Source organism: Rattus rattus, chromosome 1 (assembly GCF_011064425.1).
Source record: "Rattus rattus isolate New Zealand chromosome 1, Rrattus_CSIRO_v1, whole genome shotgun sequence".
NCBI lineage: Eukaryota > Metazoa > Chordata > Mammalia > Rodentia > Muridae > Rattus > Rattus rattus.
The window spans coordinates 259,711,297-259,771,466 of NC_046154.1; the positions used below are offsets into that span (position 1 = coordinate 259,711,297).

Consider the following 60,170-nt stretch of genomic DNA (forward strand, 5'->3'; position numbering starts at 1 on the left):
TTGTTATACAACGCTTGCTGCAACAGACACCTGGAACCCTTGTGAGGTCACTAAACCTCATGATTTAGCTCTGTGATAGGTAGACTCACTAAAGGGTAAGAAGGTCTGCCAATTCTTAGCCTTGCACATGATCCCTAGAAAACAAATGTGTTCATTGTGAAGTGTTGATGGACAAGGAGGAATCTGCAGCCAAGAAAGGAGTGTGTGTGTTTGTTTGGGGTGAGTAGAGAGATGAAGAGAGCCAAAGGGCTAGTGATCTCCTGAGGAGAACTTTTTCCTGAAAAGCAAGCAGGTGGTTACGCTGGGCCCTATCTTCGGCTTCATGCTATGTGTTAAGGATAAAGTGTATACCATCACACACACACACACACACACACACACACACACACACACACACACACACACACACTCCTACCAGTATAGACAGTGTAGAGATACTGTCATCTCTATAGAACCAAAAAGCTCTGTAGTTACTGAAATGTCTGGATTTAGGGTACAATCTCTGGCTTTCTTATTCTCCCTGACTGGGCCCTGCCCATGTTTCAACATCCTGTCTTGGCTGGAAATACTTCCAGAGAGAGCTAGAAATGGCAGGCAGAAGTGGAAGTATGAGGGAAGTCCTGGCTCATCCACAACCCCTTGCAGTCTCAATCGGATGTGCACTGGAAATCCTGGTGCTCCAGGTCCCTCCCTGATGGGCTCCAGATGTGCTCACATCTGGGAAGGCCATCCCAGGAAGCTGACACTCCCACTTACAGCTCCCACCCCGGATGGGTCTCTTCTTTCAGCTTCCAGGCCTTCAGCTAAGAAACATCAGTCACCCCTTCCCTCTCCAGAGGTGGGAACTATGAGCAGTCGGGGAACAATGACAGAAAGGAATGGGGGTGGGGTAGGAAAGTAAATCAAAGGAGGTCAATGTTTAGGACACCCCTGAGGATCTTATTTTCCTTTTAACTTCCTATCTGGGTTATTAAATTTTGCTGTGGAGCTCTGGTGACTCCCAAAAGGCTGGGAAAGAAGAGAAAGAAAAAATGAAGGAAGTTGAAAGAGAGGGTACTTAGTGAGAGTGGCTATTTTTTTCCACTGACCAACTTGTACCAGGACCGGTACTTTTTATCACAGTGTCCTTTCTCTATCAATGCTCGTCACATACCCCCATCCCTCTATTCTAGCCCAGTGCAGAAAACTCCCAGTTTTCTGTGAGTTCCAAGCACCATTTCAGTCACTAGGTTCAGAGTTCCACGGCCCCAAGAGGACCTAAGCATTTATCTCCAGGACTGCTCTGGACACCCTGGCAAACACCACCTCCTCCTACATTCGGAGGGAAGTCGGGGTTGGGAGGAGAGTATAATCTCTGGGACATGAGGAGGGGTTTCTCCCAGGGCAGACGGGTGGGCGTGGTAAATGGTGACTCACGGATGATGGAGCCATCAGTTCCCCTAAACAGAGACCTGAGTCAGGGCAGTGACAGAGCCCCTGAGTTCAGAGGCCTTGCTCCTGTACTTTCCCACTTCCCTTTCTGACAGACAGCCATGCGCCAGCTTTAGTAGGCTCTGCCCCTAGGGATCTTGGTATAGACAGACAACCCCTGTAGTTTCATCCTCTTCCTCCTCTTCCTCCCACTGAGGTCTGGCTCCTGCTCATAGCTCCAGTTTGGGACGAGGGGTTGGGTTCAGCAGTCAAACCTCCCCTCTGTCTCCTTTTCCACTGACCTGCGTTATCTTTGTTTTTTTTGTTTGTTTGTTTGTTTGTTTGTTTGTTTGTTTTTGAGAACCTTAAGTCTGAGCAATACCTCAAGTAAAATAAAGGCTGCTCTGACCAAAAGCCACCTAGCCTAAGGTCTCTGGCTGTGCCAATCTCCCCAGTTTTGGGGAGTCTCAGAAACAGTCTATTCTAGTATACCAATAGCCTAGCCAGAAGAGGTTTGGGGAGAAAGGGGATTTGGGATTTGGGGGGAAGGATGGAAGTGGGGGGGTGCTTATGGGGTTTTTGTTTTGTTTTGAATTTATCGAGTTTCTCTGTGCAGCCCTGGCTGTCCTTTGTAAACCAGCCCGGCTTCAAACTCAGAGATTCCCCCCTGTCGCTACCTCCTGAGTGCTGGGATTAAAGACTGTGTCACCACCTCCATTGGTTTTTCAAGACAAGGTTTCACTATGTAGTCTACATGGGCCTAGAATTCATAATCCTCCAGTCTTGGCTTCCCCACTGTGGGGATTACAAGCATGTGCCACTGAGTCCAGTCAGTGAGAGGTTGATTTTTTGAGGACCTCAGTCCCCTTTATCCAGACAAGCTTTTTATAGGCCCTACAAGGTAGAAGCCTACTTCTTAAATTCAAAGCACCCAACCTCCGGACTCTCAGTTTCCAGGCATTTGAAAGAAGAAGCTATTGTGTCTTACCCCAGAGAAATCGTGCACAAAGAAACCCTCCAGTTTCAGAGGAGTAGTGCAGTTGTATATACAATCCTCTTCTTCTACCTCCAAGGACAGCAGATCTAGATTAAGATGCCTACTCCCCTAGAGATGTCCAGCCTTGTAGAGGCCTAACCATGGGAAGAACAAGCTCCTCTGCCCTTCTCCCCTTCTCTTTCTGTAACGTTAATAGCCACTCCTTTGAGGCTGTTTCCTAACATTAAAATTAGGACAGTTATACCTTCAGCGCTGGGCCTTTAGGAAGAATCCACGGAGAAACAGCTTAAAGTTCAGACTAGAACCCAACATATAACATGTGTTAAATAAGGCATTACTGTTTCACACCCTAACCTGGCTGCCAGAGGTGTCAGGGCCACTGGGTGAGGACCTTGCATCTGCATCTGCATTCCTCTGTGGAAATTCACTCTTCTGCTTCTAAACTTGCAGCCTTCAAAGAGGCAAGGGCTGACAACAGGAGCTTGGTGAGTAGTGCCCTGGCCTTGTCTTTCACCCACTGTGCGGCCATCATGGAGCACGCTATGATAAATAGTAGCCACCAAAGCAAATCATTACAATGAAACAACAGGACAGAGGCTACCAGAGACCAGATCTGAGAGGGAAACCAGGGATACACAGAGGGGTACACAGATGGACCAAAGAGAAGATGAGATATACAGAAGAGGGAGAAATATTGAGAGGAGACAGAGGACACAGAAGAAGAGAGTCATGGGCTTGGAGTCAAAGCACCCAGGCTGGGCTAGCAAAATGGTAAAGGTACTTGCTACCTCAAACCTGATGATCTGAGTCTGATCCCAGGGAGTCACATGGTGGAATAAGAGAACCAGCTGCTCTGTAGTACTCTGACCCATACATGTGTGTCATTATCTGTGCACGATCTCACACATGCAAAATAAGTGTAAACAGACAAACAAAATTTTAAAGACTCGGGTCCTAAACACTCCACAACTGGTTAGCCATGTGACCTTAATTAAACAGTCATCACTCTATAGCAATTTTCTCTTCCAAAGAAGATTAGATGGATAGCCTCTGGGGATCTTTCTCTAATTGGCCTGGAGGGTTATGCTGAAGCATCTCCAAGCAGGAAGAAATTCCAGTTCAGACTCAACAAGATGTAGAGGAAAGGGAGGCTAGGCAAAGGCAAGGAAGGCAAGTGAGAACGCCAGAGGTGTCAGGGCCACTGGGTGAGGACTTATAAGGGCAGAGAGAGCCAAGAGAGGAGGGATATTGGGGAGAGCAGAACAGCTAGCCAGAGAATGACTAAGGGGCTCCTGTGTAAACAGGAGCAAGGAATGGACAGGGAGGGGGCCTGTTTGAGTTGGCCAATGGTGGGGGATTGAGGAGGAGGACCAGGGCAGGACACTATGTCCCCTGTCCCCCACCAAGGCTCCTGGGAGGATCTGAGTCACACACCTCCCTAGCTGCATACACCCCCCCCCCTCCCCTAGCTCCTAAATCCTGGGGAAAAAAATCTAAAAGTCTGGGCTGAGAAAGGAGAGGGCTGGATTCACACATGTGGGACCAAGCCTCACAGGGGTGTCTGTGAACAGTAAAATTCCATCCTTCTCTCCAGCTGGGGTCCCCCTGGCCAGTCACACCAGAGGTACTGCTTGACCCAGATCCTGACCCACAGATTCCTTAGGTTCCCCACCTGGCAAAGGGTCAGGACCTGCAGATGTGAACGTGGAATGGAGCCATCGTGGCTGTGGTCTGTCCAACTGGCCTCTCTCTGGGGCTGCAGTTGACTCTGGAGATCTGCTTCTGAAGATCTAGCTGGGTGACTGGGGACAGAAAGCAGAGTAAGAGTAACAGAATGAGAGGAAGCATACAGCAGGAAGAAAAATGACTCTGGGGTTTTTATTTGGAACTCCCATAGGCCACAATGGGTCGAAAGAGAAGGGCAAGAAGGGGGCAGGATTTTACTTTGTGGGCATTATTTTGAAAGGGGAGAAGTCCTGAAGGGAAAAGGCACAGAGGAGAGTAGAAAGGGAAGGGGATTAGGGGAGACTCTAGGCCTCTCACCCCTCCCCCAGACCAAGATAAAGGCTAGAATCCTGAAAGGTGATCTCATCACACACAGCCTGAGCTAGGGGCTAGAAAGGTACCTGCACTTACACAAGCCATAGGAGTGTCTTTGGGTTTCCCACCACCAAGAGAAACTGAGAATTGGTTCCCTTTGAAGACTCCCCACCACCACCATCACAACTGCTACTTATCTTTCTGGGGTTTATCCAGGGAATCAGGCAATTTGATGAAGAAACTGAATTGAGGGGCTGGCCACTTGGTCAAGTACCAAATCCAAGAAAGGGCCATAACAGAGACTTCCAACCCCTACATTAACAGCTAGAGAGCTAAGGCCGAATGCTCTTGTGTCAGAGACCCCAAAACTCCTGTGCTTTCCACTCTATCAGCTTGGGGAGGGGCAGCCGCGAAATTCGTGAGGCCAACAAAGTTGCTCCAGGAGGCTCCCTGAAAGCATTAATAACTGGGCTGCAGAGTCCCCAATCCAGCTGGCAGGAACCGATGCACCCAGTGGCCCCGGAAGGCAAGGGGAATCCCTGTTGGCTGGACGCCAGAGGAGTCCCCTGTCGCTCGACCCCAATGTTCTTTTCCCCGAAGAAATGAGGGAGACCCCCGCACACAATATTCAGGCTCCCTCCGCCCCCCAGAGGTGATTCCTTTCCTCATTAGGAAATTTTCTGCTCCCTTTTTCCGACTACTTTTCCGAGCGTTTACGTTGTACATCTGGAAAGGAGGGGGAGGAAGGAGGGGGAACAGGAGAGGAGGGAGAAGAACCCAAGCCCGCCCAGTCTGAGCCAGGCCAGACCACCGGCCTCCAGCTGGGGCCGGAGCCAGGGGTGCAGAGGTGCGGCCCCCCACGCCCCTTCGGGGTGCGGGGCGCGGCCTCAGCGTCCCTGGGACCCAGGAATGCCCCCCCGCCAGCCGACCCGGCGGCCGGGGGGAGGGCCCAGCCGGGAGTTGGGCAAACTCCTCCCCGCGTTGAGTCATTCGCCTCTGGGAGGTTTAGGAAGCGGCTCCGGGTCGGTGGCCCCAGGACAGGGAAGAACGGGCGCTATGGGGAGCTGGACGCCACGGTCGCCACGATCTCCTCTCCACGCGGTGCTGCTGCGCTGGGGGCCCCGACGCCTACCGCCGCTGCTGCCGCTGCTGCTGCTACTGTGGCCGCCACCACTCCAGGTTGGGGGCTTCAACCTAGACGCGGAGGCCCCGGCGGTGCTCTCCGGGCCCCCCGGCTCCCTCTTTGGCTTCTCCGTGGAGTTTTACCGGCCGGGAAGGGACGGGTGAGTGGCGAGGTTGGAGGCGGGAAGCGGGCAGGGGGCCACCTGGAGACTGGGGGCGCGCCGAGTACTGGAGGCGACCAGGAGTTGAGTTGGAGGGCGGAGTTTGGAAAGACTAAGACTTGAGTTGGGGGCCCTTGCTAGAATTGGGGGCCCGCGCTGCCGCAGGGAGGGACCGTGGCCGACGTGGAGTGTGAGATCGTTGTCGAAACTTGTGTGGCATGAGGAGAAAACTCGAATCTAGAAGCTGGAGAAGTACAGGCAGGGTCTATGGGCCAACCGGGAGGAGAGGGCGCAGAAAGCTTAGGGTCTCTGGCGATCTGTGGGCTGCGGGAGACCTGTGGCGGGTGGGAGTCCAGGGGGGCGCGGAGGCCGGGCAGGACCTTAGGGAGCAGTGGAAGAACCTCGAGATCCTCCGTGGGGCCATTGAGAGGGTTGGAGCTGGGTGAGCGTGTGCAGTTAGAGGGAAGACAGACTGAGGGGGTCGGAAGGTTACGTGGGGGCCAGTCTCATCCTCCCCTCCCCCATCAACTCACACTAGGGAAAGACCCGGGAGGACAGAGGCTCCCTCCCCTTTCTCCTCAGTCTCCTGAATTGCCTCCAACCCCCAACCTCTTCAGGCGAGGGGATCCAGGAACTTAGGGAGAATCCCAGGACCCTGGCACTGGGGGTACTGGGGCTAGAGGCGGGATCAATCCAGGGCGGTGCACGGATGTGTCGGGAGGGGTGTGAGTGCGCGCGCCTGAAGGGGGGTGGGCGGTTTCCCTCTTGCTCCAGCTCTTGGGAGGAAGAGAAAAGCTGATTTCCTGTAGCTTGTCGGCTGTAGTAGAACTGAGACTCAGACTTCTGGGACTAGGGTCAGAAGCTGGAAAGACATAGGCTCTCTGGGCCTAAGAGCATCAGAACGAAGGTTCCTGAAAATCTCTTTGGAGAATCCTTATTTCCGGGTAATAAGCGGACCTAGACTGGTGCCCACAGGCTTGGGGAAATCAGAGGCCACATTGAAACAAACTGTGTTTGTTTAAATAAGGAGAGGAGGTCGGGAAGTAAAAGAAAAGTGACAGTCCCAGCTGCTGGGCCAAGGAACCCCAGATGCCAGATTCCTGAACCCCTTTGATGACAGCAGTGGATGTTTCTCCACCTCCTAGCTCTGAGCCTCACTCTGCCCGTAGCAACACTTATACCAACCCTGGGATCTCAGGGCTTGATAGGACCTTTGTCAGAAGTCATCTGATTTTAGCTGTTATTTAATTAGGGGCTTGGGGTGGGGTTAACTCTAGCTAATTTGGTTGGGGAAGGGACAGTTTTTTGTTTGTTTTTTTTTTTTTTTTTTTTTTGCTTTTTGCTTTATCTGAGGAACTTAGGGATGGAGAAACAGAAAGATAAGTAGGCCACAGTCGTTGAATTTGAGGTTTTTCAAGGTCCCCACCCAACCCCCACCCCACACCCTGGCCTCTTGCCCAAACCTCATTTCATCACCCTGTCCTGGAGCCTCTGCCAGGGTCCCCCAAACTTCTTACCACAACCCTAATGGAGCAGAAAGAATGGAGGAATATAGGGTCTTCACTTCAGGGTGTCACTCCACCCCACACAAAACTGTCAGTTCTCTTTCAAAACATCTGTTGGACTTTGCACTCCTGGTGACCCCTGACCTGATCCTTCAGCCCCTGAGGTTTCTAAAACAAGACCCAGCCTCTTCTTTCCTCAAGAGAACTCAGGTGTCCAGCTCACACTGCACTCCCTCCCTCCCCTTTGCTCTGAGCACAAGCTCTAGGGCAGTCTCCTTCCTTATGACCTCCCTCTCAGCACCTGTGTGTATTAGCCCGCCCCCGCCCTCTCGTGAGGAAAAACTATGCCCTTTGTGGCTGTGGTCTTGGTATTCCTTGTTTCTCCCACATTACTTCTCGTGTTGAAGAGAACAGGGTGAGCTCTGCAGAGGTTACAGACATAAAGGGTGAAGCCTAAAGCCAGGCAGCTCTGGGTCTGAGTGTTTACCATTTACTAAAGAGCTGGGACTTGAGCAAGTTACTTAAACCCTTGCAGTTCGGCCTTCCCTTGGACATGATGCCTAACTTATTCTTAGGACTGACTGAGACAATATCTAAAAGGTGCCTGCCCACAGAGGTTGAGCAACATATGCAAGGCCTGAGTTTTGTGGGGGAATTCCTGATTCTGATATTTTTCCCTGACACCCTCCTCATTCTAAGTTTTCCTCTCTTCCTTATTTGCATTCATTCATTCATTCATTCATTCATTCCCAGGCTGGCCTCAAATTGTGTAGCCAAGGATGGCCTTGAACTCCTGATCCTACCTCTCTAGAGTGCTGGGATTGTAGGCAGGCTCTGTCACACCTTCCACCACACCCAGTTTATGGAGATTGAACCCAGGGCCTCTGTGCAGCCTTGGCAAGCAGTCCACCTGCTTGGGCTACATCCTCAGTCCTTACATGCTTTGCAGTACTCACTAATAACTATAGTAGTTATAATAGTTTCCTCGCATATCTCATGAGCTTTCATATCCACTTCTCATTGGATTGTTTTTAAAAAAAAAACTATGTGGAGCAGAGAAAGAGTTGTTGCTTCAGAAGTCATAGAAATTTAGAGCTAGAAGTTAGCTTAGGAATCCCTCAAAAGCAACTCATCACTGAGAAAGGCTAGAGGAGTGAAAGTGACCTTTAAATGGACCAGTCTGCTACAGGCAGCTCTTACTCAACCAACCAGATGTCTCCCATTGGGATGTACACTGGGATGTACACGGGGTCCACTTCTGGCCTGGTCAGGAATGACGTAGGAGTGCGGGAGCGGGGCGCTGACCCGCTTACTGCTCTCTACCCTGACCTTGTCAAGCCAGGGGAGTCAAACAGTAACTGAATATTGAACAAGGGCTTAGTTAATCAGAAGCCTGGCTAGGAAGATAGTGAAGAGAGGAGGGGATGTTTTGGCAATGGGGCAGAACAGAATACTAGCCTAGGAAGCAGCATTACAGGACTCCAGGATTCTGTTCACATCCTGGGAAAGATTCTGAGCAACCCTGGATGGGCGCGACTTCTCTTGGGTTTAGTCTCTCAAGTAAGGTCGTAAGACTAGGGCAGCAGTTTGGGGACTTGTTGAGGGATGTCAGAACCGAGGTGGCCCTCGGAGGGCATCTGCATTAGTCCTAAAGCCAGTGGATGTTCTGCGCAGTGACTTCCAGATGGTCTCAAAGGACTAACTTAGAATCTCCAGACTCTGAGGCTTCCAGAGAAATGATGCCAAGTATTCCTCCCTTGGGCTCCAATAGAGTCTAACTGCCAAGCTGCATCCAGTGGGAGATAATTAATGGTCTTTTCATCTTTTCTGAACCAAAAGTATCTACAGCTGCCAATCATAGCTTCTGACCAGCCTGAGATAACCAGGTTCCCCATACCAGTCGGTGTAACGCCAGCCAAAAGCAAATGCACTTTGAGTTTTAATTAGCCAGGGATGCTTTATCAGGTAAATGCATGATTTCCGTTAGGCTTTCTGCAATATTGAAAATAGCCCAAGCGACCCTCCCTTGGTACCCTCTTGAATTACTATGAGGATTCTACTGCTGTAGATGTTAGCAAGCAGCAGGTAGGAAAAGAATAAGGGTAAAGAGCCTACATATATGGGCTGGAGAGATGGCTCAGTGGTTAAGAGCACTGACTGCTCTTCCAGAGGTACTGAGTTCAGTTCCCAGCAACCACAGGGTGGCTCACAGCCATCTGTAATGGGTTCCGATGCCCTCTTCTGTTGTGTCTGGAGACGGCAACAGTGCACTCACAATATATAAAAATAAATAAAATCTTAAAAAAAAAAAAAGCTTACATGGCAATCTTGGCACAGGCACCTCACCTGGCATGTTTAAGTGCCAGAATGAGGACTACTAAAATGGACACAAATGGACACGCCACAAAAACCTCGGGTAGACGTCAGGCCTGGTCTGGATCCATGACCCCTGTTTGCATTCTGGGATCCCCAAACCTTCACACAGTGAACAGATATGCCCCTGGCCTATGGGTTTACAAACTTCACAGTCTTTTAAAGGACTGACAAGTGCTTCTTTCTCGGTTTCTCCACAAATGCAGGCAGTATGGGAGAACTTTGGGGATCCTGATAGAACCCAGAGGAAGAGGAAACTCAAGCCCGTGTTGAGCTAGTGCAACAACAGGAGCTCTCAGCTCCCGGTGCAGCAGTCTGGTTCCTGGGCTCTGCCCTCATTCTTGTGGAACCAAAGGCAGTGGACAAGTTCTCTGTACCAGCCTGAGCTACACGAGGACCACACCCCTTTGCTCCCGGGAGGTGGGGCACCCCTTCCCCTCCCTGGGGGCTGTAGCTTCCCATTTTTCCCAGAATCCTCTCATGAAAGTCACTAGGCTTGTGGGGTGGTATCTCAAACCTCTAATTGGCTTTAATGCCTGAGAAGTGGGAGACAAATGGAGAAGTGAGAGGCTGAAAACTGACAGGAAGCCACAGGCAGTAAACATTTCCTGTCCCCAGGGTAACCAAAGCTGGCACCTCCCCTCTCCACTCTATAACTTAAGGCACCTCCTGTCTGTTCCCATCCTGTTTCTCTGGACCCCTGCCTTATCCATTCTCACCTGTCCTCTCACACTCCACCCATACTCCCTGGTGTCCTGGGGACTGCCTTCCTCTCTGCACTCATCACCTATTCATCTTAGACCCCTACCCTCCCCCTCAGTATACCTGACTCTCAGAAGATATCCTCACCTTTTCTCAACAAGTCCCCTTCTGGGCCCTCATTCCTATTGATAAAGACTGAGGAACAGCCACTGGCAAGAAAAGGGTAGGTGTTGGGAATGTTGAAAGCTGAGAGGGTACAGAAACCATGAGGGGTGAAGAGACCTGTGATTTGAGATCAAGAAAGAAGCCGGTCAGTGGTGGCACAAGCCTTTAATCCTAGCACCCTGGAGGCAGAGGCAGGCCAGCCTCTGAGTCCAGGGCCAGCCTGCTCTACAGAGTGAGTTCTAAGACAGCCAGGGCTACACAGAGAAACCCTGTCTCGGAAAACAAAACAAAAGAAAAGAAGAAGAGGTTAAGAACATTGGCTGCTCTTCAGAAGACCAGGGTTCAATTCCTAGCACCTACACGGCCACTCATGACTACCTGTAACTCCAGTCCCAGCAGATCCAGTGCCTTCTTCTGGTCTCCTCTGGAACCAAGTACCCACACAACACATAAACACACATACATGCAAAAATATCCATACATGTTAAATGAATAATTTTAAAAGATAGGAGGGGACCTGGGCATCTAAATCAGGAGAGCAAGCAGTGCTGGGGACAGGCGGGGGTTGAGGAGCAATGCCAGTGGCAGCAGGGGAGGAGAGCAGAGGCCAAGGCTGGCAGGGACACTGGCCCAGAGCTGGGGAGCCAAGGAAAGCTGCCCAGACTGCCAGATGCAGTCATTGCAGGGGATCCTGAGGAGAGTGCCAGGAGAGAAGGCTGTGGCCGTGTGGAGGGCCTGGAGGCAAGGGACCAGGACTAGTAGAGGAGAGTTATGTGGAGACCCCAGAGGCAAAGGACCAGAGCTGGTAGAGGAGGAATGCCAGCAGCCATTCCTTAGAGGACCCCATCTCAGACATGTGTGTCCAGGAAGAGGATCCAAAAGAAGAGCATTTGAGTCCAATGTTCTGGGGCCGATTTGTGGGAGAGTGTGGCAGAGCCCCAGCTAGGAAGGTGAGGTCCACTGTGGGCCACAGGGTGGGGCAAGCCAGGCCCAGGAAGTGGCCTGCTTTCATAGTCCTGATTTCAGAGACTCACATTTTCCTCCAACATGCCCCAAGACTTAAGTGGCCAGTTGCCCGAGTTCCAGCCAGGGGAGAAAAGGCTTGGGAAGAAAGGATACAAAATAGGTGACGCTCTATAGGAGCCTGAATTGTCCCTTTAATATAAATGTGTATGTATATACACACATACATATATACACATACACATACATATATATACACATATACACACATACATATATATACACATATACACACATACATATATATACACATACACACATATATATATACATACACACACATATATACACATACACACATCTATACACACACATACATATATATATACACATACACACACATATATATACACATACCCACACATATATATATACACATGCACACATATATATACATATATATACACATACATACATACACACACACACATATATATACATATATAATATACATACATATACATATATATATATATATATATGCTGGGTAGTAGTGGTACACACCTTTAATCCTGGAAGTCAGAGGCAGGGGAATCTCTGTGACTTTGAGGCCAGCTTGGTCTAAGGACTGAGTTCCAGGACAGCCAGAGCTACACAGAGAAAAACCATACACACACACACACACACACACACACACACACACACACACACACACTAATCCATTTTCAACCAAAGGTCATACATTGCATTTGGTATTGTTTCTTAGCCTGGTGCTGGGGGCCTTGTGTGTGCCAAGCACATCCTCCACTCCTGGGCTACAGCCCCAGTTGGGCTGGACACCTAACCTTGGCAAGTAGATGGAAGAGACAAAAAAGCCAGAGTCCAGACCCTAGCCTTCTTTCCCCTTTCCAGGAACTGACTCTGGTTTCTCCTCTCTAGTAGTAGGGGAAGAAGGTAGGGGAGTGTGGGGGGAGGAGGGGAGGAGCTGAGTTAGTGACAGCAGCACATGGGGAATGCCTGAACTCCAGCCCCTGCCTCTGGCATCCGTGGCATCTTCTGAGATATAAATACAACCCAAGGGACATCTACCCCACCCCCATTCTTCCCCCGAAGGTCTGGGTGCATCCTGCCTCCAGACACTGACCTGGAAATAGGACCCATCCTAATCCACTTCTCCTTTCCCCTCTGCAGAGTCAGTGTGCTGGTTGGGGCACCCAAGGCTAACACTAGCCAACCAGGTGTACTGCAAGGTGGCGCTGTCTATGTGTGTCCCTGGGGCACCAGTCCTATCCAGTGCAGCACCATTCAATTTGACAGCAAAGGTAGGCTGAAAGAGTTCAAGGAGGGGCCTAGCGTAAGTGGGTGGGTGGGCCTGCAGTTTGGGGGTAGGGCCTGGGGATCCTGCTGTGAGGGGTGCTCCCCCGTAGTAGTTCTGGTGCTCCATCCAGCTCCTAGCCATGGGCTCCCCGTGGCACTCACTCCATGTTCCCAGCCCAGCCCAAGAAGGGCGGGCATGATTCAGAAACATGTGGCTCTCATTTCCACTGAATCACCCACAGCTCTGGGAGGCCAGGGCCATAATGCAGACAAAGGCAGAGGAGGCTGCAGAGTTCTGTTCCTCAGCTAAGTGATAGTGCACACTGGTCACAGCGATTGAGCCACTGCCCCAGGGAGCTCAGCCCTCAGGCAGATGGGCTATGAAGGCTGAGGCTGTTCAGCAAGCGCTCAGGGAGCTTTTACTCCATGCTAGGCACTGTGGGGAGTGCCTTGGCTCACTTAATCCTGCGGCAACTGTATGAAGTATTAGTGTCCCCATGCTGTGAGGGAGGAAGCAGAGGTTAAGTCACCCAGCTAGTAAGAAAGCAAGGCTGTGAACTCAGGCAGTCTGTCCTCAGAGATAAGAGGGCAAGAAAAAGCAAGCATAAAAATGTGGGGGCCAGCTAATTTCTGACGGCATTGAACCCAAAGTTTTATGCATAGTAAAGATGTGCTGCTCCACTGAGTTACAGCCCCAATTCCTAAGGCTGACTTCAAAAAGCCCGAGGGCACAGGAGGCTAAGGCAGAAAGAGCATCAGAGGTTCAAGGCCAGCCTGGGCTACATAGTGAGACACTTGTCTTAAAACAAACAAATAAATAAAAATTCTGAGAGACAGGTGGAGGACAGTAAGAAGAGCAAGGAAGACAGTGCTACAGAGGGCAGAATTCAGACTTGGGAAGAGACAGAAAGGAAAGTCTAGTGTGGAGGCGAAAGGAGAGGCCGTTAGAGACACAGGGCTGGCTACAGACAGAGATCAGCCATGGGACTTGGCCAATCTTCCCCAGTACCACAGTGAAAATGTCCTGTTCCAGCTACAAGGAAGTCAGAGGAGCCAAGGAGCCAACTTGGGAATCTGGTGTGTGTGTGTGTGTGTGTGTGTGTGTGTGTGTGTGTGTGTGTGTGTGTGTGTGTGTGTGTGTGTGTATGTCTCTGTGGATGTGTGAGTATATGAGTGTGTGTTTCTGTGAGAGTGTGTGTGTGTGTGTGTGTGTTTCTGTGTCTGTGTGTCTGTGTGTATGTCTCTGTGGATGTGTGAGTTATATGAGTGTGTCTTGTCTGTGTGTTGTGTGTGTGTGTGTGTGTGTGTTTCTGTGTCTGTGTGTCTGTGTGTATGTCTCTGTGGATGTGTGAGTATATGAGTCTGTGTTTCTGTGAGAGTGTGTGTGTGTCTGTGTGTGTGTCTGTATGTGTGTGTCTGTGTGTGTGTCTGTGTGTGTGTGTGTATGTGTGTGTGTGTGTGTGTGTATGTGTGTGTGTGTGTGTGTGTGTGTGTGTGTGTATGTGTGTGTGTCTGTGTGTGTGTGTCTGTGTGTCTGTGTGTATGTCTCTGTGGATGTGTGAGTATATGAGTGTGTGTTTCTGTGAGAGTGTGTGTATATATGTGTGTGTTTCTGTGAATGTGTGTCTATGTGTCTGTGTGTGTGTATGTGTGTGTGTGTGTTTCTGTGAGTGTGTGTGTGTTTCTGTGAATGTGTGTGTGTTTCTGTGAATGTGTGTGTGTTTCTGTCGATGTGTGTATGTGTACCCACACACGCGCATGTGTAAGGAGAGTGAGAACCAGTCAAGTCCAGCTACACAAAGGAGTCTAAAACTCCTTCCGTATACCTGTCCCAGTGAGACTCTGGGGTCTAGAAATGCTGAGTGAATCCTAGGCCAAGGCTAGGGTCGCCTTCCTGAGAGCCAGTGTGACAGTCCACTTTCAACTTCCCCAAGGCTCCCGCATCCTGGAGTCCTCATTGTACAGTGAGGAACCTGTGGAGTACAAGTCCTTGCAGTGGTTCGGGGCAACGGTTCGGGCCCACGGCTCCTCCATCTTGGTGAGGCATGCATGGGCTCAGTGGTGTGGTCGCTAAGGGTTAAGCTGTGGTAGAGAGGGCCAGGCCTGTGGGGGTTGGGGGGAGGGAGTGGTCATCTTACAAAGCTAAATATGAACACCCCCTGCCCCGCGCCCTCCCAGGCATGCGCTCCACTGTATAGCTGGCGCACAGAAAAGGACCCACAGAATGACCCAGTGGGCACCTGCTACCTCTCCACAGAAAACTTCACCCGGATTCTGGAGTATGCACCTTGCCGCTCAGGTAGGGGCCAGAGTGTGTGGAGCGGCTGTGCCTTCTCCATGGGAGGGCCCCAGGCGCTTGGGGCTTAGCTTGTACTTTCAGTGCTGCTCAGGAGACTCTTGCCCAGTCTCCTCTCTCGCTCTTGCCTCTCTTCCCTGTCAGCACTCAGTGTGCCGCTAGCTCATTTTATTGTCTTCTTCCCTCACAGATTTTGGCAGTGCAGCAGGGCAGGGTTACTGCCAAGGGGGCTTCAGTGCCGAGTTCACCAAGGTGAGGTGATTGGGGAGGGGAGGCGGTAAGTGAGGATCTAGAGTCAGTACCAGACCGTAAGGTACACTCATTCCCCTTCTCCGCACCTCCCCACAGACTGGCCGCGTGGTCCTAGGAGGACCTGGGAGCTACTTCTGGCAAGGTAAGCCCTTCCTCCCACATCCTTTCCTTGATCCAAACTTTTTCTTTTCTTTTTTTTTTTTTTAAACATTTATTTATTTATTATGTATACATCATACAGCTTTCTGCCTGCATGTATGCAACTACAGGCCAGAAGAGGGCACCAGATTTGATTATAGGTGGTTGCGAGCCACCATGTGGTCGCTGGGAATTGAACTCAGGACCTCTGGAAGAGCAGACAGTGCTCTTAACCACTGAGCCATCTCTCCAGCCCCAAAGAGGGAAGGGATTTTCTTTTTTTTTTTTTTTTTTCCTGGAGCTGGGGACCGAACCCAGGGCCTTGCGCTTCCTAGGCAAGCGCCCTACCACTGAGCTAAATCCCCAACCCTGGTTTGTGTTGTCTTGTTTTTTCAAGACAGGGTTTCTCTGTGTAGAATTCACTTTGTAGACCAGGCTGGACTTGAACTCAGAGATCCACTTGCCTCTGCCTCCCAACTGCTGGGATTAAATGCATGTGCCACCACTACCCAGCTTTGATCCATACTTCTAAAATCCTATCCAGTCTCCCCAAAGCCTCTGTGACCTCCCCCTGCCTATCACCCTGCTCTCCTTCCAGGCCAGATCCTGTCGGCCACTCAAGAGCAGATCTCGGAGTCCTATTACCCACAGTACCTCATCAACCCTGTTCAGGGGCAGCTGCAGACCCGCCAGGCCAGCTCCGTCTATGATGACAGCTACTTGGGTAGGCAAGCGGGCAGGGAGAGGATGGGAGGGGAAATCGGGGGCCTCTATCCTCACTCGGCTCCCTGCTTCTCCCACTCAGTGCCGCCAGCTCTGCTGCCATACTTGTGTACAGGCTGACAATGAAGGGATTGAGGGCCAGAGAATAGGGGTCCCCAAGGAGGCAATGCTAACATCCACGCACTCTGTCCCCAGGATACTCTGTGGCTGTAGGTGAATTCAGTGGTGATGACACAGAAGGTAAGCGAGTCTTCAGGCCAAAGTGGGGGCTGGAGAGAAAGCCCAAAACAACATTCTGAGTCCACACTGTCTTCGCCTCCGCCCATCAGTTTCTTCTCTTTGCAGACTTTGTTGCTGGCGTGCCCAAAGGAAACCTCACCTATGGCTATGTAAGACCCCGCCCGCCACCCTCTGCCTCTCACCCAGACTAAGTACAGAGCCTTGAGTGGCAGTTTGTTGGGGACATCGAAAAGATAGATCAGAGCCTAGGCTCTGGGAGAACACACCAGATTTGAGAAGTCTGGTTCAAGGGAAGGAAGTGTGTGAAGTCAGACGCAGGTTCAAATTCCGGCACTGGCTCTGGACAGGTTCATCTGTTCTTTTATCGCTACACTGTCCCCTGCTTGACCGCTCTAAGTTGCTTCTTCCATGTACAATGGGGTAATAATAGTTCTGACCTCACAAGGCACTTGCGAGGGGAATGAAAGCACTTGTAAATCGTTAGACCGTGTGCAGGCACCGGCTATTATTAGACCGTGACAAGTGCCACACACGGTCGCTCAATTAACAACATTTATTAAGGCAAGGTGAGAGATGAGTTGAAGACATCTTATCCCATCTCTTAAGGAGAACCTAGTCAAATATGTGGGATAAAACGCACAGCTTTAATCTTGATGAAACCACTGTCCATGAGCCTCTCGATGTCCCAGACACTGTCCGTCCATGATGGTGTTCCCTTCCCCACCACAGGCCCGTGGGGTGCAGCACAATCTTGCCAGTTTGCACATAAGAAAACTGTCGTCCTAAAATACCAACTATGTTGCTTAGGGGCAGCTGGATAAATATTTAATATCTATCATATTCCAAATCTCGTGCTCTTTCTGAATTGGAAGTTTCAGATAACAGCACATTTTAGGAAAGCAGTAACCTCCTTCCAGAGAGGGTGCCGCAGGGAAGGTTCTGTGAGGGTCCCACACAGATGGGGCAGGAGGGAGTCCCAGGCACAGGCATGAAGAACACAGAGAATATAGGACTGGGACTAGTTTGCAGCCTCATAAGGTAAAAGAGAGTGAGGATCATAAGGGAGGGTTGAACAAGCACAGGCAATGGGGCCAGACGCCAGAGCCTTAGAGGGCTGGCCCAGAGGCAGGGACTGACAGTGGCTGCAGGGGCCCCTGGAGTGTACAGGTGGGAATCACAGTCCTCCATCTGCTCTCCGGCACCAGTGCCAGGGGGAAACCCAAAACCCAGTCCAGCCAGTCCTGGGAAGGCTCATACCAGATCTCAGCAGAGCAGTGGGGCAGAGAGCAAGATCCAAGAGACTTGGAGGTCTGCTAGGTCAGTGGCTAAGAGGAGACAGCGGAGATGTGAGTACCTTGCAGACTCTGGTAGATGAGGGATGGCTAGAGTTCTGAATCTGTCGGGTTTGGAGCCCCAAAGTGTATCCAGTCACAATTACTGTTTGCCTACTGCCTGCTACGCTCTTCTTCAGTCTCTGAGAGGCAAAGACCAAAGACCACTGATCTGGGTCCCACTGTTCTGATTCTGGTCACTAGAATCTAGTGGGTAGGGATGAAAAATCCAGAAAGGATATGGAGAAAGAAGGCAAAACAGCGAAGGAGTAGAGAAAACCCATAGGTGGAGGCAAGGCAAATTAGGAAGGAGTCAGAAGAGTGCTAAGGTTCCCCTAAGAAGTACCTGTCCCATGTGTCCCAGACCTTCAGACATGGGGCATCCAGGAACTATAGGCCTTTGTCTTCATCTCCAGGTCACTGTCCTTAATGGCTCAGACATCCACTCCCTCTACAACGTCTCAGGAGAACAGGTGAGGGTACCCTCACTTCTCCCTCTTGCCATCTAACCTGCAGCCCTGGGCCACCAGCGTCAAACTTCCCACCTTCTCTGGAGCCTCTGAATGTCCACTTACAGCCTCTCTGGATCCCATGTACTGACCAATCTTTTTCTGAGTCCATGCTGCCCTTTGTCCCCATAGATGGCCTCCTATTTTGGCTATGCCGTAGCTGCCACCGATACCAATGGAGATGGGTGAGTGACGGGAAGGGATGCACCTTCCAGACCTGGTCAGGGGGTGTGAACGTGCAGGCAGACTACTCCCTCAGGGTGTTTTTTCTAGACTCAGTTCATGCTTGCCTTCTCCTTGGTCAGGGCAAGAAGAGCCCTCAGGTCTCCTGGGAATCCAGAATGCCTGGGTCTCCCCCACAAGGGCAATAAATTATAGCAAGACAAGGGGTATCAAGATGCTTGGGTCTTCCCTTTTCCTCAGGCTAGATGACCTGCTGGTAGGGGCACCCCTGCTCATGGAGCGGACAGCTGACGGGAGACCTCAGGAGGTGGGCAGGGTCTACATCTATCTGCAGCACCCAGAGGGTATAGAGCCTACGCCCTCCCTCACCCTCACTGGCCAAGATGAGTTTGGCCGATTCGGCAGCTCCTTGACACCCCTGGGGGACCTGGACCAAGACGGCTACAACGGTAAGTATCATGGCCCAGGGGGCTGAGGCTGAGTTGAGGGAATGCTAGTTGATCAAGAACTTAGTGGGAGGGTTTCTGTCAACTAAACCCCTCTTGACTTTCCAAGGGTATTGGGGTTTAAAGAGATTAGAACAGGAATTAATGGGTAGATTGGGGGCGGGGAGGATCCTGAGGTTGTTTGTTTGGTTGGTTGGTTGGTTTTGGTAGGGATTTGGACCCCTGGCCTCCTAACCTAATGAATAATGTGTGTTGTGTCTTGCAGATGTCGCCATTGGGGCTCCGTTTGGTGGGGAGGCCCAGCAAGGAGTTGTATTTATATTCCCGGGAGGCCCAGGAGGACTGAACACTAAGCCTTCCCAGGTTTTGCAGCCTCTGTGGGCAGCTGGCCATGCCCCAGACTTCTTTGGCTCTGCCCTCCGAGGAGGACGAGATCTGGACGGCAATGGATACCCTGGTAAGTTGTGTCTATTGCCTTTTCCTCTTAGAATTCAAGCTTCGGGGTGCAGTGCTAGCTAGCTGCCACCAGATGGTGCAGTCCCCTGGCTCAGGCCTCTGAGCCATGAAACTAGAAAGCCTTGGATGAAGGCATTCCTGATTTGGGGCTTGCCATAAAGAGTAGTATCTTGACTTTCTACAGATCTAATCGTTGGATCCTTTGGTGTGGACAAGGCTCTGGTATACAGGTATGAACTCAGGGAGACTAAGGCAGCCTGGGCAACTAGTTTTCCCTTTGAAACTAAGACTGGGGCTGTCAGTACAGAGGGAACTGGTGTCCTGGAGCAGGTGCCCAGCCTTAATTCTGCTTACCCCACATCTACTCTTGGCAGGGGTCGGCCCATCATATCTGCCAGTGCGTCTCTCACCATCTTCCCCTCCATGTTCAACCCAGAGGAGCGCAGCTGCAGCCTGGAAGGAAACCCTGTATCCTGGTGAGCTGAGCCAGGAGCCTGCAGAGATCTGTACAGGCAGGGGGGCTGCATCTGCCTCAGGAAGGGACAAGCAGGGATGTCCTAGTCTGGGTCTTTCTGAGGCAGGTAAGAGGCCAGTTCCAGTCACTCAGCACTTTCTCCTCTGTCTTTCTCCAGCATCAACCTTAGCTTCTGCCTCAACGCCTCTGGAAAACACGTACCCAACTCTATAGGTGAGAGAAGCTGCTCACGTGGGGCAGCGTGGGGTGGGGCAGAAGGACTAGGTCGAACAGGTAAGAGAAGCTGACTCTGTTTCCTGGCCACAGGCTTCGAGGTGGAACTCCAACTGGACTGGCAGAAGCAGAAGGGAGGGGTCCGGAGGGCACTGTTCCTGGCCTCCAAGCAGGCCACCCTTACCCAGACCCTGCTTATCCAGAATGGGGCTCGGGAGGACTGCAGGGAGATGAAGATCTACCTCAGGGTATGGCCTGAGGATGAGGGTGGCCTAGCCTGGGTAGATGGTCACATAAAACAAAGGACTTTGGTGGTGGTGGTGGTGGTGGTGGTGGTGGTGGTGGTGGTGGTGGTGGTGGTGGTGGTGGTGGTGGTGGTGGTGGTGGTGGGTGTGCATGTGTGCTTGCATGTGGCTGGATGACTGACTGGGAAGTTCTCCCTGAAGAGCCTGGGGCTTGGGAGAGGCTAAAGAAGAAGCCTTTCTGTCAGAAGAGCCAGACACCAAGTGCCTAGGCCTACAGAGCAATGAGATCAGATTTGGGCCCTGAGCAGAGAGAGGGGGAAGCAAGGTTGAGAAGCAGGGTCACTGAGGGCCCAGAATCCCTAATCCCATGAATTCTCTCCCCTGACCCTAGAATGAATCAGAATTCAGAGACAAACTCTCCCCAATTCACATTGCCCTCAACTTCTCCTTGGACCCGAAAGCCCCCATGGACAGCCATGGCCTCCGGCCAGTCCTACACTACCAGAGCAAGAGCCGGATAGAGGACAAGGTAAGGAAAGAACTTGGAGGGAAGACAGCCCTCGCCCCAGAGACAGGGCCCTGGGAAAGGGGTGGTAGGACCCCTCTCAAGACTCTTCCACTCCTCAGGCCCAGATCTTGCTAGACTGTGGTGAAGACAACATCTGTGTGCCTGACCTGCAGCTGGCTGTGTATGGGTGAGTGGGGCTGTCACATGACAAAGGGACAGGGACACTGTCGCTGAAACTGACATGGACGCTGAGCATTTCTGGGTTTGGGTTTATCTACAGGGAGCATTCATTTCCCTAGCTCCAGACAAATTAAACACAGTATTCTGCATGTAGCATCTTGCCTTATGCCTGCCAGAGCCTGGGACCCAGTCAGCAGGGCCAGTCCCACTGTGCTATTCGCATGCCCCGTTGCCCTGGTTGATGGATTCATTCTTTGGTGTCCTTACTCTGTGTGCCCCTCCAGGGAGAAGAAACATGTGTACCTGGGTGACAAGAATGCACTGAACCTGACATTTCACGCCCAGAATATGGGCGAGGGTGGGGCCTATGAAGCCGAGCTGCGGGTCACAGCCCCTCTGGAGGCTGAGTACTCGGGGCTTGTCAGACACCCAGGGGTGAGAAGGCACTCTCAAGGGGGGCTGCAGTGGTAATCCCCTGCAGAGGGGTGCCCAAGCCTGACTGACCTGTGCCTGCCTATCCCCAGAACTTCTCCAGCCTGAGCTGTGACTACTTCGCCGTGAACCAGAGCCGCCAGCTGGTGTGTGACCTGGGCAACCCCATGAAGGCAGGCACCAGTGTAAGTGAGGGGTAGAGGAGGAAGGGCTAGGAGAGAGCACAAGACAAGCCCTGGCACAAGATAAGCCTGGCCCTATCTAACAGCCCCTTTCTCCTCCCTGTTTGTTGCACAGATCTGGGGTGGCCTTCGGTTCACTGTTCCTCATCTTCAAGACACAAAGAAAACCATCCAATTTGACTTCCAGATCCTCAGGTAGGGAGTGACTGGGCCTGGACTGGGACTGAGTTGTGAGTGAAAGAAGGGAAGGCGGGGCAGGCGGCAGAGCCTGGGGGTTCCCTTCAAACTGCTTCACTCTTACCTCCATCCCACAGCAAGAACCTGAACAACTCACAAAGCAACATGGTCTCCTTCCCGCTCTCGGTGGAGGCTCAAGCCCAGGTCTCCCTTAACGGGTCAGTGCCCAGGCAGAAAGGGGCCTTTGGAGGGAAGGGTGACGGACTTCTAGAGAAGGACACATTGGTCCCTTTTGTCCATTCTAAACTATCCTCCTCTTCAGTGTCTCCAAGCCTGAAGCCGTGATTTTCCCAGTCAGTGACTGGAATCCTCAAGACCAGCCTCAGAAGGAGGGAGACTTGGGCCCTGCTGTCCACCATGTCTATGAGGTGAGGAAGGTTGGCAGACAAGCCACAGGGGTCCGGCTACATGAAGGGAAAGAAACCTAGGACCAGGGTGAGGTGAAGAGAAGAAGGGACAGTCTGGAGAATGCAGAGGACCTGTGAGAGAGATCTGGAAGAGGGACATGCTGGTCCTTTGCCTCACAAAGTGAAGCTGTTTTGGGAGGATACTATGAGTCTCAGACTAGCATGGATTACAGAGTGAGACCTTGTCCCTTGTCTCACCCTTGAGTAATGGCTCAAGTGGACGTTTACTGCCGTTGGATGTTCTTTCAGTTCTCAGACTGATACACTGTGGCCAAGACCTGCATGTCAGACCAACTTTCCCTTCCTCAAAGTGTGCTCTTCCTCCTCAGCTCATTAACCAGGGGCCCAGCTCCATCAGCCAGGGTGTGCTGGAGATCAGCTGTCCCCAGGCTCTGGAAGGCCAACAGCTCCTCTATGTGACCAAGGTGACGGGACTCAACAACTGCACCTCCAACTACACCCCCAACTCACAGGGCCTGGAGGTGAGGACCTGGTCATCGTGGGGTGGAGCGATGGGGTTATGGGACGGGGAAAGGTTGCCTGGAGTGGATTGGAAGTGGTGGGGAGATACAGTCTGGAGGGAGGGAAAAGATCCATATCTACTACATTTGTGTTCTTTGCCCTGAAGTTGTCTTCCCTCTCTCCTGGTGTGCTATCAGATCTATGCCACCTTGTCCTACGAGACTTGTCCTCTGGCCCTCTTTGAGAGTGTGTTTGTTTGTAAACAGCATTTAATGAAGTAAATGTTAAAGTGAACACTGCTGGACCTAGGAAAACCCCACACCAAATGAAACCAAAAGGTCCCCGCACTCCTGCAGCTTGTAGCTAATGAAGGCTGGTAGACAATAAGAAGTAAAAAGAAACCGGGTGGGGCTGGAGAGATGGCTCAGTGGTTAAGAGCACTGACTGCTCTTCCAGAGGACCTGAGTTCAATTCCCAGCAACCACATGGTGGCTCACAACCATCTGTAAATCTGTAAAGAGATCCGATGCCCTCTTCTTGTGTATCTGAAGACAGCTACAGTGTACTTATATATAATAAATGAATAAACCTTTAAAAAAAAAAAAAGGAAAGAAAAAGGAACCGGGTTGTGGTGGTGCACACCTTTAATCCCAGCACTCAGGAGGCAGAGGCAGGAAGATCTCTGAGTTTGAGGCTATCCTGGGCTACAGAGTGAGTTCCAGGACAGCCAGGACTTACACAATGAAAGCCTGTCTCGAAAAATGAAAAGGAAGGAAGAAAAGTGCTGGCACCTATAATCCCAGCACTTGTGAAGTAAGGCAAGGGGATCAGAAGTTCAAGATTATTCCCAGCCATTTACATGAGACCCTGAGTGACATAGAAGACGGGTGGAAAACGAAAGTGGGAAGCTACCCAGGCATGACGGTCACACCTGTAACTTTAATCTTAGAAGAGGCTGGAACAGGAGGACAACCATGAATTAAAGGCCACTCTGGTCTATAAACTGAGTTCTGGGATAGCCAAAGACTCACAGTGAAAAATTCTTGGAGGGAAGAAGGAAGACAGGCAAGTGAATCTGTGGGGTACAAAGCTGACCTCTGACAGCTCTTGAAGAGGTAGCCATTAGCCAGGTAGAACACTTCACCTACTATTGCCCAGGGTTCAGTCCCAGCACTGCTAAGTAAACAAGTAATGATTCAACTGAAACCTGAAAGACAAAGCTGTAAGACAAGGGACAAACATTCCCAATAGAGGGAACAGCCAGTACAAAGGCCCTTAGGCAGGAAAGACTTAATGATTTCTTTATACATCCCCTACACAGTGCAAAGCAAGGTACACTTTGCTCTCAGCAATAGGTGGGCTGGCTGAACACAGGGACAGAGACAGAATCTGGTCCCTGGCTCTGGAACATAGGTTCAGGCTGATGTAGGTGCTATAATGAAGCAGGAGGTGCAGCTAAGGATGTCTCTTCTTCCAGTTGGATCCAGAGGTTTCTCCACACCACCTGCAGAGGCGAGAGGCTCCAGGGAGGAGTTCTACCACCTCAGGAACACAAGTCCTGGTAAGTCACTGCAGGGAAGGAAGTTTGTCCCAAGTGTCGGACACCTGTTTGAGTTCTCAGGGTCACCAGAACAGAATTCTGATCTCAGACACCTTCTTTCTTGCCAGAAATGCCCTGAAGCCAAGTGTTTCAGGCTGCGCTGTGAGTTTGGGCCACTGCATCGCCAAGAGAGCCGGAGTCTGCAGCTGCATTTCCGAGTCTGGGCCAAGACCTTCTTGCAGGTAAGGGAGCTTTATGCAGCCTGGACCCCCGACCTTTGGTCCTAGCAGGACTGACCCTGTTCTTTCCCTGCCCTTCCACCTCTGCTTTGGTTACTGGAGAAGCACACACACACACACACACACACACACACACACACAGGTCTCCCTCCTGCACCCTGGCTGATACACACACACACACACACACACACACACACACACACACACACACACACACACACACACACACACACACCCCCAGGTCTCCCTCCTGCACCCTGACTGGTTTAGACCAGTCGTGTGTCCTTGGCGCCCCCTCTTGGTCACAGTAGGAGCAACTACTTCCCTTTCTGGCCCTGATAGAAGAACAGTAGAAGGCGAGCATGCCTTTAATCTGAGCACTCAGGAAGCAGAGGCTAGTGGATCTCTGTGAGTCTGGGGCCAACCTGGTCTTCATAAGTGAGTTCCAGGCCAACCAGGACTACATCTCTCAAAAACATACATCAAAAAACAACAACAAAAACGATAAATAACTACACACAAAAAAAGTAAAACCGCAGAGGGAGTGGGGGTGTAGGTCAGTGGTCAGTGGTAGAGTGCATAACTAGCACATGCAGTCCATAGGTTTAAAGACCAGAGTGGGTAGAGCCGGAGAGTGCAAACATGAAAGCCAGACTTCAGATATTCAGCATCCACGTAAATGAATGCCTAGCTGGTGTGCCAGCAACCCACATGTAATCCCAGCACACGGGAGGCAAAAACATGGACTCCCCATGGTAGGTCAACCAGACAGTTGAGACCAAATGGTGAGTTCTGAGTTCTAGGTTCAATGGGAGAGCCTGTCTAAATGTATACCTGACAATCAGCCTCTGACCCACCCACACTCGCACCCACACACACCACACGTGCATGCACATATGAAAGAAAGAAGAGAAAAGGTAAACAGAAAAGAAGGGCTATGAGATGGCTCAGTGAATGGGTAAAAGTACCCACCTCCAAGCCTCGCAACCTGAGTTTGATCTGTAGAGCCCATGTGACAGAATGAGAGGCGTGATTCCCTCTAGCTGTCCTCTGACTTCCTTATGCAAGCCTTGGCATGTGCATACCCAAACACACACACACACACACACACACACACACACACACACACACACCTCTCTCTCTCTCTCTCCCTCTCTCTCCCTCTCTCAAATGAATGAATGAATGAATGAATGTTTAAAAATAAATAAGAAAAAAGAAATGAGGATTGGGGAGATGGTTCCGTGCGTAAATGAACTAGTCTGCAAGCCTGACCACTTGAGTTTAATTCCTAGGACCCAAGGACAAAGCTGAGTTCTGTGGCTTAGCTAAGCCTAGAGTATGCAGTACATACAGTGGAAGAAACAAGAGAGACCCAGCCTCAACAAGGCAGGAGGCAAAAACTGACTTGTAAGAGTTGTCCTCTGACCTCCACATATGTCTCATCAAACATGTGCACTGGCATGTGTGCACATACATATAACACACAAGACAGAGTTTCTTTGTGTAGCCCTGGTTAGCTCTGGAGGCCAACCTGGCATGGAACTTAGATCTGAGAGCCTCTGCCTCCTGAGTGCTGAGATTTAAGGCATTGGCCGCCACCACCCACCTAATATTTTAGAAAACTTAAGAGAGTAGGGGATGAGATGAATCAATGGTGAATAGACAAGCAGAAGCAGGAAGAGAAAAAAAGCCATCATTTATTGAATACACACTATAGACCAGCCATGGTCCTGGATGTTAACCCATATTAATCATTAAAAAACATGTATTAAACATGTAGTTATTTGGTTATGCATTAGTTATAATTACCCAACTTCAATTTATTATCTCTCTTAAGGGGCATCGAGATAATCAGAGAGAGTGAGTTCATAATAGGGGACGATCACATCCTGAGAGACTGTAGGGAAGCCCTGTGTCCTCTATATTCCATAGGGGTTGCTCTGACCACTTCTCTCCACCCACAGCGGGAATACCAGCCGTTCAGCCTCCAGTGTGAGGCTGTATATGAAGCCCTGAAGATGCCCTACCAAATCCTGCCTCGGCAGCTGCCCCAAAAGAAACTCCAGGTGAGTTCAGGAGTCTGGATCAAAGAAGGCAAGCGCAAGAAGCGGGATGAGGACGTGGATAGAGGCTGGTCTTGCTTTGTGCAAACATTCCCAACTTTTTAGGTACAGAGATAAAGTGATCAGCCAGATTAATGTGTGTCTCTGCTCTGGAGGTCACAGCCTAGAGGGCAGTGACATCAGTGTGGCGTGTGGCAAGACAGTCTACAGAAACATGTCCTGGGAATACCTGAACCCAGTCTTACAGAGTCAGGAAGGGCTTCCTGGAGAAGTGCACGGCAAGCCAAGGCATGAAGGAGTCAGCTAGACTGCTCCAGGGAGGAAGATTCTGGGTGTGAGGAAACAGCAGATGTGCACTTCGGACTCTTAAGTTCAGAATGCTGTCAGCTAAAGATGAGAGCTGGGTCCAGATCTGACAGACATAGCCAGGAATAGGGTGAGAAGAGTTTACAGGTTCTCAGTGTCATTGGCTTGTCCGCAGGTGGCCACAGCCGTGCAGTGGACCAAGGCAGAAGGCAGCAATGGCGTCCCACTGTGGATCATCATCCTCGCCATCCTTTTTGGCCTCCTGCTCCTAGGTCTGCTCATCTATGTCCTCTACAAGGTCAGCCACACCGAGCCTTGGCTTGGCTTCCCGCCTCTCAGACTCTGCCTTTTACCCAGTAGAATCAAAGAGGCCACCCTCAGATCTACGTTGCAGGCCCCCATCTCTGCCCTAGCTACTCACACCCCATCTTGTCTTTTCCTATTGGACCCCTCCCTTCAGTCTGCAGCCCTCGGTTTACAAAGAGACCTCCTGTCTCGGGATAAGTTTGCCCACATTGCAAAACCCCAGATGGCAAATACATGATGACATTTGTGCTGTCATCTCTTCTAACGTCTATCTAACAATAAATGATGGCGTCCTACAGGTGGCCGCTACTGCTAGGCGATCAGATGTGGCACTTGTTGAGTTGAACTTGTTTACCCTTCCTGGCTAGACTCGTATCATTTTAAAACTCTGACAAATGATCACCCCATAAAAACCCCCTGATTTTAGATCTCCCACATCTGCTGGACCCCTTGGGAAAGTATCTGAAGGAAGCCACTTTGGCAGGATGGGAAAGGTAGAGGCTGGAGAGCCCTCATTCCCCTGGTCAGGGAGAATATAATCTCTAACTGTGCCTCTTTTCTCATCAGCTCGGCTTCTTCAAACGCTCCCTCCCCTACGGCACAGCCATGGAAAAAGCTCAGCTCAAGCCTCCAGCCACCTCAGATGCCTGAGCCCTCCTGATCTCAGACTCCTGATTCTGAAGAGCCAGTCCGCTATCTTCCGGTAGGGAGGGACTAGGCACTTCCTGAAGGTGCTGAGGGCTAGGGAGAAGCACTTCTCCCTAGCCCAGAGACATACTTGAAGGGCCAGAGCTGGGGGGCAAGAAGCTTGTGGATCCTTCCCCCCACGCACTGTGATGGACCCTCGTTTACACATGCCCTCTCACGGATGGGGGCCTCAGGTCCAGGGACAGAAGCCCCAGCCTTCCTTCAGCCTTTGAATTTTAGAGACTTTTCTGAAATCAACTTGGAGCTGTAATTAGGGAATCCGGTCATGGTTCTCTGGGCCGGGCATGCCACCAGGACTTCCTGTCTGACTCCCGCCTGCAAAGATTCATCTTTGGCCTTGCCAGAGAACTAAAGGAAGCCTGCAGCGAAGAGCCTGAGACTTGGGGACCGAGACCTGGCAACTTCAACAGCCCCTATCCTGGAAGGCCAATAAAGAACACTAAGCATGGACAGTGCTGCAGGACCAGCTCAGGACAAATCCCAAACAAAGGTCAATGCTGGCCCAGACCCAGATCCATGGAAGTCAGAGTGAGAATGGAGCCAGACCCAGTCTGGGGCCTGGGGTTGATCTGGAACCCAGTCTCAGATTCTAAGAACCTATGCTCGCAGACCCAGGATGACATTTGGGTCAGCTGCAGACCTGGGCCTAGGACCCTATTTATCCCTGACTTAGGGCAAGTCGGGAATTGCCCAGGACACAGTGGCAAACAGACCTGGAACCTCAGCCTGACCAAGCAGGCTCACTCATTCCCCAGAGAACGGGAAGCCCCAGGCCTGTACGACCTGGGTTCTGCCCACCAGCTGCACTGACGCTGCCCCTCTCTCCCTAGCCAACCCTCCCCTCTCCTCCAACTGCCCCCAACTTATTTAAACTCTGTTGCAAGTGCAATAAACCCCACCCACTGCCCCACTGACCAAAGTTGCAGTCTGTCCTTCCATCCTACTCACCAAGCCTATCCTAGACCCAGAAAGTAGGGCAAAAGGAAATATCTGTCTCCTGTGGGCCTATTCCCACTAGAAGCCGAGAGTGTTATTTCCCCTAACCCAGAAACGTCTAAGTCATTAAAAGACAAAAGAAGGGAGCTAGGTATGCTGGCACGTGCTTACAGTCCCAGAATTCTGGAGATGGGACACGAGGATCAGTTCAAGGTCACCCTTAGCTACTCACTGCATAGTAAGTTTGAGGTCTGCCTGGGCTACATGAGACCGAGGGAGAAAAAAGAGGGGAAGGAGTCAAGCGGTAGTTGCCTTTAATCGCAGCATTTGGGAGGCAGAGGCAGGTGGATCTCTCGGTTTGAGGCCAGCCTGGTCTACAAAATGAGTTCCAGGACAGCCAAGGCTACGCAGAAATCTTGTCTTGTCTTGTCTCTTTTGTTGTTCTCATCCAGCTCCCACTAGGGGGCTTACCTACTACCAAGGAGAAAAAAGAAGTCTCTCTGGGGTTGAGAATTGTGAAAGCTGCAGAGAGGTCCCTGTGATAGGTGAGGAAAGATTGGTACAACACACTCACCTGGGCTTCCCTTAACCCAGAAAAATAAACTGAAAGGAAAGCCCACTAGGTTTTTTGTTGTCGTTGTTTGCACGTTTTTTTGTGTGTGGGGGTGGGGAGGGGACACATGCCACAGCATGAAAATGGAAATCAGAAGCAACTTGTAGAACGTGGTTTTCTTCTACCAAGTGAGTTTAATTGAATTCATGCCAGGCAGAGGGTGACACACGCCTTTAATCCCAGCACTAGAGACAGCAGAGGCAGCTGAATCTGAGTTTAAGGCCAACTAAGGTTTACAAAGCAAGTTCCAGGACAGCCAGGGCTACACAGGGAAACCCTGTCTCAAAGAAAAGAAAAAGAAAAAGAAAGAAAAGAAAAAATAATCAAACTCAGGTTTTTGGGCTTAGGGACAAGTGCCTTTAGTCACCAGTCTGCGATTAGTGTTGTGTACCAGTGCAAGGGCGGGATGAAGGACTGTAGACGGTTCACATACGTGATCTCATCTGATTTTTCTTCCTGTGTGTGTATGGCCTCTTGTATTTATGTGGAAGTCAGAAGACAAGCTTGGATATTGGTCCTCATCTATCTCGCTTGAGACAGGGTCTCTTGCTACCTGATGAGCACAGTAGGCTGCCTAGCCTAGCAGTTCTCCCTCTCCTGGGCACAATGAGATGTCAGATGTATATGCTGTTGTGTCCAGCTTTTATGTGTGTTACAGGGCTCTGAACTCAGGTTGTCGGCTTGCATCATAAGCAATCCTGTGATGGCACCATTAACCCCATCCATACCAGGGAACACAGAGGACCAGAGCTTATGTAACTTGCTCAAGGTCACGCTGTAGAGCAGAACAGGAGTCACACTCAGTATTGCCTGACTGTGAAATCCCTTATTCTTAACCAACATGCCAGACAGCTCAGGTCTTCAAAGAGAAGTCATGTAACATGAGGGAGCCCCAGGATCCTCTTCTCAAGGTCTGTCCTGATGTGCAGAAGGCTAAATAAGGCAGACAGTAATGACACGCTAGGCCAGGATTTCACCACCAGAGGGCAGCATAGCTACAAATTTCTGGAGATCTCTGGCAGGGAAGTATGAGACCCAACCCTCGCCATCAGCAGGGCTATTATTATTAACTCAGACTTACGGCACCTTCGGATATCCCTCCACCTGAACCACACACCAATCTAAGGTCTTAAAATCCTATACTTAAGGAGCGTCTTCCCAGAACCCACAAAGGAAGAAGGACTGAGGCAGCAGAGACACAGTGAGGCAGAGAAGCACCCAGTACATCCAATGATAGCAGGAACTCTCGATGAGGAGTTCCTGTTGAAAAAGGCTAACACCAACTCCAGGGACTGAATCAAAAATGTCTCCTACTCCAATGAGGGAATGGTGAAGATCAGTGAGCTGGAACTCTGGGCTGGTGTCAAGGGTATGTCAGTATATGGTAGGTACTGAAGAGAGTAGCAAGATCTCCCTCTAATTAAGGGATTCCTTGGGTTCAGACATGCCATGGGTGTGAACTAGTACCATCCCTGAACTTACTTCTTTTGATTCTCCTATGTCTCTGAGCTGAGCTGCCTCTCTTCAACCACCCTACCCTGCAGATAGAATGTGTCTTCCACTCCGAGGCCTAGCAGCCCAAAGGAGCATGGAGTCTGTGGAGATCAGCCACCGGAACCCTCTCCTTGCCTGAGTTGGTGGAAACGGAAAAGAGGAGTGAAGGATATGCCAGAGGGGGAAGGGGCTCAGGAGAGGCATCTGGCGAGCGGGAAGATGATCTGGGGGTCTCAAGTTTCTTGACATCAATTAGGGCAGCCGGCCTAGACTCATTAGTAGCCTGGGGTGCAGGGCTCATCAATAATGAATCTGCCCCACACAATGCCCCCCCAGCTGCTTGCAAGGTCACCCCACCCTCTAGCCAGCTGCCTCCCATAGTAAACTAAGCAATCCCTCATCTGAGTTCTACCTAGCTCGGGAGACCCTAGAAAGACAATGTGGGCAGGCAGGCCTGAAGGGCAAAGAGGTGGGGGGCTTTCGGATAAATCAAACCCAGTTCTGGCCCTTGTTCAGTGGTCTCTTCTCCAGGGGAGAGACCTGGAAGAGGAGAGAAGGGGCTAAACTTAAGAAGCAGGCTTTCTGTTATAGAAGTGCAATAGGATCCCGGCAGGTTAGACTCAAAGCAAGAAGTTTGCCTCTGGTGGACCCAGAGACCCCACATCTTTCCTCAAAGCAGGATCACAGGACCCAAAGACCACGGTGCTGGCGCCTGTCTTTCACTTAGCCTTGAGCCGGTGCATCTTGGCAATTGCATTCACAGATGCAAGGCAGACATTGCTGGGGCTCACAATAGGAACGAGCCTAAAATCCCTGAGTTAGCCATTAAGCCCCAACTTCCCACCAGAAGCTAGAAATTCCCTCCTTTCCTCAAAGTTTCCGGACCCAATCCTACCACTCTTGATCCTACATTTCAGCTTTGCCTCCACCCTCCCTAAACCCTGAGTGTTCCAATTCCCAGTCTCACCCCCTTTCGCTCTGGCTGGGTTGGCCTAAAGCTGGCTGCTTGGCCTTCTGGGAACTCTGCCGGCAGCCCTCCCTCTTGTGGCAGGTACAGACAGGTTGAGGCAGCTGCATCTTCCCCAGACACCTAGCCAACTCTCACACTCCAGGAGGATCCTGTTTGCCTTAGGAACATCCCATTCTCAGACGTTCTCCCCAGCCTTCTAACACCCCTGCCACCTGAATCAAAGCTCTCCTTGGTGAAGGTGTCCTGCATCTAAGCCCGAGATAGATGCTCCTCCTCCCCAACTCAGTCCAAGACATCTCTATAAGGTTAAACCTCGCTGATTCTGACCTTCTGTCATCTTCCAAATAGCCTAGTGATAGCCACTGCAAGCTTCTGTTTCTACCTCCTCAGGACCACTGAATGCAATTTGTTCACTTAGCTTCCCTAAGAACACTGTCAGATCAACCTCAGGTCCATCTTCAGACCCACAACTCACCTCTAATACTCAGTCTCCACATCCTGCTCCGAAGCGGAACAAACTAGGACCCAGGCATCCTCCCTGCACCTCCAGGGCCCAGCTCCATTGCTCTAGAGGGGCATCATTATCCCACTCAATCCAGGCTCTGTTCCTCCCCAGAGCACTTAGGATCCTGTCCCCCAATCAGCCGCGAATGAGTCTTCCCGCCCTCAGACTGAGCCCCTCAGGAGCCCAGGCATTTTAGTTCCCAGCCTCCTCCATAACCTCACCATCTTGTTCCCCAACCCCAGCTAAAGCGACATCGTAAAGCCCAGAGATAGGGGGCGGTAACTGAAAGGCTGGAGGAAGCCGGAGACTGCCAGGACGCCCCCTCGCGGAGCCCCGGGTGCCAGGGTGCCCCCTCCGGTCTTCACCTGCTGTGGGCTCCGCCCCCGCTCCGCCTCGACCCGCCCCTGCTCCTCCCCGACTCCTCCCCCCTGTACCCCCAGTCGGACCAGAACGGCCCCCGGGACAGAACGACGCGGAACCCCGGGAGCCAGGGTCCCCAGCATGATCCTCGGTGAGTGGTCTCCACTACTCTGGGCTCTGGGTACCTGGTTTCTTCTCACTGGGTCACCAACCCCCCCTTCACCTCGGCACCGCGGTGACTGCGGCCGCCGGTCTGCCACTCATTCCCCCTCCCCCCTCATCTGGCTGCACATCTGGGGTCCCTCTCTTCCTCTCTTCCCCTAGCTGCGGCTTCTCCTGGTAAGATAGGGAGGGGCAAGAGGAAGGCCGAGAGAGTGAGACCCCCGCCCCATAATGAGAACATTGCGTATTCATGAGGCTCATGAATATTATAAGACACTGTAGGAGAGACTGTGGGAGGGGGCTGGTCCTGGCCTGGTGGAGTTGAGGTAAAGGTTCTGACCCGTCACCCCCAGCGCCTTCCCCCACCCTTGGCTTAGCCACTCCGACAGCCTTCTGGGCCCAGGATAAGAGGGAAAGGAGGAAGTGGGGGGCGGAGGAAGAAGATGCTGGGTGTAGCTTCGAGGTGAGTGCGGTGGGAGGTGGGAACCTGACGGGTGAAGATAAGGGGGCTGGGTAAAAGAGCGGGTGGGATACTGTCCACCCCGGGCTCTTGCGGCTTAGATCCTGTCTCCGCAGCCATCCTGCCCCGACACGCTGGGACCTGCCCCTCTCTCCCTGAGCCGGCTGCCTGGGCCCTTCTTCCTCTCTTCCTTCTTCCCTTCCACCCCAGCCGTGGGTCGGGGGCTACAAGAGACCAAGGAGAGAAGGAAAGTCAGAGTGGGGGAAGGGAAGTCCCGCTGGGCTCTGACAGCCAGCCCGTTCAGCCTTGGCCACCCCATCTTCATGACCTACATCGGGAAGGGAGCCCCAGGGATGGGGGAGGAGAGGGCCTAGCTGTACTCCGGACTCTGCAGCAGCCCCTGCCCACAACCCTGCTGCTACAGCAGTGCAGGGCCTGCTCTGACCTCTGCCCTCCACCCTGGCTAGGCGGGTTCCAGGGCCCTGTTTATTGTGAAGCCCCCTACCACTCTCAGACACCTGTGGTCTCCCTGCCCCCACTGAGGACACCTGGCTCTGTGCTAATGCTGAAGGGCTGAACTATATCCCTTGTCCTCATCCCTCTCCCAAGGCTCTCTGCCCGTGTTCTCTTTTTTCCATTGACTGTGTCTTCACTAGCCCGGCTCTCCGCTCTACCCTCCTTCCTCCCTCTAGCTGTTGTGTGGTCGCAGCCTCTCTCACGACTTTTATGCCTTGCCTCCCTCCAGCTGGCCAACCATCATAGCTATTTAAATGAATGAGAGAACCAAGATGTGAATGTCTGTCACGTCCCTCTGCCCCAAGGCTGTCTCTAGTAGGTGGTCTGCCTTCTAACTCCAGGAGACACCCCCAACACAGTTTAGAATCAGGACCCTAACACACAGGCTCCACATTCTGCCTGCCGGTGTGTTTCCTATACTCTAGCTGTACCCTGGGCCATCTGTAGTGGCTATAGCATGCTTGCCCAGAACAGGCCAGGCTAAGACTTGCTGGCCCTGGTCTAGAGGCCTCAAAAAACTAGGTGTCAGACCTGGAAGACCCCTACCAACATCCAGCCACAAGAAGACTGAATCCGAATTCTCTGACATTGGACCCTGCCACTAACTGGCCCCAGCCATCTCTTTGGAGGGCACAATAATGAACTCTGTCCTATTGCCAAGTCCACAGAGGGGTGGGAATCTAGTGGTGCCTCATTCAGCTTAGCTCTCCCGCCCCCCAAACCCCTTAAATCCCAACCCTCTTAAGAAGGAAAAGAGGGAGGAAACTGCCTGCCAGGGCTCAAAACTCACCTTCAGAATCGTACTAAGGTGTTCGGGTCTGAATGCTAAGGTCACCGAGTCCTCTACGAGGCAGCCCTAGAGGAACCCTAAGATGGCTATACCCAGCTCAGCTGAATGTGGTGGCTTATGCCTATTATCGCAGCAGACTGAGGGAGAAGGTGATTGGGAATTGAGGCTTAAGAATGAGTCCGCGGCCAGAGTGGCTACAGGGTGAGAACCTGTCTCAAGTCAAAATTAAAGCATACGTAAGAATCAGGGCCTCAAGATTCAAGATGGTAGTTCTGAATTCAGATTCCCTAGGCTGCCATCATCCTTGGCAACTAAGTCCCTGGTTTAGTGAGGGGCAGAAGCCTGGAGAGGGAGGGCTTTTCCATTCAGGTTGGGAAGATTTCCCTAAGCTCTGCAATAAGCCCCTCCCACCCTAGGCACCGCCCTCCTCAAAGCCCCACCCCCACCCACATATACCCGCAGGTTAGTAGGGCTGGTGTTTTTACTTGTGCACAATCATCCCCTTGTCTCTTTCATCTTTGACTTCAAAGCCTTTCCGGCCCTCTGCCTGCCTCCTGTCAGGATGAAGGAATTGAGGCAGAGGGGACAGATTCACTGGACTTGACCAAAAGGATAAGAAGCAGGAGTTCAAGCCTTCCCCCACTACCCTGACCCTAATTTTGGCCATTTCGGAGGAAGAAGCTAAAATACCTGAAGGGAAGCAGAGGTGGTTAAAGATGAAATCTCAGCCTCTTGTTTTGCCTCAGAGGCGGGTTCCCTTCTTAGCCTCACGAGGTCCCTTTCACCACCATGATTTCAGTCTCGCCCCAGTGAGACAGTCACTAACTCACAGCCCTACCCTAAAACCTTCCCTGTTCCCGCCCTACCCTGCTGAGCCACTTCCAGAGCAGACTCGCCCAGGCTGTTGCTTTTCCCTACATCAAGCCTGCCCAGCCCACCTAAGAAAGCCCCGGGGCCATGGCCCGGGACCATGGCCCGGGACCTGGCCAGACGTTTTAGGAGAGGACAGGGGGAAAAGCAGCACTCGCTGAGATGCAGGAAGCTAGATATGGCTTGACTGCGGGATACTGAATGCAAAAAGTACCCAGGGCTAACCCGGGTTCGGAGATGGACAGGTGCATTCAGACCAAGAGTCTGCAAGCTCACCCTTGGAAACCGCCTTGAATAGAACGTGTTAACAATCCCCCAGGGACTGAGGGTGGGGCTCTGTCTGTTGTAGGTAATTACTCTAATGAGCTTCCCTCTAGAGTAGCCTGCTCCAGCCCGACCCTGACTCCTCCCAACCCCACCTAACCATCTCTTCTTCCAACCTTTATGCAGCCCTCACCTTCCACAAGACAAATGCCTTGAATTTGTTCCTTCCTCAGCCCTTCTTCGTCTCCTGTCTCCCCTTTCTTCTCCAGTCTACCAAGGAAAGCATGATTCTTGAAAACCTTACTCTGGAGAGAGACCCATTTAAGTTCCCCACTAACTGTGTGACCTTGGTCTAGTAATGCCCGACATCTGAACCAACTGTCATTTATCATAAAAGAATTCATTTATTCAGCAAACATTTATTGAGTGCTCACTGTGTCGTGCCAGCACTTTACACAGACTCGTTCAATCCTGTCATCAACTCTGGGAGGCAGGTACTGTTGTTCTGGTTTGACAGATGAGAAATGAGACTGAGCCAGTCAGAGAAACCAGCTACTCACCCAGTTAGTGCACAGTGAAACCATCTCATGGGAGATTGTTTATATAAAGTCCTGTCAATGAATAAGCCTCAGGAGGCTGGAGAGATGGCTCAGCAGTTAACAGCACTTGCTGCTCTTGCAGAGGACTTGAGTTGGGTCTCAATACCTACATTGCAGCTTACAGCCAACCCTTGATTCCAGTTCCAGGGGATCCAGCACCCTCTTCTGGCCTCTGGGGGTACCAGGTACACACGGGGTACATTTTTTTATTCATGTAGGCAAAACACTCATACACATAAAAAATAATCAGCTTTTTTTTTTTTTTTAATTTGCCAGTTGTGGTAGTGTACACCTCCCAGCACTTCAGAGGCAGAGGCAGGCAGATCTCTGTGAGTTCAAGGTCAACCTGGTCTGCAGGTCTGCATAGTGAGTGCCAGGACAGCTAGGACTATAGTCTCAAAAAAGAAAAAGGAAAAAGGAAAAAGAAAAAAAAATAAACTTTAAAAAAAAAATGGCAACTATTTTTCTCAGAAAACAGTAGATGGGCCTGAGGCTTCAAACCGAGAAGCAAGTGCTCTATCACTGAGCCTCAGCCCCAGCCCTGAAGAGCCGGGTTTCTGCTCACCCAGCTCTTAAGATGGCATCTGCCCCTCTCCCACCTCAGATTTCAGAGTGGAGAAGCCATGAGAATCCAGGGAAAGTCCCTCACCAGTTGCCCATCTCCCCACTTCCCTCACTCTGACCCCATCTCATGCCTTTGTCCCATCTCTCTTCTCACCCCAACCCTGTTCCACGTCAGTTCCAGGCTACAGGGAACTGAGTGGCTTCTGTCTGTTCTCCTCCATTTCTCTTCCTGTAAAGCTAAATGAGGACTCCACACCCAGGAAAAGCGAGGAATTGCTTTCCGCGTTCTCTGCTTAAACCAGATGTGAGCCTGTGCTCAGTCCTCCGATTCAGCGTTAAATGAGAGCCCTCTGGGAGCAATGTAGCAGAGGAAGAATTTGCTAGAGTGCGACAGATCTTGATTTGATTCTTAGCCCCGGCTTCTCAAGGCTGTGTGGCATCAGCCAAGTTTTTTAACCTCTCTGAGTCCCAGTCTTCTTGCATGATGAGTGGAAGAAATAATACTGGCTACTTCACAGCCATCTCCCAGACTTCCCCATCTCCAAGCTTAATCAGATAAGACTCCGGCTCATGGCCTGGTACATGGCAGTTCTTCGAATGTTTCCCTGTGGCTTTTTCTGGAACTCATCTCTCTCCTCTAAAATGGATTTGGGAGTGGGATCCTAGCGAGTTGACAGCCAGGGACAAGGTCAAGGAGCCAAGCTGTGTTGTGGAAGTGCCAGCCCTGAGCCAGCTGCTGGGAGTGGGAGCGGGGGACACTTCAAGCACTCGGGTTTCTCTCACCATTCCTGAGGCTCGTTAAGGTTGCCCTAGTGTGCCAGGCAGTGAGGAAGGGTGGGGCGTAGAGGAAAGGCCTGAGAGGACAGACCAGGAGGAAGAGATGATCAGCGAGTGTGTCTGTCCCTGTCTTCACCTTGTCTTTCTCACCTTATGGTCTCTGCCCCAGGGTCTTCCTGTCCTCATCTAGGTCTGCATGCTGCCTGTCAGGTTTTAAACTCCCTTCCTACTTTCCCATCTTTAGCCTCTTCAGTGTCTGTTCCATTTCTAGTCACCTATTCCTGCTTCTGCCACTTTCCCACATATTCTGTCTCTCTGTGTCTCTCTCTGTCTCTCTGTCTCTGTCTCTGTCTCTCTCTCTCTCTCTCTCTCTCTCTCTCTCTCTCTCTCTCTCACACACACACACACACACACACACACACATCCCAAATGTGAAGGTAACACTGACTGAGGCATTCAGACTCCCAACAGTTCAAAGGCCAAAGGCAAACATCCTAGCCTCTCCTTCAGGCCTTAGGATTTAGAAACCAAGCTCCCAGCAGTCTTAACCCCTGTCTGCCTCAGGCACACTGGCCTCCAGTGTTGGCATTGGGTGGAAGAAACAGACCCCTCCAGATCTTTCTGGACCTCATTCTCCACCCCCAGCTGTGCCTGAGCCCTCCCCACCCCCTCCCTCTCTCCTCAGATTCCCCTAATCCCTGCTCCCCCGCCCTCCCCTCTGCCCCACTTTTCCAGGACTCTGATTGGCTGATTCTACTGACTGGGCTGGGGGAGGGGGATGGTAAAGGAAGGGGGCAGAGGGCAGAACCAAGGGAAGGGGACGCTGTCAGGCCCAGGCCCCTAGGGGGCCAGGGCCAGGCCACTGCCTGGGGGGCAGCAAGTGCCAGCTACAGAAGGTATGACAGGGGTGAGTCAATGGAGGGACAAGAAAGGAGCCTGGGGACCCATTACCCTAAGAAGGTCAAGGGAGGTCCAGGGCCAGGCAGGCAGCCTCTTGGTCTGGCCTTTGTTCCAGAAACCCCTGCAGCTGGCAGAGGGTGCTGGAGTAGTAGAGGGCAGCAGGACTTGCCCAACTGATTGACTACAACGCTTCAGGAGGAAGCTGGGCCAGTGGAAACCCTGAGGGTCCTGAGTACCTTTAGGCTGGGTCCTTTGGAACCTGGTAGAGCCTCCTCCAAGACTCCAGGGGGAGGAGAAGACTTCTGGGGTGGTACTGAATGGCTGGCTGGACTTTCATTTCCCCTTGGGGTCACATGGAGGCCCTTCTCTCGCAGAGGCGGTGGCCATGGTTCCTCTTGCAGAGCTGGGACTGAGCCTGCCCGGTGAGACAATGGGGTCTGGTGGGACCAAAGGGGCTACAGAAGGGTCAGAGCACATGGCGCCCAGAGGTGGCAACAATTTTTCAGGAATTATGACCTGAGCAGCATTGTAACTTAGGGAGCCAGATGCAGCAGCCTCCTCTGAATCCAGGTTTCAGTGTCCCCCTCTGGACAGTGTGACAAGTCACCCCCTTGACTCAGATCTGGTGATGCAACAAACCTCCAGATACACAAAGAACCCCAGATCAGAGGAAGGAGTCTGGGATTCAGAGTAGATCCAGAGGCCAGAGTAGGCTGTCTGCAGAGGAGGTCTAGGCCTTTCTTGGGTCTGTAAAAAGCCTGAAGGGCTTGGGGAAGGAGGATGCAGAAGGGGGAAGTGAAAACCACCCCCAAGGGAAGACCAGCCTGTGTCCCCAGGCCCACAGTGGATCTGCTTCTTGAGCAGCAGCAAGGGGAGTGTGCGTACGGTTCCTACAGATGTACACTCACGAGGCCACACTTCTGATTATGGGAACCTCAGCTAGGGAGCACTGTGTACTTGGGTGGGGTTCCCAAGCTCAGTCTTCCTACTCCACAGAATGTTTTCTCTGCCCTTCAGGCAGCCTGAGCCGAGCAGGGCCCCTCCCTCTGCTCCGGCAGCCCCCCATCATGCAGCCCCCGATGGACCTGAAGCAGATCCTGCCCTTCCCACTGGAGCCAGCCCCAACCCTGGGCCTCTTCAGCAACTACAGCACAGTGAGTACTGTCTGTCTCCCCTGCCCCACGCCCCTGAGTCCCCTCACTCCCAGTGTACCTCCGTGCTGTCCTTCTAAGCCTAACTCGGTCTCACTTCCTGTGACCCTGCGTTCCTCATGTCTAGTCCCTGGATTGCTGACTCTCTGATGCTATAGTAACTGCAATGCAAACAGTGTATGTCCTGAGAGTTCTCTCTGCCATCCAGTCACTGCTCCATTCCACTCACCCTTCAGTAAAGTGTTCAGCCATTCAGAGAATAAGAAGGTCTAAGTGGTAGTGTCGCAGGAAGTCAAAGAGCCGAGGATGCTGGGTTTGGAAAGAACCAAGGGGGCAAGAAGTATGGCTGTGGGGGTTTTCCTTTGTGTGTGTGTGTGTGTGTGTGTGTGTGTGTGGGTGTGTGTGTGTGTGTGCACGCGCGCGCACGCGCACGCGCGTGCAGGTACACACAACATACATGCCATTGTACAAGTGTGGAGGGCAGTGTTATGTGGGTCCTGGGGCCCACTTTTTTTTCTTTTTTTAGCATCTCCAGCTCTCCAGAGTACACAGCTGGGTGGGTAGGATCAGTTTGTTGCCGGAGGGATGGCAAAGTCTTCTATAGTTAATAGGAAAGAAACAGAGAGCTCCTTCCCATTCTTTATCAGGGGAGTGCCTTGGTAAGACTTATGATTCAGGAAGATGACCAGGACAGCCAGTAAAGGGGACAAATCCCCTAAATGCCTAAACGGGCAGTAAAATTGGGAAGGAAAAGAAGGAAAGGCTGGGGAGGTGCCTGCAAGGAAATATTGACCCGCCATGGTGACCAAGTGGCGTTGAAAGAATAGAGGCGAGGGAGAGGGTAAGCTAAGGATGAGTCCAGGGCTCAGGTCTCTGGGAGACCTAAAACCACCCCTGACAGAGACAGCCTAGCAAGGTAGACAGAAGTATTTCAGTTTGACAACAGGGGTCAGAAGCTGAGGCTCAGAAGCACTTAGTAGGTAAAGATCGGAGGATCAGACGTTCAAGGTCACCCTCAGCCCAATGTACTTGACCCCTGTCTAGAGACAGAGAGATCTTCAGCTCGTAGCTGCAGCCTCCAAACACCTCCTAGAAACCTAAAGCAGCCTCTGCACTGCACTCTGACTCTCACAAAGTGTTTGTCACATCTCAACCTTTGGGGTGGCTGGTGACATTAGCTTAATTTTACAGATGAGGGAACCTAGCACTGACTGTAAAAATAGCACTGTCCTAGACCCGTGCTAACAGTAGGGTGAACAGAAGACAGTTTATCCTCAGTGAACTTACATCGGGAGATAGATAGGCGTATATGCTACAAAGCAGGAGGAAGGTTATAAATATTGTCGCAGACACGCTAGCGAGGATGTGATTTTGGTACACAAAAGGTAGAGTCAAAAAGATCAGGAGTTCTATTTTCAGTCACATAACAAGTTTCAGGCCTGAGATTCATGAGACCTAGTCTCAAAAAAAAAAAAAAAAAAAAAAAAAAAGGGTAGGCGAAGGGGCTTAAAATACAGCTCAGTGGTAAATAACTTGCCTGGCACGAGTGAAGCCCTATGTTCAATTCCCAGCACTGCCAAAAATAAATAAATAAATAAATAAATAAATAAATAAATAAATAAAGCAAGCAATTTAATAATGATGATGATAAGGCACTGAACAATACTGTATGCTTATAACTGCGCCCAGTGCTAAGGCATAGGAGTCAGTTGGCCACTGCCCGTAAGTTGCCCATGTTTTAGCAGGAATAATATCAAGTTAACTATAGCCCTGAAGAGCCAAGTTGAAGGCGTTTAGTTTACACGAGAGCACAAGGGGATACCAAGACAAATCTGCTGGATGTAGGGGGACCTAAAGAGCCAACTGGAGTTAAGCAGGATAAAGAAAAGCAGAAGAAAAAGACTTAATCTAGCTGGAACAAGGACTCACCACTTTTGCTTTGAAGAATCATTAACAGTTTTTGTTTTGTATTGCTTTGTTTTGTTTTTGAAATAAGGTCTTCCTGTGTGGCAGAGACTGGTTCCAAACTCTTGCGGATTCTCCTGTCTCAGCCTCCCCCAAGTACTGGAATTTCAAACATGGGTCATAACACACAGAGTATTCACAGAGTTGTAAAAGCAGCCTTAGAGAAGAGCTGGAGAGATAGCTTTATTATACTGCCTTTCAGGGGACCTCGGTTTGATTCCCAGAACCTTCATGGCAGCTCATAGCCATCTGCAACTCCAGTCCCAGAAGGTCTGGTACCTCTTCTGGCTTCAGAGGACACCAGGCTTGCATGTGGGGTGCATACAAACAGGCAGACAAAATACCTGATACAAAAACCCGGTTTGGCAGCACATACCTTTAATCCCAGCACCTGGGAGGCAGAGGCAGGTGAGTCTCTGTGAGACTATGTGGTCTACATAGTCAGTTCTAGGATGACCAGAGCTAAAAAAAAAAAAAAAAAAAAAAAAAAAGACTAGCCCAGGAAAACACACTTCATACTTCACACACATAAAATAAAGCAAACTAAGATAAAATGAAGGAAGATCATTTCAGATTGAATCAAATCACATGAACAATAGCTAAAAAAGGATCATTTGGGAAAGTGCAAGTGACCTGGTGTAATTAGAATCAAAGGGCAGGGAATGCTGTCCTCTATCTAAATACCATATTCTCAGGCTCTGCAGCCCGGGAACTGTCCCCATCTATAAAAGAAACGCAGAGGTTAAATGACTCATCTGAGACTCATCTTTAGTCCACTCATGTAAATATGTTTTGTTTCTTGAATTGTTTGTTCCTCTGGTATTTGCCTCTGCCTCTATAAGGTCAGAATTATAGATAGATGCCTGCCACGCCATCCGGCTGTAGCCTAGGGTTTCTTTCTCTCTTTTTGTTCTTTTTTTGCCAGCATTTTCATGTAATCTCAAGTATTTCAACTTCATATGAGCCTTCTTTTCTTTTTTATTTCTTTTCTTTTTTTTTTCTTTCTCTTTACTGCATTTATTTCTAGTGTCTGCGTGAGACAATACTATTGTGCCAAGGTGTGAGAAGGTCAGAGAGCAAGGTCGGGAGGCAATTCTCTCTTTCCACTGTGGGTTTGGGGGCTTGAACTCACGGTGTTAGGGTTGGTGGCAAGCACGTTCATTCACTCAGCCATTTTGCTGTCCCTGCACTGGAATTTCTGACCCCCTCAGTTCCGTGGCTTCTGGTGGAGCTTCTGGTGGTTAAAGCCTTGAGCACAGCAAGCTGAGGCTGTCGCTCAACAATTTTTGTTGGTTTTTGTTTGTTTGTTGGGGTTCTGGTTTGGTTTGGTTTGGTTTGTTTAAATATTTATTTATTTTATGTATATGAGTGCACTGTAGCTGTCTTCAGACACAGCAGAAGAGGGCATCTGATCCCATTACAGATGGTTGTGAGCCACCATGTGGTTGCTGGGAAATTGAACTCAAAACCTCTGGAAGAGCTGTCAGTGCTTTTAACCACTGAGCCATCTCTCCAGCCCCCAGGTTGGTTTTTTGAGGTAGGTTTTGTGTTTAAGCCTGGCTGTCCTGGAACTTTGTAGATCAGGCTGGCCTCAAACTCAGAGATCCGCCTATCTCTGCCTCCCAAGTGCTAGGATTAAAGGTGTGCACCACCACTGTCTGGCTTAAAAAATATATTTTTTTATTATCTTTAGTTGTGTGTACATGGTGGGTATGTGTGCATGAGTTCAGGTGCCACTAGAGGTGTCTGTCCCTGGAGCTTACCTTACATGGGTGCTAGGAATGGAACTCAGGTGATGCGTTCTCTGCTAGAGTATCAGGTATTCAGCTGCTAAGACATCTCTCCAGCTGCCTCAAGCATCAGCTTCTGCCTATGATGTATGAAGTCCCGGGTTCAATCCTCAAGATTAACATTAAAGAGAAAAATTAATAATAATAAAAAAAGGGTTGGGCACGGTGGTTATACCTGGAACTGTAGAACTCAGGAGACAGAAAAGTAGGAAGGATGTATGTTCCAGGCACACCTGAGTTACCTAGCAAGACAATCTCAAAAACAGCTGGTGAGGTGGCTTAGTGGGTCTAAGGCATTTGCCATGCAAACCTGGTGACCGAGTTCAATCCCTAAAACCTACATTAACGGAAGGGGAGAACCAATCCCACAAGTTATCCCTTGGCCATCATATGCACACCATATGTGCACATGATATATGTGCACATGTCCCCATAAAAGTAACATTAAAAACATAAAACTAGACCAGGCAGCATTGGCCTGTAATGCCAGCTGTTCTAGAAGCTGGGGCATAGTAGAGCCAAATAAAAAGGAAACACTAAGGTGGAAGGATTACAAGTTCAAGGCCAGCCTAGTCTACAGAGTGAGTGAGGCTGTTGAACAAAATTGAGGGAGTTGTGGCTCAATGGATAAAAAGATGCTTTCCATGAAGCCTGAAGACCTGAGTTCTATCCATATGGTGGAAGGAAGAACTTATTCCTGCCTACACACACACACACACACACACACACACACACACACACACACACACACTATAGAAATTAAGATGTAATGGAAAAGGAAAGAGCAAGGTATAAAACACCAGGTACCGTTTATAAGACTGAAGGAAGGAGCAGGATCATATGTGAGTGCTGGAATATGTCAGCAGGGTGGATACCCAAGAAACTGCAAATGATGCCACTCTGTGGGGGAAGGGGAAATTACAGTTAGGAACAGAGACGTATTTTAACATTGGCTTTTACTATTCGAAAATATGTTGGTGCACGTATAAGCATGTACAGTGGAGTGCAGGTGCCTCAGGAATGCAGATGTATGAGACCCTCGTGGAACTGAAATTACAAGCTGTTGTGATGGTGTAGGTACTGGGATCGGACCTCAGGTCCTACAGAAGAGAGCAGCGTGTACTCTTAACTGCTGAACCATCTCTCTAGCCTGAGAGGTAGGGTTGGTTTTTGCTCTGTTTTGTTTGTTTAAGACAAGGTCTGACTTTGTAGCCCTGGCTGACCTGGAACTCACTACATAGAATAGGTTGCTCTAGAACTCACAGAGATCTACCCACCCACCTCTGCTTCCATGGGGCTGAGATTAAAGGCATGTGCCACCTCACCTGGCTCTGAGGCAGTTTTTTTGGTTTTGTTTTTTATATATTTAGTTATTCAGGGATGGAGAGATGGCTCAGTGGTTAAGAGCACTTATTGATCTCGTAGAGGGCCCATTTGGTTCCCAGCTCCCGACCATTCTAGGAATTTGATACCCTCCTCCACGGACATCAGACACATACATAGTGTACAGACGTGCACATGAAGATAAACATATTCACTTAAAAATATTGAATCGATAATATTTATAATTTTGTTTGTGTATGTAAGTGCGGGTGCAAGTGTGGAGGTTAGAAGAGAGATTAGGAGTTGATTCTCTCCTGCCATCTTTGAATCAGGGGTCAAACTCAGGTTATTAGGCCTGAGGGCGGATGCTGCTGTCTGCTGAGCAGCCTCCCCAGACCAAGATGGACTTTTTATTATACTATCATCTCTTGTCAGTCACGAGCACTGAATCCAGGACCCCAAGAGTAACAAGCCTGTGGATGGTAAAGTCCTTTGTATAAAGTAACCCAATATTCACAAATAACCTACATATCTGCTATACTTTGAATTGCTTCTAGTCATTTATAGTACCCATTCGAAATGTATTGTTTATGGAATAATGACAAGAGAATAAAAGTCTGGGGATGCCTAGATGGCTCCATGGGTGAAGGTGCTTGCTGCTAAGTGTGAGGACTCGGGTTTGGTCTCTCAGGCCTTCATAGTCAAAGAAGAGAACTGATTCTTACAGGTTGTCTTCTGACTCTCGCAAGCACACTGTGGCATGAATGTGTACACAAGACGTCTATTCACACACACACACACACACACAAATACGTGTAATAAAAAATATTAAAGAAAAAGTTTTACATGTTTAATACAGCCATGATTTTTTTTTTCAAATATTTTCAGCATACCGTCAGTTAGACCCAAAGGCTTGGAGCTCAGAACACAGAGGGCCAACTCATACCCTTTTGTGTTTTGGGTGCTTTTGTTTTATCAAGCTTATTTTGTTGTGTTTTGGTTTTTAAGATGTCAGTATTGTGTACATGTGCATATACATTCTACAGCATGTGGGTGGAGGCCAGGGGACAGCTCCTGAAAATTGGTTCTGTCCTTCCATGGTGGGTTCCAAGTCTTCAGACTTGGGTAACAAGTGCTCATACCATCTCAGCTGTCTCACTGGTCACCCTTTATTTTTGGCTTTTTTGAGGGGATGAGGGGACAAGGTTTCTTTGTATAGCCCTGGCTGTTCCAGAACTCAAAGTGATCTGCCTGTTTCTGCCTCCCAAGTGCTGGGATTAATGGCATGTGCCACCACTAGCCCGGCTATTTGTGAATTTTTGAGACAGTGTCTCAATATGTAGTTCTGGCTAGTGGCTAGCCTGAAACTTAGTACTGTAGATCAGGCTAGCCTCAGATTTGTGGAGATCCTCTTGTCTCTGCCTCCCAAGTAAACTGAATCACCCTGTCCAGACTATGAGGATTTTTTTTGTTTTGTTTTGTTTTTTTTGGGGGGGGACAAGTTTTTATTATGTAGCCCAGGCTGGCCTCCAACTCCCAAAGATCCTTCAGCTTCTGAGTGCTGGGATTCCAGGCATGAACTACTACACCACCAAGCTTTCTTCTTTTTATTACATTATCTATCTGTCTGTCCATCCATCTGTCTATCCATTCATCTATCTATTTATCTAGACAGGTCTTTCTATACAGACCTAACTGGTCTGTAACTCACTCTGTAGACAAGCTGACCTCAAACACACAGAGACCCATTTGCCTCACCCTCCTGAGTATTGGGATTAAAAATACACACCACTGCATCCACTACACATTTTATTTGTTTATTGTGAGGGTGGGGGTGGAAACATGTACATACAGCATGCGTGTGAGAGTCAGAGGAAAGCTTGGGGAATTAGTCCCCTCCTGTCCACTGAGTTTTCCTCCTTCCATTCATAGGTTCTGGCAATTGAACTTAGGTCATCAGACTTAGCAGCAGATATTTACCCAGTGAGCCATCTACACACACACACACACACACACACACACACACACACACACACACACACTCTCTTACACTTTTTAAGTGCAAGATAGAGAATGCCTCAAAATAGGTGTGGAGCCAGGTGTGGTGGTTCAGCATTCAGGATGCTGAGGCAAGAGGATCACCACAAATTTCTAGCCAGCCTGGGCTACATGTTGAGTTCTGGGCCAGCCTGAACTAAAGCAAAACTTTGCCGTTGCCAAAGAGTGAAGCCCAGGGATACAGCTCAGTGGTAGAGTACTGAGATGTGTGAGTCCAGGGGTTCAAGCCCCAATACCTCAGATGGAGTGAGTAAATAAATTATAGCAATAAAGCCATGAGTATGAATAGACCTGGGAGTGCAGCAGGGAGGCAAACAGCACCACTGATAGCATCTGACTTCTAGGACATGAACTGATGCTGCAAACCCCTTGCTTTATAAACTTAGGCAAATCAGTTAAGCATCCCAAACCTTAAATTTACCAACTATAAAAGTAAATATTGGTCAGGCCTGTCAGCAGAGGCCTGTAACCCCGGCACCTAAAAGGCTGAGGCAGGAAGATCACAAGTTCAAGGGCGGATTGGGCTACAGAGTAAGACTGTCCAAAAAAACAAACACGGGGGGATGGGGGTGGGAGGGAAGTAAGTCTGTTCTGTAGAGGCAGAGAGGACAAGAGAGAGTATCTGGTTGCATGACGGTTCAGATTCTGCAGGGCAACGAGGACTGCAGAAACACTGCACACCCGTCTCTCAGAAGGCCTGTGCAGCTGCTAAGTCCATGGCTTTGGAGTCAGGCTGCTCAGGTTTAAATTCAAATCCCAGTCCGGCAACTTACTAGCTTATGACCTTGAGCAAATCATCTAACCTCTCTAAACCCCAGTTCCTTCATCTATAAAGTAAAGACGATAATAATAGCACTTACTTCAAATCGCAGTTGTGATGATTAAATTAGATAATCCGAGCATAGAGCCCAGTGCAGAGCTGGCACATTCCAAGGGCTCAATCGACAGTAAGTGGTGGTGGTGGAATTACGGCAGTCTCTCCCTGTGGATTAGTATCTCCCTCCTTCTCTCCTACATGGGCAGTTGCTGCCCCTCAGACATTTGCAGTATTATCTTCCCTCACTCTTCCCTCACTCAGTCCACTGTTTGCCTTTGCCCTTGGACATCCATCACTCTCCCAAAGTCGGCTTTTCTTAAACCAGTATCCAGCTTCACTTATCTCTCTCGTCGCTGTCCTGGGTAGGATGGGCGCCATGAGACCCAGAAGTAGAGGCCTTGCCCAAGGAAAATGAAGTGTCTTAGCCGTGGGGAAATCTTTGGCCTTCTCAGTACTGCCCCACTTGACCACCAGAGGGCAGTAAGTGCACGAAGCGTAGCTCTGGGAAACTGGTTCTGGGGCAGGTGGAGAACCCAGAAGAAGAGGTAAAAAGAGGTTAAGCAGCAACGTCCACCACTCTTAGGTCGCTTCTGCTCAGGCAGCCCTCGGCTCCACTGACCAGAGAAGTCGCCCAGAATCTTTGGTACCTGGGCTTGGTTTTCCACCCACGTGAGCGAGGTGACTTGTTAAAAGCAAGGGCACAGGGGTTGTGTACAGAGAAAGCTGGGGAAGCGTTGTATGGGAAAAGCTGTCAGCAGAGAGGCAGGGAGCCGGGTAGGAGGGGTGAAAGAAAGGACAATGTCTGAGCTAGACAAACATGGTCATGCATAGGACTGGTGCGGTCACTGGACCCAGGAAGGAACCCAAGTGCTGGTAGCCGAGGTCATCAGGTCAATGCCCCTGCCGCCTGGCCCAGAGGCCCCAGGCCGGAACAAGGCCTTCCTGGAAGCAGTGTCTGGTCGCAGTCCCCAGCTTTCTCCGCTGGAGCCCCTGGCCTCCCTCTCCTGTGCCCTGTCCCCGCCCCCGTTCCCGGACCGCCCTCGGCCCCGCCTCCAGGGCGGGCTCCGGACGAACCGGCGCCGCCTCCCCTCCTCCCAACCAGCCGGGCCTCACAGCCCCGAGCCGCCCGGGCAACGAGCGCCGCGTCTCCGGCCCGCCCGGCCGGCCAGGCTCGGCCCCCGCCTGGGTCTGCCGCCCCGGGCCATGGAGCCGCGGCCACCTGGGCCCCGCAGGGTAAGCCGCCCAGCCCCTCCCTCCCCGCCTCCGCGGCTGCCGCAGCGCCCCCCCATCCCATCCCCGCCCGCCCTGCGGGGCCCGGCCACCTCTCCTCGCCCGGTCCTCGGCCGGCGCCCATCCCCCACGCGGCGCGGCCCTCGCCGATCTCTGGAGCCCAACTGGCGCCCCCGACTCCTGCCACCTTGTTGGACACGCTAGCCTCTGCTTCCCAGGTCCTTGGAATTCCCCAAATCTCAGACTTGCCATCGGTCCTACCCCTATCCTTCTATCACCATGCTGCCCAGACATCTCTTCTGCCTTGCCCTCTTCCCAGCAGCCCTTCCCCACCAACTCCCACCTGCTCTCTGGGCACCCTCAGCTCCCTCTTTCCCTTGTCAGCCCTGTCTGCTCCTCAGGTCTTTACGTCCCTGCCATTCCACCCCTTTCTCTCTCGTCGCCTTATTTTGAGGAGTGGGTGGGGTAGGGAAGTGGATGGTTGAACAAGGGGCAGTGGGTTCCATCCGATAAAGGGCATCGAGAGGAAACCTAATCGTAGCAGGCCCCCTCCTGCTCGCGGTCTGGTGTCCCCTCCTCCTTGCCCTTCCCTCCTTGCCTGATTCGTTTCGCCCAGCTTCAGGGAGCCTTTCCCCTTCACCACTGTTGGAGGGCAGGTGGGAGGGGACTGCTTTGGAGAGTTTGCCAGGGTGTGTCTAGGCCAGGAGCTGAGAGAAGGGGCTCTAGAATGAAATGGGTCTTCGGAGATGCCAGCCTCCACCCTTCCCCAGGGAGCCTTCATCTAGGTCACCGGGGCCTCCTGACCTTGGTTTAGAGGAGCACCTCAGTGGTTCACATTCCACCTACTTGGGGACTGGGGCCCTGAGCCCTCACCTTCAACCAGCTGTCCCCTCAGTCCCTAGAAGAAAGAGTGGGGCAGGCTAGCTTGGCTCCCTCCATTTCTTGTTCCACTCCCCAAACTGCTCACTTCTGAGGAGGGATCTGGGTGGAACCTAGACTTTGAGGGGATGGAGACTGGGAAAATCAGTCCACAACTCATCCTTGGGATTCTTGGCCTTAGGCCTTCCTGGGAACTGGCTGAAGTGATGGTACAGATAGAACCAGGAGACTGCTTTCTCCTCTCCATCCTATGCTCTCCCCACTGTTTTTATACGACTTAGGTTTCCTGGCCCAGATTGGGTTTCTGTTTGGGCGGAATTCCCATTCCCCACCCAGCGTATGAGGAAGCCCAGGGCTCACGAGAACCCTGGGGCAGAACTAGCTGGGGGTGTGGGGGATGTCTCTGAAAAAAGAAGGACTAAGGCCTGGAGACTTGAAGCTGAGAGCAGCAATCTGTCTCCCCTCTCTGATTAAAGCCTGTCTCCAACTTTCTTTCTGCCAAACATATCATACATTTGTAAAGATAAACACACAGCTGAAGATTACACAACCTGACCATCCGCAGTGTCAGCAAAGCCCCCAGTGAAGAAATGTTGATCTTCAGATGATACACACAGTATGTGGCATCCATTCTCCCTTCCATCATTCATGCACTGATGGAAAGCTGTCTGCTGCTCATGGGTGTGCACACACACACACATTCTCTCTCCCCCTCCCCCCCTCCCTCCCTCCGTCCCTCCCTCCCTCTGTCCCTCCCTCCCGCCCTCTCTTTCTCTTTGTCCTACTCTGACTTTTCCCTGTATGTGATTGGGGCTTTCAAGAAGTTTGTGGGAGATGAAGACAGCCACTAAGAGGGGCTGCTTCTGGCCAAGGGCAGACCAAGAGACTAACACTTGTCCACACAGGTTATCATAACTCAGTCATGGCTCCAACATCCACCACTACCAAACTGAGACAGACATAGGTCTGCACCAAGTTCACTGGGACCCATTCCTGGTAGTAACTTCAACCAGCTGGAGAGACTCCTATGGGAAGGCAGGGAGATGCATGTTCTCTACCCCTCATATTGTCTCATGGAAAACCCCAAAACCTGAGCACAGAGATTCAAGTGAGTTGCTAGGGACCCCTGAGTCACCAGCTAACACGTCTTAACCCCCTCCCCTTGGAAGATAAGGTTTCAGTCCCGAGTTGTTCTAAGACATCCCAGCTATACCTTGTCTGTGGCTGCATTCCAGGTTTTCCCCTCCCTGGCCACCAAGGGGAGAGGGGCAGAACTGCTCAGAGTAGCTGTTTCTGTGCCTTTGACCCTTTAGCTGAATCCCTTGATATCAGAAGGCCTCAGAGACAACACTGTCCTTTTCCCTGCTTATGTGAACTCTTGGCAGGAGACTGCAAAAGCATCTTCTGATCCAGCATGGAACAGAGGAGGTTCCCAATCCCTCCAATCCCAACAGCTCTGCCCTGAAGCCCTGCTGATGCTGATAGTGAGAGAAGGTTCAGAAGGTCCTGGGTTCCCTCAGACCATATCAGTTTTTCCCATCCTCTTCCTCATTCTTCACTAGAACCACAAATTCTATCCCAAGTTCCTATTCACTGTTAGAAGGTACTGTCTTTCAGCGATCCAGAACCTAAATGTGTTAGGATGAGGTGGAGCCCAGAGATAGGAAACTGGGAAAATCTGGCTCCTGGAACCAAAAGCTGCACTTGGCAGACAGTTGTGCCCCAGAGCAGGGCCAGAAGGATTCAGGAGCCCTACAACCTCTCTCTGATGCTTTGGGACTTGTCTGTCAGTGGCTTTTGACAGGTTGGCTTCACTGCAAAAGATAGGCCAAGGAAACAGAGAGTTGAACCTTCTTGGTGTATGGTAAATCAGTAAGAATCCAGGTCCAACTTGCAGCTCTGCTATTAATTCATGATGTGGCCTTGGATAGCCCACTTCTACTTCCTATGAAATGGGAGCATTGGGGCCAGTGTGTCTATCAGGTCCCTTCCAGGGCTATGAAGATTGGGCTGAAGAGAACCAGAAAACAGCCTTAGAGGCCTTAGGAACCTTGAGGCCTGGGGCAGGGCTTAAGAACCTTGGTTCACCTCAGCTGGCAGAGGGAAATGGGGGTGATCGATGAGCTTGTGCAGGGGTTCCTAACTCACCCTACCCAACATCCACAGATGGACCCTGTACAGAAGGCTGTGCTCTCCCACACATTTGGAGGACCCTTGCTCAAGACCAAGCGGCCAGTCATTTCCTGTAATGTCTGTCAAATCCGCTTCAATTCTCAGGTAATGTCCTTCTGGCAAGTAGGGTGGGACCATGAGGAAGGGCAAGCCATGGGACCTTGAGGGAGGGCGAGTGCTGGTAGCTTTGAGTGAGGGGCAGTGACTTAAGGGGATACTGAGGGAGAACAAAGTGGGACCCTGGGAGGAAGGTGGCAGGAGTGGATGGAAGGCTGGTAAGAGACACTAGTGTATGCTCTATCTTTTGTTTGCTTTTTGGTTTGTTTGATGCAAGGTTCCTTTGTGCAGTCCTGGCTGTCTTGGAACTCGGTCTGTAGACAAAGCTGGCCTCACACTAAGGGATCTGCCTGCCTCTGCCTCCTGAGTACTGGGATTAAAGGCATGTACCACTGTGACCTTTTCTTCCTTTTTCCTTTTTTTTTTTTTTTTGAGACGGGATCTCTCTACATAGCCCTGGCTGTCCAGGACCTCACTTGCATGCATGCATTACCACACCCAGCCCAGCTTCCGGCTCCTTTTTCTATTTTTTATTTTGAGGCATGGCTTCAGAAATTCCCCAAGCTGGCCGGTACCTTACTGTAGCCCGGACAGGACTTGAACTTTCAATCCTCACATCTCAGCCTTGTAAATAGCTATTACAAGCTTGTGCCACCAGGCTTGGATATTGCTGAGCATTCTGGCAGGAAGTAGACAAATCCTCTAAGGCTGGCCCTTCTCTCCCTTGGGGTTGGAGCATTCCCTGCTCGGAGGCCTGGAAACACACTACACAAGGAAGGTGTGTAGCCTCTAATCTTCCATCTGTAGGTGCTGAGTTTAACCTCACTGGCTCTCTACAAAACCTGGTTCCCCTTTGGCATCTACTGCACTGCCCTGCCACTTCACCCCCAACCTCCCACATCCCTCCTCTCTCTGCCCCTTTCTAACCTCCCTCCAAATTACACCAAAAGTCTGGGGCTTTCCTCATGAGGAGAAGTCTCTCAGATTCCCTTCCTCTAGAGCTCCATTGGGAATTCTGTTTAGGTCCAGACTTTGTAAGGCTGCAGGCTCTAAAAGCTTTAGGAGGAAAAACAGCAGAGCCTTATTCTGCTGAGCAGGGGAAGAGAAAACTCGTTCTGTTTTTCTACCCAGCACATGTATACACATGCACGGGCCTCCTATAGAGCAGGGCTCTGTACACCACTGCTGTATCCCTGTCAATCTTGTTTCCAGGCCCGTTCACACCTTTATTTCTACCCATTTGGGTGACTTTGTGACTCTAATATTATACATTCTTAGTGATGGCACAAGTGGGGGAGAAGGGAGTAGGTGGGTGGAGAACTAAACTAGTGTCAGGCCTCATTGCCTCCTCTCTGCCAACCCTGACTCCACTTGCTGGTGGAGGGAACAAGATCGTAGGGATAGAAAGCCAACAACAGACAGTTATCCCCCTTTTTTTGCCCTCCCTTTTCCTCCCCCATAAAGTTTCTCTGTTTTGACAGCTGTCTCTGCTGCTGTCTCCTGTCTCCAGAGCTGGGCTTGAGTCCAGGGTCCTCCAGGGTGTCCACAGACAGAGGCTCCAGGGAAAATGAGGCCTAGAAGGAAGTATCAGGACAGAGCCAGTGAAACAGCAGAGCAGGATCCTGGGCAGAAGAGGAATTCAGGCACCCAGGATCTGAGATGCCAACTAGTTTTGTGTTCTGCCTCCCCAGCTCAGCATTCTCTTGCAGACTTGAAGGTCCCCTCCCTCTACTCAGGACTAGGTGGGGGGCCTGAGTCATCAGCCAGGTCCTGGGTGTGGTGGTGGAGTACAAACTGGACTAGGCCAGGGTCCAGATTCCCAGGGACTAAAGCTTGAGAAGCCCATCTGAGCCACAGCAGTAAGCAGGCGTTGTCAGCATGGGCTCCACACAGCAGCCTGCTGAGGCCACCCTGAGACCTGAAGGAGCTCCGTGGGGTGTAGTAGATGAAAGGTGATCTCAGACTCCGTGTTCTTCCTCCATCCTTGAAGAGCCAGGCTGAGGCGCACTACAAGGGTAATCGCCATGCCCGAAGAGTCAAAGGCATCGAAGCTGCCAAAACCCGAGGCAGGGAGCCTAGTGTCCGGGAATCAGGAGATCCGGCTCCAGCAGGCAGCACTCCTCCAAGTGGGGATGGCGTAGCCCCTCGTCCAGGTGTGTCTGAATCCCCCTCACACTTCTCAGCTGATCTGTTTTTCTTTCCCACTCCCCAGAACTCCCCCTCTGCTCCTCTCCTCCTCCCTTGATCCCCATTCCCACTAACACCCAAGGTGAGTCCCGGAGCCAGGCACAGTGATGTCAAAATTCCATCCTGTCACCCCACCCACCCCTGCCTCAGCTCTTCTCAACAGAGTCCCTACTGTCTGTCCTCTCCACTGCCCAAGTGACTCAGCAAGGGGCTAGGGTGAGGACACCTGGCAAGCGTCCCCAGGAGCAGGGAGACATCCATCTACTCCAGATGAAGCCCCCTCTGTGCTAGCCAGGCTTCCCTGGAGACCGAGGGCCATGTGCCCAGAAGATTCCCTAAATGATCTTGGATGGACCTGTGAACTTCTCAGAGCCAAGTTAAGAAAGAGAAACTTCTTTAAAGAAAGATCTTTAAAGTTCTTTTTCTGCTTTACAGAAGGCAGTTCTGCAATTCCTCTCCCCTCACTGCCGGTAGCAGGTCCTCAACCCTAGTTCTAAGGAACTGGGACTGAGAGGATATGGGGACAGAAGGATATCAGCCACCCCCACCCTGGGATTACCACATCAGATATCAGTCATGGCCAACTCCAGAGAGACCTAACATTCCACTGGTCCTCATTTCTTCAGTCTGGCTTGTCTTTTTTGCCCCACCCTAAAAATAATGAGAAACAAGTCTCTATATCGCCAGCTTGGGATCCAGGCCCCCACTGTGATTGCACACAAACAGACACACAGAAACACCCTCTCACATTCCAAGATCTGGGAGCCAGGCCTGAGTTCTAATTGTGCTCTGGCTGGTTCTGAGTCTGATCATCTTGGTTCGGTTTGTTAGCACTTGTATAAAATAAGGACGGGTAGAGTTGGTGATGGTGACAGTTAACATTTTTTAACCACTATTGTTAAGTAGTAACAATACTGCTTTACACACATTGCTTCATTTAGTCCCTGCACGCTTTCTGAGGACATGGGATAGATAGTGTGCCCACACTGCTTTCATAAGCTATGACATCCTGTCTGGTTTGAGATGAGGATGGAAGATGTCATTGAATGAGTACAAGACACAAAGGGTGGATCATAGGAAGGACAAGCACTTACCTGCAGGGGTTAAAAATTCTTCCACCTTCTTCTGCTCCCACCACAACCCTCCCCGTGACCCGGAAACTGGATCATCTGTTGGAGCAAGAGTGGGAGTGCTAGAGTTTCCCCTGTAGAAGCAAGAGAGGCCTGGGGCTGTGCATCTTTAATTGAGCCATGAATTATAGAGCAGCCTGGATCCCTGCTTCTTCCCTCTTTGGTTCTAGTTTCTGTTTCCCTCTGCTATGCTTACATCCTCCTCTCCTGACTTTCCCTCTCCTCATTCTGCACCTTCCCGTTGCTCAGTGGTGTGCCTCCTTGAGGGTCAGGCAAGACTTTGGGAATGGGGCGATCCTGGCAATCCTGGCAGGAAGCCCAGGCTGGACCCCAGGTTATGATGGGATGAATCCTTGGTGTCTGCCTTTACCTCTGGCTGGGCAGGGTACCCATTTTACACTAAAGGTAGCCTGGTAGAGAGAGCCTCCCTTGGCTATCCTTAGCTTTGGGGGAGTGAGCCAGGCATTGCAATTGCACACCCAGCCAGTGGCAGCTGCAAAGAATTTGGCTGTGGCCCAGGACATGAGAACATGCATGTTGTAACAGGGTGGGGACTAACTCCTGGGCCCTTACCCTCAAGAAAGTAGGGGAGGACTTCCACATGAAGAGTCGTTTGGGACGACCCCATGTTTCTTCCACAACAGTTTCCATGGAGAATGGCCTGGGTCCAGCCCCAGGATCCCCAGAGAAACAGCCTGGCTCCCCATCTCCTCCCAGTGTTCCAGAGTCTGGACAGGGTGTAACCAAGGGTGAAGGGGGAACTTCAGTCCCAGCTTCCCTGCCTGGGGGTAGCAAGGAAGAAGAGGAGAAAGCTAAGCGTCTGCTCTACTGTGCACTGTGCAAGGTGGCTGTGAACTCCCTGTCCCAGCTTGAGGCACACAACAAAGGTATGGGTCCTCTACTCCTAAGAAGTCTCCTGTCCTCAGCTCACTTTCACCCCAATCAACTCTGCATCCTAACTCCCCTGCCTTCCAGCATTGCTGAGTCCTCTAAGACCTCAGTGTGTCTTCTTTCCCAGACATCTCCCCTGTTCCTTAGCCTCTTGCTTCCCAATTCACCTTCACCTTTTCCCAGACCCATTTGAGCTAGAAGGGACCCATAGGACTCCAAAAAATCCCACACTTGCCTCGTTCCTTTACACATTATAACGGGGAAGGTGGGCATTTGAGGCCTGTAGAATTGTTCAACTGCTTTCACCACCTATCTCTGTGGGCCAGGTACTAAGCACAAGACAATTTTGGAGGCCCGAAGTGGGCTGGGACCCATCAAAGCTTACCCTCGGTTGGGGCCTCCCACTCCTGGGGAACCAGAGGCTCCTGCCCAGGACCGAACCTTCCACTGTGAGATCTGCAATGTCAAGGTCAATTCGGAGGTCCAGCTGAAACAGGTATGTCCTGCATCCTTCCCAGAGTATCTGAATAGTTTGACCCGAAGAAAGGAAGGGAACTTGGGTAAGGACCACTCACAAAGAAGTATGGCCCAGTGCTTAGCAATGGTTCTGCCTCTGGGGATTACTCTTTACTGAAAGCTCACAGCCCACTACCCACTGCACCACAGCACATCTCCAGCAGGAGGCACCGAGATGGCGTGGCTGGGAAGCCCAACCCTCTACTGAGCCGGCACAAGAAACCTAGGGGCGCTGCAGAGCTGGCGGTGAGGCCTGGATGCTGGGGAAATGGGCTATGGGAGGACTCAGGAAAGCTTGAAAGGGATCTGGGCAAGCCAGCAGGGGTTGAGCTTGCTGGACTACTGGCCCAACCTTTGTCCCCATCTTTCTGCCTGCTGCAGGGCACGCTGACTTTCTCCAAGGAGCTGCCCAAGTCCCTGGCCGGTGGCCTGCTCCCCAGCCCCCTAGCGGTGGCTGCGGTGATGGCCGCTGCAGCAGGCTCTCCGCTGTCCCTGCGCCCAGCTCCAGCTGCACCTCTTCTGCAGGGACCACCGATCACACACCCTCTACTCCACCCTGCCCCAGGACCCATCCGAACTGCGCACGGACCCATCCTCTTCTCCCCATACTGACCTCAACCCTGAACCCCTCCCATTGAATCCCCCACCTCCAGCCGGGACCCAGGTCTCCGGGCTCCCAGCCCGCCCCTTCTCCCGGCGCTCCCTGAATGGTCTCTCCTTCCCCCCACCCCGAGGTACGGGGTTCCAGGAAAGGGGAGGGGTAGCGGGGGAGGGGGGCTTCAGAAGGGGGGGAACACCCCAGATCTCAGGGAACCCCGCCCCCTGCCCTTCCCTCTCCCCTAGAAAAGAGGGGGGCCGTCTCACCCCCGAGCCCCCTCGGAGACACCCCCTCCCAAAAGCCATGTCCATCCAACCCTTCCCCTCCAAACCTAGCACAAAACGGGGTTCACAAGCCATGGTCGGGGCCCGGGGGGAGAACATGGATTTTCTTGGCAATAAGCGGACTCTGGGACTCCGGCTCCCCTACCCCAAACTAAAGCGCTTCCGTGAACAACCCCGTCCTCCGCAGGGGGAGGGGAACAGGCGGGATCCTGGGTCCCTCGTAAGCACTTTGGTTTTACCGCCTGCAACCTCACTGTGCCCGCCCCGCACCATGCCCCAGCCCCAGGTCCAGCTGGGCCCATCGCAGGGGGCAGCACTTGGGGGCATCTCAGGCACTTGGGTGGGACCAAGGAGATGCCCTCATAGACCCTTCCCTCGCCTTCTTCCTCCCCGGTCCGGGTTCCATTCTTTTCACCAGCACCCATCGCCCAAGGGGTACCAAGGGGGGCAAGGGGTGTCCAGTCCAAGCCCACCCCCGCCTCGCCTTCCGCAAAACTGTGAGCAAAAAGCAATAGAAGCCTCGCCCCCGCCCCGGCCCGTCCCTTTCCGCAGGATTTGCCGTCTGTAGCCTCCCCATTCCAGTTCCTAGACCTCATGGCTGCCCCCTCCCGTGACACCTCCACTGCACAACTCGGGCGGGGGCGTGACCCCCAACCCGTCCCTTCTGTGGTTTCCGTGTGGTCAGCCCTTCCAGCCGCCGACCCAGGATGGGGACCGGCCCCCACTGGCCCTCCCCTCCCCATGGACTCTTTCTGCTTGACAATGTAGCAAACCCCCTTCCTCTTTCTCCTTGACAATAAAGTCTAGATTTGTTCTGCCCTCCTGCCCAGGATTCAAACTGTCTTTGCTTGCTGTTTGGGTAGTGATTTACTTGGAAGATGTGTCTTATGGTGAGGAAGTCCGACGCCTAAGGAGGGAGACTGGAAAATGAGATTGGGAAGTCTGTGTAAAGCCAGCAGAAACTTCTAGTCCCTGTCTAGCTCGCATAAACTCGGCTAGAAGGAAATCATTTCGAGTGTCTCAGGCTATAGCTGAAGCTGTTGAGAATTCGCTGAAACTCCACTAGGCGGCGCTAAGTACGCATAAAAGGAGTCTCCTGTTCGATAATGTTTCAATTCTCCTGGAGGGGTCTAAACCCAGACGAAGGAAGAAACCAAAACTTTTGTGTCACTGTTGGGAACTCACACCAACAAGACAGGCAGAGGAAGGAGGGATGGGTCTCATATACTGATTCTTGATCAGTCATTGTCCTGTATGAACCTCAGTTTCCTGATCTACAAATCCAAAAAACAAACAAACAAACAAACAAAAAAAGCCTCCACTCAAACTCAGAGTCTTCACTTGGTCTCATGATCTGTTATCTCATCTCATATCTCTCCCCACTTCCCAATCTTTCGGAAGACAGAAGCAGGGAAAGTAGGATGTTGAGGCATGTACACCCCCACTCCCCTGACATACACATACAAAATAAATAACTAAACATGAAACATGAACAACTGAATAGGTGGAGAACTGGCTGGCCTGGTGTGGGGAGGATGGGACAGAGGGGCTAGAGATGAGTTGGAGAGGCTGGGAAACTGATACACCCCAAACTTGATGTTTGAAAGAAGAAGGAGAGGGAAATAGGGGCCCCTAGATTTATCAACTAAAGTGGGACCCCAGCAAGTGGGGTTTTTAGTTTGCAGCTCAGAGAGACAGAGACAGAATCAGAGAGAGACAGAGAGACAGAGAGAGACTAGGGCTAGAGGGATGATTAACTAGTTAAAAGCACTAGCTGCTCGTTTAGAGAAACCCAGATTCAATTCCCGGCACCCAATGAGTGGTTAAGTAATTCCAGTCCTGTGACACCTGAAACCATCTTCTGGTGTCCCTGGACACCAGGTATGCACGTGATGCATACACCCAATCTAAACACCATACTTTTAAGTGCTTGGGATTAAAGGCACGGATTTTCCTTTAGAGGAAGGAATGAGGGAATGGGGCACTTGGTAAGTTTAAGGGTGCTTGTTTCCAAGTCTAACGACCTTAGTTCTTGATCCTTAGAACCCAGCTCCCTCAACTTATCCATCTGCACTGAGGCATGTACACCCCCCACTCCCCTGACATATACATACAAAATAAATAACTAAACATAAACAGTTGAATAGGTGGAGAACTGGCTGGCCTGGTGTGGGGAGGATGACACAGAGGGGCTAGAGATGAGTTGGAGAAGCTGGAAAACTGATACGCCCCAAACTTGATGTTTCGAAACGGAATATATCATTCACTCATCTCCCTAAGCTTGTTCTTCCTCCCGTGTTCTTTATCTTTCTTTTTGGTGCTGGGGAATGAACCCTGTCCTCCAGTCTCTTGTTTAGCAGCCCCACCAACCACAAAACAAGGGGTCATCTGTTTTTTTTATTTGTTTTTGAAACAAAGTCTCACTCTGTGCCCAGCCTGGCCTCAGCTTCTGACTCCTAATAGCTGGGATTACAAGCAGGAGTCAACAGTCTGGCTATCAATTTAGCATC

The 60,170-nt window shown here is 51.1% G+C and overlaps 2 protein-coding genes across 4 annotated transcripts; both read left to right on the forward strand.

Annotated features, from left to right (window-relative positions):
• The first annotated feature begins 5,239 nt into the window (after positions 1-5,239).
• Itga5 (integrin subunit alpha 5) lies at positions 5,240-28,746 on the forward strand. The gene is made up of 30 exons (XM_032884229.1): positions 5,240-5,730; positions 12,630-12,760; positions 14,690-14,793; positions 14,934-15,054; positions 15,242-15,303; positions 15,400-15,445; positions 16,040-16,165; positions 16,360-16,404; positions 16,510-16,553; positions 18,152-18,208; positions 18,377-18,429; positions 18,668-18,876; positions 19,139-19,330; positions 19,514-19,559; positions 19,704-19,805; positions 19,962-20,017; positions 20,111-20,265; positions 20,654-20,791; positions 20,890-20,957; positions 21,235-21,385; positions 21,475-21,567; positions 21,680-21,759; positions 21,879-21,959; positions 22,064-22,169; positions 22,538-22,690; positions 24,148-24,231; positions 24,339-24,452; positions 26,414-26,515; positions 26,994-27,116; positions 27,692-28,746. The coding sequence occupies exons 1-30, from the start codon at positions 5,357-5,359 to the stop codon at positions 27,773-27,775; spliced, it is 3,300 nt and encodes a 1,099-aa protein (XP_032740120.1). The 5' UTR covers positions 5,240-5,356; the 3' UTR covers positions 27,776-28,746.
• Positions 28,747-32,791: 4,045 nt separating this feature from the next.
• Znf385a (zinc finger protein 385A) lies at positions 32,792-58,492 on the forward strand. Of its 3 annotated transcripts, none has more exons than XM_032884233.1 (8): positions 32,792-32,861; positions 39,630-39,766; positions 51,992-52,102; positions 54,045-54,207; positions 56,016-56,258; positions 56,589-56,758; positions 56,929-57,024; positions 57,160-58,492. In XM_032884233.1, exons 1-8 carry the CDS (start codon positions 32,852-32,854, stop codon positions 57,388-57,390), a joined length of 1,161 nt encoding a protein of 386 aa, XP_032740124.1. In that variant the 5' UTR covers positions 32,792-32,851; the 3' UTR covers positions 57,391-58,492. The 3 variants fall into 3 exon arrangements, with proteins under 3 accessions (XP_032740124.1, XP_032740125.1, XP_032740129.1); XM_032884234.1 differs by lacking the exon at positions 32,792-32,861 and adding an exon at positions 38,516-38,608; XM_032884238.1 differs by lacking the exon at positions 32,792-32,861 and adding an exon at positions 38,538-38,619.
• Positions 58,493-60,170: the final 1,678 nt, after the last annotated feature.

What these genes read in the sequence shown, in the direction of transcription:
- Itga5 (XM_032884229.1), top strand. Translation starts at nt 5,357, where the DNA reads ATGCCCCCCCGCCAGCCGACCCGGCGGCCGGGGGGAGGGCCCAGCCGG. An exon ending in CTATGATGACAGCTACTTGG is followed by an intron (nt 16,166 to 16,359) that starts GTAGGCAAGCGG and finishes CTCTGTCCCCAG; the next exon opens with GATACTCTGTGGCTGTAGGT. An exon ending in GAAGGAAACCCTGTATCCTG is followed by an intron (nt 19,806 to 19,961) that starts GTGAGCTGAGCC and finishes GTCTTTCTCCAG; the next exon opens with CATCAACCTTAGCTTCTGCC.
- Znf385a (XM_032884233.1), top strand. An exon ending in TCTTCAGCAACTACAGCACA is followed by an intron (nt 39,767 to 51,991) that starts GTGAGTACTGTC and finishes CAACATCCACAG; the next exon opens with ATGGACCCTGTACAGAAGGC. An exon ending in GGGGCGCTGCAGAGCTGGCG is followed by an intron (nt 57,025 to 57,159) that starts GTGAGGCCTGGA and finishes TGCCTGCTGCAG; the next exon opens with GGCACGCTGACTTTCTCCAA.